Consider the following 55914-nt stretch of genomic DNA (forward strand, 5'->3'; position numbering starts at 1 on the left):
AGAAACAGAGGAGATGATCGGGGCAACACCTCAGCAGAAATACCTCGTCAGTCAAGTGAAGATCATCGCTGAGATGTCTGTGTAGGGCGAGCGGGCGACTGCACACAGTCTCAGCTGGGGCTGTCCCTGTGACCCTGTCGAGAGTGGGATGGGGCTAGGCGGAAATTTTGTCCAAATTAGTCACAGTCGCTGTTACCCCGTTACTGAATCTGGGTTATTTCAGAGATTGGTATTGAAGAAGAAAATTCCTCAGCTTCGTTTCCTTTCTACAGCTCGATCAGTAAATGAGGTGGAGGTCATGAAGCTGCTGATCTAAATAAGTACGTGCAGAAGCCTGCAGCTTCGCTGTTTCGTGAAATGGGCAACGAGGTCGCCGTCCACCCCCCAGCCTCGAAACCCTCTGCCAGCTAAAGAGAGACCGTTCCCAGAACTTCAGCCAACATTATGTAAAGATCTTCTCAAAGTTGGCAGAGAATGTTCTTACATTAATGGAACGTTATTTTCCATTTTATATTTTAACAAAGATTATGTCTGTATCAGCACAATAACGTTATTCTCTAAACGTTAACCTTTTGACACAGTTCAGGTTTTATAAATTTTCCTTTATAATAAAAATGTTATTTATAGATATTTTACATGCATTCTACAAACACACCTTGCAGCCTTGAACCCATGACCTCCATCCATCCATCCATTTTCCAAACCGTTTATCCTACTGGGTCGCGGGGGGTCCGGAGCCTATCCCGGAAGCAATGGGCATGAGGCAGGGAACAACCCAGGATGGGGGGCCAGCCCATCGCAGGAACCCATGACCTTTGAGGTATAAAACAAGAGTTTCACCTGCTGCTCTATCTTGCCGTTCATTTGCTGTAATATTTAGTTGTAGTAGTGAGATAAGGTTCTTGGGAACGTCGGGAAAACTGCACACCGAATATTTCCATACCTTTATCATAATGGTCACAGACATTCCTAGAACAAATGAACTTCCCAGACAGGCAGGGAATACATCCAGTTTCAATCACCAGAGAAAGCAATATTAATCCCTGTGGCGAAATTTTCTTTACCCCATCTTGCTCTCTGTGACACACACGCACATATGCAGGTGAGAGCAAGTTTGGGGGTCAGCCACCTTACAGTGCTGGGGGGGGGTTGCTCAAAGGGCATGTGGACATGTGATTGTTCTGTGAAGGCTCGGCTCAAACCAGCAGCCGTCTGATTACAAGCACGGAGGGTTCGTCTGCTGAGCTGCACAAAAGAGCGAGCGTCCTCACTGTAGGCTTTCTGATACCAGGGTACTATCGCTATGCTGGCTGGAGTTAGTTCCAGGTTCTTTGTCAACGTTACGCACGCAGAAGCGCGCTGGAGAAACTGGAAGACCACCTCCCATAGCCCGCCTCTGGATGTGCTCGACAATCCGGAATAATCTTTCTGAGAGCGCGTTGTGCAAGCCACATCCCTGGCACATCCCTTTGGGTCCGGAAAGTTGTCTGTTGCAGATGCTAATTATCTTAACGTGTTTTGGCAAGCTCCACATCAGCGGATTAAATTATAAAAGGGCACATTTTAGTTATTCCTGTACAAGTGATGACATTATAGAAGATTCTAGCAATGTGGCCTTGTGCCACTTTCCAGCGTAATACACATTTAATATAAAATGTTTAATATATTTAAATTGTATATCCTTGCATAGCATTAGTGAAATTTTACACCTGATTCTTAAGTGAATGTGCCATCCAGAAGCCCCCCCTCCCCTGGAGTGGATGTGGTATCATGATACTTTCCCAGTGTTGGGGGGGGACAGGCATTGCACAGTAGCATTCGTAGTTCCAGGGCCTGATCAGGGTGATTTGACCTAGTGCAGCTGGAGTCTGTCAGAACGCATTAGCCTGTACTTGAGTCCATATGAGTCTGCTCACAGGCTCAGGTACGGTTGCATTTGATTTCTGCTCAAGGTTCCAACCCCTAAACCACGAAAACCCAATGAGAATTAATAACAATACGAAACAGTAAGAAGAAAATATTTCCTGGCCCCCATAAGGTATTCATCACGTTGTGGGGACTTTGTGTCCCCATAAGGTAAGGTATACCCGCTCACACGCACAAACACAATCACACTATCCCTGAACACACTAACGTACCCACTTTTCACATCCTCCACCCTCCTCCATCACATCACTTCAAGACAAGTCCACACAAAACTCAGATGAAAAAGAAAAAGTCTTCTTCCTGTAACTGCTTTTTTTTAAAAACAACTTCCTTTAAAGGTGACTTAGTGGGGAGAGTGAGCACACCTCAGTGAGTCTGCATGATGGGTGAGAAAAGGAGGTGGGCCTCTTTAGAGGAAACATATGTCGTTCTTCCAAATTCGTATTTTTAAACCCGGCCTGGTGTTTACATAAAACGCTTGATTGTCGCTCGGGGCGGGGGCTCGACCGCAATACCTCAGAACAGTCGCTGCCGGGGAAATTCTGGGTAACCTGGATCGTCCTGGCCTACATTGACACCAGAAATGTACTACAGTTAAACGCGAAACTTGCCGCTTGTCTCATTAAGCGACGTAAAAAAAAGAATAAACGATGTACTTAGATAGGTATTGTAATTAAATTGTTTTATGTACGCTTTTATAACATGCTAAGTTTTTTTTTTATCTTTAGTTTACAGTGGGAATTTCTTGCTAATCATGTTCCCATGTTTAAGATGTATATGGTACATTCTTTCCACGTGGGTCTGTTCCTGCACTGAGGGGGGAAATTCGGTACCCGGACACACATGGCCTGTGTCTGCCAAAGAGAGTAGGACTTCAGGCCGGAATCGCTAATCCCTGCAGGAGAGCCCCCACCCCCAGTTTTGCCTCACAAAAACTCTTCTTGGAAGTCTCCTTTGGGGTCGGGGCATTCCTGATTGGCCCCACTCCCCAGGTCATCCCGATTATGTTTTTTTTCTCAGGGGTGTTCCCGCTACCCTGCTGGGGTGATCATTCGCTGCCCTGTTATGGTCAGGCATGTCATAACGATGCTGAGACCTTCACCGGCATCCTGTCAGCGCTGTGAGGCCCTGGGGGGTGGAGAAGGGGGGGCGTGTCTGACGCAGCGCACTGCCGCTGTGCACCATAAACTCCAAGGAGAGCGTACTCACTTCTGCCGTATGCTTCATTTGTACATTCCCCAGCCTTGCCATCATCTCCCAGTTAAAATCATCATACCCAGATTCAGCACACTCACACATTTCTTCATTAATTGTAGGTTTTTTTTGCTTTTTCGATCGACTATTCAAACTGTAAAAGACATTCAGCCCTGACTTTCGTGTTTTTCGTCAAAACCTCTGTTATCGTTCCACTTCATCATGAATTATTCAGTGTAAACTCATCGTCAATAAACGGTTCCCAGCAAAAGCAACTCAGATATTTATGTACAAATCTAGTTTTTTACATGAATGTCCATATTCATCTTGTCTACAGATCAGACTTTATGTTCCTGTTTCTGTGAGTTTGTCAGATAAAAAGAGAGGTTAAAATTGAATGTGTAATTTCCTGCATACTGTTGAAGTACTTACTGGTTTGAACATCACCTAATTATCGTCATAGTAAGAGGTGGTTCTCCTCACAGTTCTGCTGCATTTTTTAAAGATTATCTTTTTTCCCTTCTTTTCTCAAAAAACCTTTTCCAAAGAAACGAGAGGGAGAGAGAATATTCAATGTACACCTAAGAAAGGACTTTTTTTGTCTTTAGAAAGTGAATACAGAGTGACCTTTGACCTGCTGTGGATTTGGAGTCATTAGTGAATAAGCCTTCATCTTTAGAACTCAGAGCCCCCCCCCCCATCCTATTCTCCCATTTGACCCCCCTGGAATTACTGACCTGTCATCCACTGAACCCAGGACGCTTACTTTGTGGGTCACAAGAGACGAACATCCATAGATCCGTAACGTGCGTGTCAATGTCCGTGTGGTTCCTGTGTGTCAGATCAGCTAGACCCAGGCAGACCTGCCTTTTAAACAGAGCTCACCAGTCACACCTTAGCACCCCCCACCCCCCCCTTGTGACTCTTTACACTCTCCTTGCCTTTTTCAAACCTGCGTTAACAATGGAATCAATGGAATTCCTTTAATATCCTTGAAAGATTTGCTCTCATTTCATTTGATCTTATTGCATCTGTCAACGTTATGTGTTAGACACCTCAAAGCAACATACCAACATACCGCTGTATCGATCTTTAAAAGAACATCGGGGATAATTAGACACACAGTGTCCATCTCAATGAGCCAAACATCCAGGCAGAAAAGCTGCACCTGTTTGACTGTCGAAGTTTACTACAGTGCTCTGAAATGATACTGTCTGGTGTTTCCCTACGCTGGAAAGACTGGATGGGTCCTAAGCTCAACTGGAGCTTCTCTGACTGAGGAACGCTTGATGATACTTGATAAATGGCTCTCTGTTACCATATAGCAAAAAATGTAGCCTAATACAGGGAAGGACAGCATATGTTTCCAATTTGTCTAATGGTTTGATTCAGCCACTAAAAAACCAGCATAGATTAACAAGGAGAGCTGATGTGGTTTTCATTTTTTGGCTCTCTCACAGCTATCCACATGTGAGTCCCAGACCATTTCCTCCTATAAACACTTGTGTGTTTGTGGGTGGGGAGTTGGAAGGTGGGGGAGGAGGGCTGCAACATTTGGGAAGACGCTTTGAAGACCCAGTCCTTCCGCGATGACTTTCACACTGTTTGTTTGGGCCTCACCAAAATTCCCTTTCAACACCCCTCAGAGTCCACAGGAAAGTAAGAGTTAACAGAAGGAAAGCGTACAAAGCCAGGCCGTTATGTCACTCCGAGCGGGGGAATGGGAAAGTTCATAGCCCTGCTCTTCTGTTTAACTGTCTTTTACAGTTGACTTTACCTCAGATAATCTGACCAGGATGGAAATAAAATATTCAAATCCTTGTATAGGGAGATCCCACCCACCCTTCGATCTATAGGGCCAGAGATGAAGCCTTAGAGAATGAGCGTCTCAAATTGAACGTAGCTGGCTTGGCCAAGAAAAAGGAGCACGATTACCATGCAAATCTCACCTTCATTTTAACGGTCGTATCAGCATTAGGCTCTTGAGCAAGGCCCTTAACCCCAGCTTCTCCAGGGATGCCAGGTACCGGCTTCACCGGAGGGCCGATCCCCAAAGCATAAAGCATCCGTACATATGATACCAAATTAGAAATAAGTTAATGGTCAGAAACAACGGGAGAAACAATTATCAAGCTATCAGAGAGTCTGTTTCTCAAAAATACAACTTCATCAAATGACAGGAGAAGTTATTTCGACACATAAATCATTTAAAAGGGGATGTGGTTGTTCTGGGTGGATTTTCCACTTCCTTAGCCATTGCAGATGGTGACAAACGAGAAAGTGCTCGTTTAACAGTATTCACTGCCTCATACTTCATTTTGAATACTGAGCAGAATTATCCTTTAATTCCCAGACTCCAGCTGATCCATCACCTTTAGCAGCTCCGATCTAAGCTACATCCTTGCATGTTTTCAGTGGACACCCGTTCCTGTAGCTTAACAAGTAGAGCACTGCACTAACGACACAAACTTTATGGGAGAGAGAGCATGCTTAAAGCGTAATCCTTCACTTTATTGTAAGTTTCTTTGGACAAAAGCGTTAGGTAAATGAATGAAACTTTAAGATTTGAGTTCATGTGGTGAACGCTGAAAAAAAAGATGATGTGTTTTGGTAGGGTATCCAGTGTGCAACTGGAGAGGCCCTGATATACCTCTAAGTCTCTTGATCCAGTTGCAGTGGTCGGGATTCATATCCTAAGAATGTGTTCCAGTGAGAACAGGGAAACTCATTGTTCTTTTAGTTTATTTCAACATGTTCCTGTGTGTGTGTGTGGGGGGGGGGGGTATACTTTACCTTATGGGGACACAATGACCCCACAACGTGATAAATACCAGTTTTTTTCCCTAATGGGGAAAAAAACTCAATTTAATAAAAATCTGTGACTGCAATGAAAAAACTAAAAATGCAAAATCTCTTGTATTTTGCTTGGTTACTTACGGTTATGGTTAGGGCAGGGTGGGGGTTAAGGTTGTCATAGTTAGCGTTAGCATTTTTCTCATAGAAAAGAATGAGCGGTCCCCATAAAGAAATGTTTACCTGACGTGTGTGTGTGTGTGTGTGTGTGTGTGTGTGTGTGTGTGTGTGTGTGCGTGCTATGTATTTTTTTTTGTATTTTTATGTGGGTTGGCCCCCAAAAGACTGCATGGTACATGCAAGATTTAAGTCAGGTGTTGGGGCAACAGTCTGCGATTTGACCTTCAGATTTATAAATGGGTTTCCTATGTCAGACATAAGGCTGTGGAGGATGGGAGTGCCGGTCCCTCCACCTCTCAGTTAGGATCACCAACTACCAGCAAGGTTGGAGCCACTTCATGTTAGCACCTCCGTGTCGAGAAACTTGATGGTCAATTAAGTCACCTTCCACCCCAGGGACCATCAACACAGCAAACAATCACCTACCAATCACTGCCTACCTGGCCCTACATCCCATTTTCTATGTTGTTCATTGCTGTTTGTTAGTTCCAGCACGTCGTACCACCTGGAGATATGTCCGAGCAATTTATGATACCTGGATTTCATTCAGTACTGGAAACGAGTGACCGTTTTTTGTGGCAAAAGGTATTCGAACTCTCCTGTTTCGATAGAAAACACAAGGGCCAAAGAGATCGGGAATATTTCGTTTGAATCACCTGAGCTTAAACATCGCAGAGATCACACACACTGTGAGGCCCAGAAATTCAAAAGCCTCTCACTTCCCCATGTATGCTTGGGCTGAAGACGAGCAGAGGAGTACTTAGGACTGTGAGAAGCGTGAATGGAAACAAAGCCTGCAGTGCGACCAGACTGCAAGCTGGGTCACTGCAAAACTTCTTGGCACCAGGGTGCTGCCCCATAGTGAAACTGCAGCATGGACCCTCAGACATTCCACAGTGCGTTCAGCAGGTAATGGCTCGCATATGCATGGACAAAGAACTGGGGGGGGGGGGGGGGGGCTTGGTGAATGTTTCACAATAGGCTGAACCTTACAGATCATGAATTATGTGATCTGGGTCATCTGGGCAACAGTTATCTAACAGGAAAGAGTTTTATCAGGAGAGAGTTTTATAGAGGGTTAAAAGAATGATGGGCAAACATTACCCTTACAATGAACTGTAAAGCCACAAAGCCCATTCAGGAAAAATCCATGAATGAATTAAGTAAATACGGAAAACCTCTGGCAGTTTATATGCATGGATGCATCGTCAGACATCAAAGTGACGGCCCCTCGAACCCGCTTCACGTGCTCTGGGGCGCAGTACTAATTCCAATGTTCTACACACCCAGAAATTCAATGCTGGCCTCAGTCTGTCGCAGTGACGTTGCTACAAACAGCACTTTGCGGTCTCTGCCAGATGGATTTACCTGGATGCACGAGGGAACAAACGTTCTTTTTTCCTCCCAATGACCTCAGTGTGATACTCGGGGTCTTGTGCAACAATGGAAACCCTCTCGCTCACCTTTAGTGAAATGTCCGTTCAGTAGGATACATACTTGTAGAGTGGAGTGATAGTGAAAGTCGAGATATGGTGTGACTAACGGGTGGGTTAGACTCACACTTCCAGAGGTGGAGACACAAATCCCACGTTCAGCTCCACAGGTGGGCCGTCTGCCGCTCGTTTACACGTTCCATCTCCCCCTGGTCTCAGAAGCATTCGGCAGGTTAAATAGACTTCTACGAATTGTCCACTGTGTGAATCTCAGCGCCCTGCAATAGACTGGCATTCTGTCTAGGTCCAGTATCAATTGCTTCCAGGGACTTGTTGTAGGGATAGGTACTGAATAAGCATTTATGGAAAAATTATGGGTAAAACTCCGTTATATATATATAAACACTGATATGGCCGTTGACGGCAAGAAAACGGCACCGTCTTTCTGAATGTTTTGGTCAGAGCCACATCAGCAAAATGTACAAAGTCAGTTACCCTAGGATTACATATAATAAAAATTATATATATATCTCATTATCACAAGATATATCCTAAGCAATTGTTCATTACCTTCATTCTAAAAATGTGATATTATACATGTTCTCGGTGCATCATTTCAAAACAGCCATACAAGTGTGTCCGCTTAAACAAAAGAAACACAAGATTCAGTTTGCACATGATATAGCAACTACTTTTTAGGTTATATGCACAAATTACACAGAACCTGCCGAATACTATTTGGAGCCAAAGTACCTTGAGATACCCACCATTGGTTTGCAACTCACCCGGTTACCTGGAGTCACTCCCTGGGACCATTTTCTTTCCCCAGTTAGCTCTACAACCAAACTGCATGTGTACTTTACCTACCAAATCTGTTCTTGGATTGTTTAATAAGTCACCGTAGGGCCCTTTAAGCTAACAGCTACTGCAGCACAGGATTCTCGATGACCCTGCGATTTGACCCCAAAGCTCATTCGCCCATACGCCTACATGCACCAAGGTTTTCCTCTCTGTCTGCATAACTACACAATTTTCCCCACAGGCATGAATAAAGTGCAGACTGTCCAAAAGTCGGCAGAGAAAAAGCAGAATAGAGAAAATGCACACCCAAGACACACATACACAAGCGTTTCTGGTTCAATTTTATTGCAAGTACCAGAAAGGAAAGATACTGAAAATTTAAAAATAGAACCCTAATAATATAATAATTAAAAAAAAAATAATAAATCAGTAAATTAAAATATATGTACACAAGTATCATTACAAAAGCAAAAAAGAAAAAAAGTAACTGAGGTAGACAGTACATGTACTGAACACTGATCCCGTCAAGGTGCAAGAGTAACACCACCCAGAAAAGTGGGCAACGCCAAACAGTCGAAATATGGGACACAAATATTAATCCAACTGGACGGAACCAGCATGTGAGAAATCCACCCAGTAAATAAAAACTACTGTACACTCTCATAATATCAGTTACCCCCAGGAAATGGTCAATTAAAAATAAAATAAAGTTACACACAAACACACCCACTCATCTGGAAGGGAGAAAATGACCACCATACACACACAAAAAAAAAAAAAAAAAAAAAAAGTGTGACCGTTTACAAACGTAACGCATTCTCACCATGTTCGGATCACAATAAAAATGAGAACCCATTGAAATGGTGGACCGTGTTGGTTGGGAATTAAAACTAAATGTCTTTGGCAACTGTGAAACGAGATTCAAAACTGGACACTAGTGTGTCTCCCAACTTGAATGGGGGGGGCGGGGTGGGGAAAGAGACCTCAAGCACACCGCTTTTCAGTAACGATCAGTGGGAGGGCCAAAGCTTATCACCACTGGTCCTTGGTGTGTGTGAACAGCACACACACACAGTCTTTTTGAGCCCCCTATAAAGTCCACATGCCTGCCTGATGACTACCTCAACTGCTCCAGTCTGCGTCTGAGTTGCTCTTGTTTCTGTGCCAGTCTGTCCCGCCGAGCGCAAAGTCTCTGGCTCTCCGCCTCCAGGCTGCGGATGCTGTCCCTGGCCTTCTTCAAGATCACCACCTTGGACGCCTTGTCGTTGTGCGACAGCTCTGGGACGTGGTCGCGCAGCCGCAGGAAGCAGTTCTTCAGCTCGTTGCGCCGCTGCCTCTCCATCACGTTGTGCGTCCTCCTCCGCTCCTCCTCGTCCTCCGTCTCGGCCGCCTGCCGCGCCACAGAGCCCCGCGTGCGTCCGGCAGGGAAGGGCTGTCGGTGCGCCTCGCCCCGCGTCCGCTTCTGCTGGAGGGGGGCTGCCTCAGGTCGCCGTGGCGATGCCGGGCACGGGGCTGCATAATTGTGCTGCATCTGTATCTCCTGGTGGCAGCGTTTGATGGCACGCCGCCGTGCGCGCTCTTCTGCCTGCTGTGCCCGCAGGCCAGCGCCGGGCCTCTTCACCGTTACAACATCTATTTCATCTTCTGCAGAGGAACAAAAGACACACATGCATAACTAGAAGCTCACAGCAATATGCCTCATGCAAAAACACAGAATATTAGGTTACTTTCTACACCCCAGATGATCAGTCCAACCACCCACCTTTAATAAGTATTAAAAAGCTGCAATAACTTTTTCCATCTTTATTTTTTTTAATTCCTCCAACATCTATAAAACAAAACCTAAACATAAAAAAAGGACTTGCTCACCAGAATCACTAGTGGACGATTCACTCGCCGTGGACATAGCACTGGAATCAGAGGAGGATTCCCTCTGCTCCCCGCTGTCCTCGAATAAGTCCTGGTCCTCCAGAGATCTGCACTCTAGCGCCACGTCGTGGCAGTGAAGCGTGGAACCGGCAATCTCCTCGAAAATATTGGTATCAATGTCCGAAAGAAGAGGGCTGGTGGACAGCACGGCCGACAGCTTTTCCTCCGCGGATTTCTCGCCGCCAAAGCGCCATAAGCAGTCCTCGGACTCATGTGGCCGCTGCTCCTCGCTCCCGCCGGCGCCTTGTACATCGCGGTCCCAGCTGAACTCCTCCAAAAGCAGCTCCGACACGAACTCCAGCTGATCAACCTTGGACCACGGCTTGACGAGCCCAGTCTTTGTAGGTGGAGACTGGGGCGGCGTGGGGAGCATCTGCAGATCCTTCAGAAGTATCTGACAAAACTCCTCATCAAACAGCAGCGGCTCCGAATCACAGTCCCAGTCGTGCGTCGGGGTAAAACTTTGAAGCATTTTCGTAGTTGGGGGGGGAAAAACTACCTGGCAAAAACAATAGACATACAAATAGAAGCTTTATATCGCGACTGGAAAAATATTCCAACAGGCTCTCGCTGACCAACAATCCTCCCCGTGAGCAACTAAGTTGAGCCCGGTCTTCCAGTCGTCCCGCAGTCACGCCGGCAAGCTGCCCCCTTTTATGCATGTTTACATTAGTAACCACGCCCATCGCGGGCAGAGCCAGTGCGTTACAATGGTGAAGCCACGCCTACTTGGGGGGGGGACGCTGTACAGCCATACTTCTTTAATGCAGCTCGAATAGCCGGAACGATCTACTTCAAGGCGCTAAATTTGGTAAACGGCTGTGAAATGCAGCTAGTTCATCATACCACTGCGCCATGCAACTCGGCTAAATTAGTCATTAAAATAATTACCCACGGGTCAAATTCTTTTAAATAGGCGTAATCGGATTGCGTTTCAATAGTTACCATCTAGTACAAAAGACAATAAAAAATATTCTTCTGCAATCCCATGGAATTTTATACAAATTCAGCCAACAGAAATTAGCCAGTTAAAGCATGTAAAATGCAACGTAGACGCTTCACCAGGCCAAAAAAAAGCCAAGAGAATAATGCAGAAGTACAACATGCCGGATTTGGCAAATGATTTAGTGGGATGAGTGAAGTGAGCCGGTCACTGCAAGTAGCCCATCTATAGGATATGCCGAGCGGAAAAACGTGCCAAGCCAGCTTATTACTTACGACGATACTCAGGCTCATTTTCTTTTCTTTTTTTTTTATTTAAAAAGACCATTTATTTACCAAGTCGTGTACATGAATGAGCTTCAAATATTAGAAATGTCTTACCTTTTCTAAAGAGAAAAATATGAATAGACTGCCTTGAAATAAGCTGTCAAGATAAGAATGCGTAGCTATCTAAAATAGTCACAAGTTGTCCAAGTAAAAAGGTGTAGAGAAAATCATTTTTAACCAATGCCGACAAAATTCTATGCATCCATCCACATGTCGCTTCCCCAGTAGGTGTGGTCCGCAAAAACCTCCCCACAGTATTAGTACTAAAGCGGGCAATGTTCCCCCCCACCGCAATTTCGCGCCAAATATCTAATTCCAGCAATAGAGCAGAGCGTGCCAATTCCTACAACTGTAATTAATTATCAGAATAAGGCAATTCATGTGGTCGCAGTCGGAAGGCGAGAATGCGGACCGACGTCCCGGTAGAGCCGCAGATTTGTGGGTTTAGTTCCTTCGGCGGATGGATCCCGGCCACAGCGCACGATACTGTCCAAGAAAGCGGTAGCTGAGAGAAACGCGTGCAGAAACGCCGGGTGGCAGGGGGTGGGGTGCGGGGGGAGTGAATATTCACTCAGTGCAGCCCCAGGACGAAATGTACTTTCGGCAGGCGTACTTTGACTCTTGGTGGGACCGTCATGCGTTCCTGTTAACACAAAAACACTCGTCGCTATTAAGCCGTGGCGTTATTTTGTGCGACTAACGGACACCCAGACTGTCCTTGTTATATAGGTCTGTCCGTGGTGCTTGTCGCAGGACCGGTCCGTTTGTAACCCGAGTCCGGCATGTATTGATCGCACAAAGAGGAAAATGCTTGCTAGACTGAATGTGGGAGCGATGCATAAATCAAGCGGTTGGAACATGCAGTTCGGTTCAGAATCATACTCCTTGACGGACTGTTAAACATACTCCAACTTGTGCTTCGTTATTTTTAACTCAAAAGATGATATATAACCGTTGTAAATTACTAAAATAAACCACCACTATTCAGAACACTTGGAAAGCTATTTAAAGGTAGAAATGTTTTAAACTGGAATACGATTCTGTTGAAAAGACTTTAATTCAGCAGGTACCTAGGCTAGGGTTCATACATCCAGTATGCCACGTATGCTGTAATATCAGATACACTCCACAGTAAGTAATGGACACTTAGCATATGTACTTTAAACTGTTGATACGGGTTAGTATTGTTTCACTGAACAAATAAAATGAATCGTTTCAATTCGTTCGTTGATTAAACAATTGCATAAAGCCTCCTGGACAGACGTGGTCCCTTTTGGTTGTGTTAAGCAAGCATTTTATCCTACTCACTTTATAACGCAACACTTCAGCTGTTACGCAATTCTGTGGGCTAAGTAATAAATGGGATGTTAAACAGGCAAAAGCTTTCGCACCTGTAGGTATGTAGTTAGGTGTTCAGTTTAATCAGAAATTGCCTGCATGCACACTGTGGCACGATGGTTAAGGATTTCACCGCGAACACTGCTGTGGATTTTCTTCCGGCAACATTTTTGCAGATTATTTTCTATTGAAATATTCAACCTACTCTGTTTTGTTTTCAGATGTGCTATCCATTAAACGATGAAAGTGGCATATCCATGAAATATAGTTTGTGTTCAAATAACGTAGAATGTACAGTTTCAGAATGAGAGCTAGATATCCAATGTACATTTATTGTAAATTTGTAGGAAGTGCACACAAAATTAAATAAATAAATAATTATATAATCTTGTGGTTTTCTTTGCAAATGATTTGGAAAGATTGTCAAATGTTTTTGAGACACTTCTTGTCAATGTATCTGGAACAAATGCCAATACTGATGTGTATATTTGGGCACAATTCTAAACCTAAACAGTAACCCGCTGTATGCAATGAAGACATTCCCCCTGTTATCATTTCTAACTTGATTGACTTGATTAAGCACTAAATAGACCTGTCATGTGTGACAAATTTGATAGAACCTGTCTGTACAGATTTTCTTCAAAAACCTGCTATTATGGATTTTAATATTAAACTTATTGGAAGATGGATGCATGGATAGATGGATGGATGGTTATCTAAATCCAGTACTGACATCTTGTTTAATGTCGTAGATGGTACAATAGCCTGCAATATCAAGTCCCTCCTGTGGGTTTGGGGTTCAGCTCCCATTACCACTTTGTGTGGAGTTTCCATGTACTTCCCATGTTGGCTTCCTCTGGGTACCTTGCTTCCTTCCTGTTTTACAAAATTGTCATCTCTAAATTGCGCGTAGCGTGCTTCTGTGTGTTCTGTGGGGGAGTGATTTCATCCAGGGTGTTCCCATGCCTCGTGTCCTATGCTACAATGTATTGTGTGTGTTTTTGTGTGTATAGGCATAAAAAAATACCAGGAAAAACTGTGGGTACTCACTGTGTCACTCTGTAAATTGGAACCATCAGGTTTATACATTTAAGTTCTGCAGTGGCCCTTTGAACGCAGCTTGTGTGCTTCCCCTGTGCCCTGATGGGTTTCCTCAGTGTATTCCAGTTTCCATTCCAAAAGCTGTGAGATATATAACATGATATATCCATCTTCTGCACCACTTATCCAGTAGAGGGTTGCTTTGATAATATGATATATACAATGCATCACTTTGTTTTTTCTCCTTCCACTGCTCCTGGATCCTTTCGTGTATATAGGTGCTCATGCGTCTGAACTTTACAGTTCACAAAACGAGATTATTTTCTTGCTATGAATATTGATGTTGTGATGTACTTCTTTTGTGATAGTTATGTCTATGGTTTTAAAATGTATAACTTTTACTGTATCTGAAAACAACTGTCAGATTCACTTTTGTGTGTTAATTTTAAGCCTTTGATTATTATATTTCTATAATTCTAATTCTTTAAGTGATTAAGTGTCACACCACAATGAAAAGTGTCCTCTGTGTTTAACACACATTTGACATAGCAGTGGGCAGCTATTATGTTATGCCTTTGGAGTGGTGTGTGGAAGCAGTACCTTACTGGTTGGGAATTTAAACCAGCGGCCTTTTGATCTCATGTGTGCTTCCCTAACCATTAGGCCACCACTGCCCCCCCCCCCCTTTTATTTGCCAAAATATTATGCATTCCTTCTTGTAAAGGTACAAACAGCTATAGATGTTAGCCGGTCTTCTACATGCAGATGTGCTCTTGCGAAATGAATTTAATGCACACTGAGAACTTTCGTTGGCTGCAGTTTATGAGCGAAGCGTCTATCAGACATGGTGGAACGTTCCGCTGCTCTGTAATATTCCACGGATAAGAGACTTTCAGACCTAAGATTTTCCAATTTGGAGTTCTTGTTTTTTTTCTCGAGGGCCACTTTTATGTGGCCTGCGTAATGCATGGCTACCACGCTTTCTGGGAGACATGAGAGAGACCAGTTATGGAAAGGTATACATATCCAGACAGTCCGCAGCTCGAGCCCGGCAATGGCTCCCATATGTCACGACAGCATGAAACAACACAGCCAGGCGTACTGGGAGAGAAGGGCGAGACGCCGGCCGATGTGGGCATCCATTTTCCTAAGAGAGCTCCTCCTGCTCTCTGCGTCTTCGCACGCCACGGCATTTTGCGCAGTGTTGATAGGGTGTCTGGGCTTGCATTGAAGAGGACTTGTGCACCGCTAGTGTGTCATATATCTGTTTTATTCCCACAAAGGGGAAATTAAGCATAAAATCGATGTGGTAGAAGCAGATTGGGTGATTCCCAATTTCGGCAGTACAATGAATCTCTGTCAGATCACATTTAAGCAGTTGGGCCCCCCTCTGTCCATCAATCATCAGCAAGCACTTATTTGGTCCAGCATCATGTCCATCCCTGGAAACAGAGCAAATGCACACAGTTGCACATTATGGGCAATTTAGAGTCATGGATTCTTCTAATTTCATGTACGTGAATAGAGGCGGATACAGCCTGAGTAGCCCGAAGAAGCCATAAGCCGTGCAAACGATGCCAGAGGCAGAATTCAAACCCTTGACCCCCCAGAATAGTGACACTGCAGCGCACTGCAGTGCTGACCACTGAGCTGCATAGTGGGGGCTAGTCTTTCCTTCATTTCACACACCATCATTGCTTTACAAAAGAGAAACAGATTACTACAGTAGCTGAAGGACGGGCAGATGGATTTGAGCGTTTTCGGCAGTTAGCGTGTTCCGCAGGCCGGCTGTTTCCAGGAAAGCGGCACCGCGTTTCTGCCGAGTCAGCTTCTGGTGAGAACGTACAGTGGTTTGTAACGCTGAGATCTGCAGCATGATTTCGCAAGGGAGGAGTTCCACGCGGCCCCCTCCCTACATCTCCTCTGAGTCTCCAGATAACATGTCTGTTCCTAAACATAAAAAATGCCAGTGGCTCCAAGTGGGAGGGGCAGGGACCTAAAACCACGGCCGTTTCAGCGCAGCCATCTTTAACGTTTGCTGGGGGGGTGTGATGGGTGGGAGTGTTGGGGGAGCAGAAAGCATGCTGTATTGCCTGTGGCTTTGTGATAGGGGCTTCAAGCCAGTAATAGATACCCTTAGGGCTCCTCCACAGTTTTCCTCCTTGGAGATTAGCACTGTGGATTTGCATATCTGAGTGTCTGCAGTAAATAACTGATGCTCCTCCAGAGAACTTTGTCTCCAAGGTGTTACCTGGAATCTGAAACGTTTGCTGGAGAATGATGACAGGCCCCCTCGCTGCACTCTGCTCATTAAATTTGCTGTAAGGGTCGTTTTTGCTAAACTCACAGGTTTACTCAGTATAAGATATATTCTGTTTAAGCCTCAGAGGAACCACCCCCCCCCCCATAAAAATATTCAGAGCGCACCTATTTAAGATGTGTGACGAAAGGTTTTTTTTTTTTAGATTGAATGAAGAGCTAAAACTTATCTAGTTTCATATGCTCTGTCCTCCAAGACAAAGTGTTTGAGATCACCTTAAACCTGAAGGTGTCCTGATTTCTTTGTTTGGTTACAGTTCAGCATTTCTGAGTTATCACAGGTCAGTGGTCTATCTATTAAACCTTTTCCGATGTAGTGTTATTTATTTTTAATGTGTTACTGGCTTATTTTTTCAAACACCAAAATAAGTATGAGCGTGATCAGTGAATTACTGAGAAATACCACTAGGTTTGGACCACAGCTAATAACTGATAACGGTCCGATTGATTTTCACACTTTTTTTATTAATGTCTAAAACAGAAACCAGGTGTGGGTTCTGGCCAGATGATGACTAATTTATAAATGTCAAGATCATGAACAACCAGCATAGAAATATGGGAGCTAGTGGTCCTCAGCCATCAAAGGCTTTGTCTACACTCCTTAACACCAGCGAGGCTCCACCTTCATCGCTAAGGAGTTTTCAGAATTCAAAACGGTCACAATTACTTTGTTTTGGTGTTCTAGAACCCGTGCTTAATTTGCAGCTGAAGATAGCAAATACCTGACTGAACAAATTCCGACAGAACCTTTTTTAATCTCAGTGTGGAGGCTGTTAGTGGTTTACAGAGAAGGGGACAAGCTGCATTCAGCAAGGCTCATCAAGTGCAGGTTTCAGAGCAATCGAACTGGCCCAGGGGGTTCATTTGCAGGCAAAATTAGCAGAACTTTCAGGGAACTTTTCGCTGGATTAATTAACTCAAGCAATCCCTTATACGTGCACTTCTAACATTGTCTCTTTCAAATGTGATTTTTTTTTTATATTTAAGAGACCATTTAAATTTTAGGCATGGCATTTCGGAAAGCTAGAAGAAGACCCATGGAAGAGTCCGAGTTAAGGGTCTGTGATGAAACAATCATTTTCCCAGCCACAGGATCCGAGCCCACAACCTTCCGGACACCGATTTATAACCCACTGAGCCACACACTACCCATTTATTATGAATAATAGGAAATGAATCTACCTACTTTTCACTTGTATACTAGAGCAAAGTGTAGCATGTGCTGCCCGGGATAGACCCCAATTTCCCTGAGGCTCTCACCAGGTTAAGCAGTCAGAAGATGGATGGATAGATGGATGGATGGGTAGATGGATAGATGAATGAATGGATATTTTCATCTCCCCTTTGACCCTGCTCAGGATAAATGGTTGGAGGATAATAGATTAGAAGATGATGCATAGATGGATGGATGGATGGATGGATGGATGTTTTTAATCATTCCTCCACCCTGCCCAGGATAAATGGTTAGAAGATGATGGATGGATAGATGAATGGGGAGATGGATATCTTCAATCTAAGTTCAAGTATACCATATAGAGCTTAGAGCACTACCAATTATTACTTCTGTTATTACTCTGCCATATGACTTTCATGACAGGTGTCAAGCGAATCATTCCTTTAAATGGTCACACATACAGCATTTCTCACTTTAGTGCCACATACTTTAGCTTTTTCGGATTTATGATGAAGAGATGGTTAGTAATGGGGCCAGAAAGACACAGTAGTCATTTTAATGGGCTTTTTGTAGGCGTTACAAGAGCTCATAGTGCATAAAACCTTTACATATATGACTAGTAAGCTAATTAGTCATTACAAATGTTCTAAATCGTCACTATCAAAGTACCATTATGAGCAGTTTTGATCAGTGAATTAAGCGAAGAAAGGCAGCAGTTTTCGATTCTTTGGGTTCCACTTTTAGTCCTTAACAAAATGTACCCTGCCTCGCCTTTGAGGTCTCAGTTCCTGTTTTTTTTTTTTTTAAATACACTATAGCTTAATTCTCCTTCTTGCTACCTCGCTCAATCAACATCTCAGGGCTTTACCTTCTATGTAGTACTAAAGATATTTACTCAAGCTGGAAAAACTCCTGACATCCTCGAAATGAACTTAACACACGGCAAAGCACAGATAGAAAATTTGTGGTGGAGAAAATGACGGGAGCCAGATCTTCGTGACTGGATGCAAAGTGTCATTTTTCCAAAATGAACGGTGTCGTCCTCAAGAAATGCTACCGCATTTTTGGGATATGAATGGAGGCGATTTACAATTTCAGGTTACCGTGTTGAAGAATGTTTGGCTGACTGTGTCACAGAGATAAATATTTCTGTCGAAAATAAAAATGTTAAGCTTGAGTGCCTTTACCCCCATTGTTTCTTGGGGATCCCCCCCCCCCCCCCCCCCCCATCTTTACAATGGAGGGAAAGTCACAGACAAAAAAACTCCAGACATCAGGTAGCATGAAACTTGGAAACTTACACACAGCGTCATGCTGGTTGGTGTCAGTCTCTGGGGACCCTGTTGTAATATCTGTGATGTACTGGAGCAATTCATGCAGTTAGAAAAAAAGTCCAGTTGTAAAAATGGGTTATTTTTAGTTAAAGACATCAGTTAAACAAAGAGGCGTAGGAGTAAGAAACCTGTAGAGTGAAAACAAACACAGCTGGATTGGAGCAGACACCCCCATAATGTAGCATTTCACAATCATTATACAGGCCATGATTCCTTCAAAAATCATTTTAGGATGGTGAGACACTGTTTCAGGGCACAGTGTCAGATGAATGATCAGTTGACTCAAACTGCTCCAACGTTCGGTTGTCTAAACAGGGAAGGTGGTTGCAGTGTGGTCAAATTACTCATAAGTAGCCCCACTCATAACCCACAAGAATTTTCAAATTTCTTTTCAAAGGAAATGCCAGATGTAAAGTGTAGATCATAAAACAAGACGACTCCTGTCATATTCTGAATCAGGCAGATTGTTCATTCAGTTTATCACTTTTGTAGTTACTTTTCAAACCAAATGCAGTGACAAAGATGCCAGCAATAATGGTGGTGATCTTTTTTATTTTTATCAATCACCAGCGGGAAAGACTTTCTCTGTCAAAAAAGTCCGTCCGCCCATCCATCCATCCATCCATCCATTCATCCATCCATCCATCCATCCATCACTCAGGCAACCTAGGGCAGAAGGGAAGGACACCTTGAATGGGATGCCAGTCCATTGCAGGGTACATACACACAAGCACACAGTGACACACCAATGTGGAATTTAGAGACGTGTGTTAGCCTAACCGCCTCTCTTAATTCCGCAGGAGGAATTAGTGAATTAGTGAAATAAAAACCTTACTTATACCAAAAACTATAAATGAAGTTGGAATAAAGAGAACATAAAGGTCCCACGATTTCCATTTGTCTCGTACTGAATCTGTCAGACGTGGTTTTAGCTCAAGAGTGAGAGGAACTGCGAATCGAGGGAGTTTTCCTTAGAAGCCCCCGCCGGTGGGTCAGACATTGAAGATGCTGGCAAAGCAACGAATGCATTGCGTGAGAATGAGAAACAGCCTCCGCCAGCCCCCGGAGCCCCCGGAGCACACTCACAGACACACACTCACACTCACAGACACACACTCACAGACACACTCACAGACACACTCACACACACACACATACTCACACACACACACACGCGCACACTCACAGACACACACTCACAGACACACTCACAGACACACTCACACACACACACATACTCACAGACACACACACGCGCACACTCACAGACACACACTCACACACACACATACTCACAGACACAAACACACACAGACACACTCACTCACAGACACAAACACACACACACAAACACACACTCACAGACACACGCACACACAGACACAAACACACAAACACACACACACAAACACACACACACACTCACAGACACACACAAACCCAGACACACATCTCCTGTTTGCCCAGAACAACATCTGTTTCTGCAGATGGTGGGCTTGAAGCCCTATTTCCTCCAGTTGACTGTGCTTCAGTGTAAATTCCCTCCCTTCCCCCCCCCTCCCGTTCAAAAAGCTGGAAGCTGGAAAGGCGGTGGGAGGGGGGGCATAGCAAAGAGCCTCAGCTGAGGTCACAGTTCTGAGAAGGCACACAGTAAATTCTAGAACATTCTGTGCAGACATACATTTTCAGACCGCCTGCCTTACGTAGAATACACAGTGAGTGGAATAGCCATTAAAACACATAGCTGAATACATGAATGGTAATTTATTACATTAAAAACATAGGCATATTAAAAATATAAATCAGTGTAGCTGGCAAATATGGCAGTGAATATACATACAGCCAGCATGCCAACGCATTTTACGAAGCGTCGGTTTACTGGGACCAGTGCGATTAAGTGCAGCATTTAAGGGGCTCCCACTTCACATTTAAATGGAACAAGTCGAAATCTGAAATCCAAGGCCACACTTCCCGCGGCTCCTGGCCAGGCCCGCACTGTAAATAAACGTGTGGAAACTGTGTCACCTGCCACGACGAAGGACAGAGACGGGGACGGCACAGCGGACACATGGGAGCCGCGCGTGAGCGGCGGGAAGGAAGCGGGGTAAAGAGCGAGGGAATTCTCAGCGTGGACGGCTTCCCAGAATCCCCGGGGAATATTTCTAGGAACTCAGCAACAGTGTGTAACTGCTGCTGCTGACGGCGCCGTTCCCAACAGGATCACTATTTATAGAGCTGCGTGGCGAGTGAAAGTCGGGCTGGGGGAGAGAAATCGCTGGCGGTGTCGGTGGGTTGGAGAGTGCACCATGTCAGTGGGGGTGGGGGCGGCTCACGGGGCCACCCGGCTCCCCATGTAAGGCAGCGCGTGCACTGCCAGCTGCCGCCCACACTTGACCCGCAACCCTACACCCCTCAGGCGCACCTCTGTTCATTCACGGTTTCTGTGCCGTTCCCAGAAGTGCGCGCCGTGCCCTTAAAGGGCCACACCAGCTGCTGCCTGCCATCAGCTGACCTCCTACGTCCCCCCCGCCCCCCCTCCCCTGGGACATGTCTCGTGTGGAAAACGACGAGGTGAGTCTGTTTCACGGTGCCTCTTGTGGGAACGTAAATGCCAGCAAACAAGGATATATATATATATATATGTATTTTTTTTTAGAAAATATAGCATTACTGCAGCAACTTCAGAAAGACTGATAGTGACGTCCGCATGCAGGTTATGATGGGCGCATGCAATAAAACATGCGATGGCCTAAGAACAGCCTATTGATTTATTACAGCAGGGGACGCTGTTCTGGTATCTATGATGTACTGCAGCAATCCATGCATAAAACAAAGTCTGACTGTATATATGAATAATTTTTGGTTTAACACATAAGCTTAGCAAATATACATGAATAACAAACCTGCAAAGTAAAATGTAACCCAGTCAGCCTTAAACTGGGATCTCCTTCAAATTTACCTGATGTGAAATTTCACAATCTCTAAAGCAGCCATTAAGATCTTGATAATATCCATCCATCCATCCATCCATCCATCAAATTCCACCCACCCACCCATTCATCTTCCAAATGCTTATCCTCCTCAGGTTCCTGAGGGATTTGGGGGGGTGGTTGGCAGGAGGAGGACCCTACAATAATATATTGCCCCTGAGAAAATGAGTGTAGAAGTGATTCCTCTGAAAAGCATTTTCGGATGGTGAGACATTGTTTTAGGACATAATGTTGTGGTTTTGACCCAAACTGATCCAGTGATTCCCATGAAGCAGATTTGTCAAGTAAGCAGGGAAGGTGCCTGTAATGAGCTCATACTCCCCCCCCCCCCCCTGGGTGCTGCCAACTTTAAGAGGTTGAAATGATTGACAACATAATTTTCAATTTCCAACCCCTCGGAATACACATACTGCAACCTCAGCTGTAAAAATCTATCTATATCTGCTTGTTCACTGCAGGGTCGTGGGGGGGCATCGGAAACAGAGGACATATAGGATCTCATAACAAGCATTCAAAGACAGCAATTCACCAAATTCACATGTTTATGAATTGTGCAAGAAAACTGTGAATAGGGGACAATATGTGTCCTGCACACACTGAGCAGGAATCAAAGCAGCGCCCTGGGGATGCTGGGCTGCAGTGCCACTCCATCAGCCACTAGGCACTCTCAGGCTTAGGCTCATTTAGGAACATACATGGCTGCCCTAAATACATGCACTACTTGGGTCTGAAATAAATGTTTATCATTATTATTATTATTATTATTGGTGCTATTTACAATAAGGAAACCCATATAACATTTCCTTGACCGGCTGGGTGGTCGAGCCGCTTCACTCGGTGAAAAGCGAAGCGAACGACAGAAAAAGATAAAAGGCCTGTGGAAGCAAGACAGTGTAAAGAAGAAATCAGTGTAAGTTACGTTTGTAAAAACTGTCAAATGTAACAGCAGAGCATCGCCTAAATAACATCGGTTTTCAAAATTGTCTTTTGCTTCTTAATGCTGACAATCTTGTGTAAGTAATCCATATGGTCAAATGTATCTGCCCCCCCTAACAGCTCCACTGTCTTCAAGATGATATATGTTGCAAATTTCTTTGATGCTGTTTGAGAAAAAAAAAATCTACAAAGTGCGGCGCATTAGATGTGCTGAGATACTCTCCTTGCCCCATGTCCTTAAGTTACCTTACGCATTAAAAATCAACCACCCACACGTCATCCATCCATCTTCCAAGCGGGTCAGGCAGGGCTGCTTGGAGCGTGTCCCAGACAGAATCGAGCACAAGTCGGGAGGGCGGGGGGGGGGGGGGGGGTAACCTGCATGGGATACCACACACTCACACACAAAGTCACACTCAAAGGCTAAAAAAATATGGAATTATTCACATTAAGCTCATTTATAGTACATAATTGTAAGTTTCACAATATATTTCTTTGCCATACTTATGGTAGGTCATTAATTAAAAATAAAAAAGAAGGTCATTCCAGTTTAGACCCCATGTTTCTTTTCTGCTGTATGTTATAAAGATATAATGTATATTTATTCTACTACATTTGCGTCGAGGAGTGTTTCAAACGACAACATTCCCTATCACAGGCTTCCCCTAAACCTGGGTCAATTCCGTTGCTGCTTCTGTGGTATTCAATAGCTGATGGGCAGTAATCTGCCTTCAAAGAGCCAGTCATGATTCTCAATGTGGAGGTCAAGGGGGGCTCCTTCCAGAATGGGTGGCGCTGAAGCTGCCGCATCATGCGCATACCAAAGGCGACGGGCAGGCAGCTCACAGTCCGCTTCACCGCGTGGGGGTGGCGAGATGGGGACACATTCCACGCCCGGCCCGCTTGTCTTAGCAACCCCCCGCAGACAACAACCCAAACATTAAGAGAGTGAAGTGTTCTGGATGTAAAAGCACCCCCCCCCATACTGTCTCCCTGGAACGTGCTGAGTGGGCGTGTCCATTCCCGCCAATCGCCCATCTCCATCCCGCAGACCGCCTCTCCACAGAAAGTATGCCTTTACACAGAGCAGACTCTGGGAAATTCCGCGTAAGCCGCTGCTAGATCTGGATCTGCCCGTGGCACATTTACAGCCCTGTTGCTGTTCCTGTTGCTGTGGTAGCTTCCCACCTCCAGAGCTGGCCGTTAAATTCCTGCCCAAGACTGTGAAGTTTGCCTTTTCTTCCTCTGTGTGTGTGTGCGTTTCCTTCCTCATTGGCTATGTGAACTGATTTCACAAAACCTTCCATAGTGTGAACCCCATAACGCGTAGGCATTGGCTTCTCCTGCCTTTTACCTCATGCTTCCTGTGATAACACTGTTACCCTGTACTGGAGAAGTAGTTTTGGAAGATGGAGAGATGGAGCTTGTTGCTCTCTTTCCATGACTTGACATTCCCTGTGTTTGGCACAAAATGCCAGTTGGGTTGGTCTCACTTTGCTTTTGAAATCGAACAAGGACAGTATCATCCATCCATCCATCCATCCATTTTCCAAACCGCTTATCCTGCTGGGTCGCGGGGGGTCCGGAGCCTATCCCGGAAGCAATGGGCATGAGGCAGGGAACAACCCAGGACAGGGGGCCAGCCCATCGCAGGACACACTCACACACCATTCACTCACACACGCACACCTACGGGCAATTTAGCAACTCCAATCAGCCTCAGCATGTTTTTGGACTGTGGGGGGAAACCGGAGGAAATCCCACGAGGACATGGGGAGAACATGCAAACTCCACACACATGTGACCCAGGCGGAGACTCGAACCCGGGTCCCAGAGGTGTGAGGCAACAGTGCTAACCACTGCACCACCAAAATATTATTTTTTTAGCTGATCTCATCTCCAAAAAATGTGAAAGTACTCAATGAAGCAAGTGGTATAGTAATGCAACTGCTTCCCCAATCTCTGTGGAACCAGATATACACTCTCTCATGTGCAAAGGAAATGAGGAAACCTGCAGTCATGTAATTCAGTACAAAACGTTAATGTTGGCAGTTAGTTCCAGTGAATCCTCTTATGATTAAGAGCAGCCGGATTCTCTGGCCAAGAGACGCGAAAGCAAATCAAACAAGCAAATCAAACAAGCATGGTCAAATGAATCCAGTCAGAGCCTAGCTAGCATAGTCTACCGAAACATACATCAATACAAAAAAGGATCCGTATTGAACAATAACAATCTTTATTTGACAAACACACACACATTCTTCTTCCTTCGGTTGCTACATCACAAATATTCCTTCAGAAACTGAAACCCAGAAACGTATTGCCAGGATTTTACCTGACACTAAAAAAAAATGTTCTCTCTTGCTCTCTTGGCCATTGCGATGCCAGCTGTGTGTTATGGGTGCGGACCAGGCCGTGCCCCTGACTCTCCAGCTCTGTAGTGCCAAAAGCTCCTACCAAATCAGTGCTGGAATCTGAGTCAGTAGGTTTCCCATTTCCTCTCTGGAGACCGCCTATAATACATCAGTTAAGGGATGGAGCCCGATTTAAACAGGACTGAAAACATCCGAGAATTATCAAAGCTATTATTTCCCGTCACAAACATTTTTCTTTCCATGTGCCTTACATCATGGATAAAACAGGATGTGGGATCTCCAGGCAGAGATTCCACCCTCATAAATGACAGAGACCCAAGACCGGCTGCAGCTGATGACTCGGGTAGCCTCCCCCCAGGAGTTCAAAATGCCGGAGACCTCGACTTCAGGGGGGCGAACGCACACAGACACAAAACCCCGTGAAAGTGCGAGCTTAAAACAAAACGTTTATAATTGGAATTACAGGAATTCAAGTCATCCGCAGGAAACGATTCTTGATGACTGAGTACTCAGTCACGGGCCCACATTACAGCCAACCGGCATATTGTTTAACCATTAACGGATTATGAGCGCCCTCTTGTGGAGGGGAGAGGGTTTATAAAGTGCAGGGACCGCAGTCATTCAAATCAAAGTACAGAATAGCGAAAAATACAGTCTGGTATAGTGGCACCACAAAATAGTTCTGCCTTTTAAAAATAAAGTGGACATGTAATCGTAATTTGGAGGTTCAAGCAGGGCTGAAGTGGCCATCTGGCATACCGGGCATATTATACTGTGTTAGCCGATATGTAGGCCTATTTTGCCGTAATAATTTACCGCGAGGACCCCCCACCCCCCGTCAGGAAAATTTATCGCTCGGCAAAAGTCAGCGTGGAGGACACCCACCCCCCTCGGCAAAATTTATTAAGATTTTTAATCCAGTCCAGCCCTGGGTGGTTCAAGTCTCAGGAAAGATCATTACAGTAATATCGCTAAGTAGCGTAATTAATCTTACGTGCTGCATTTAAATGGTCAGAGGAATAAACGGTTACACTCCGCAAGCTGCAACCATGAAAGCACGGGGAGAGCAATTAAATAATAAACATATCCCTGTCTACATAGCATGATTCTGCCAAATACATTTATTATTATAAGGTGCATAGAAGGAATTTCTCCAGTATGTCCTGTCTTTCGCATTCCCAGTGGCATGTTCAGGCTAAAGCCATGTTACTAATAAATCATGCGTTCTTATATTTAATAATCACAGCACTTTGGAAACTTTTTCAAAGCTATTCGGACTGCGTTGTAATTTCAGGGTAAAAAGTTCTTTTTCAATGCACACGCGAACGTCATTAGTTAAAACCACGTCCATTTTTAGCATACTGTAAAGAGCAAATGGTGACGGCGTTCAACATTTATTCACTTTTGTTTGTATAAACATAATTAAATATAAATACATCCGTTCAACGTCATCCACAGTAAGAAACAGCAAACGCACGCAAGCATACAAAACCTCAGACCCTGAATTTGGTCATTAAGGTGCAGGCATAATGAAAACGCAAACCGGCCGTACACGTAGTAACGCTCGGGCATTACGACCCCCCCGCCGATTGACTTCTACTCCGCCCGCTCAGTTGTAATTAACCGGTTGACATTTTAATTGTATTAAAGTCCCTTAGCACCACTGAGCACTCGGAAGCGGGCGTCAGCGGCGCATTACTGATCACCTGCCCTAACTCAGCCACCCCGGAGAGGGACAAAGACATAACATAGAAAAGGGGAATGAAAAAATCACCACTGCATGGACATGTGCACACGAACGGAATACGAATCGAGAAGCTTTCAGGACCCCGACTTCGGGACAAAGGAGCCGAGGGAGCAGTGTTTGACTGTGGCACCACTATCCAGCATCTTGGCACAGACACATGGTATTAATGACTGAGGTGACCCAGTAAAATACAGCGTCATCAATTAAATCGAGAGAACGAAATGGCACCATTAAAAAAATTAAAAATGGGGGAAAAGACGTTCCATAAAGTCTTCGACATATTTAGTGGCCAGATGTTTCAGTTTGCGTGTTTTATAGACTGGCTTATGAATAAACATTTTAAACAGCCCCACCCCACCCTGAAGACAATTTCAGTGCGGTTTACTGGCCCAGTATCCACACTTATGCCATTCTGTCAGTAGGGGCAGCACAGGGACCTGCTGGGCTACTTTAGTCTTGGGGTCCTCCATGATTATGAAAGCGGGTGTGAGGTTCTTAATTTATTTTTTTTTCTCTGCAACTTCATCTCTTCGAAGCAGAGCTTATGGAGACCAAGTAACCATTCAATAACTGAGAACGGCGATGATTTCTTGGTCTTCCAATTAAGATGCCTTTCCCAACTCTATCTTCTTCTGGATGGCTCGTGCAGAGTGGTATATCAAAGAGTCAATGAGTCCAGCAACTAGAAGAGGACACAGAAAGGGAGTGTTGGATGTAAATAAAAGCATTTACAAGAACTGGTGAAACAAATCTTGTAATACATGAAATCAAAGCAACAAAAATGAATATTCCAAAACTCAGACGGTCACTGCGCCTCGTTATCGTCAAGGCTCCAGATTCATTTCGCATATGTTATCTATCACACCTCATCTTTTCCAGCCCTGCATACTGACATCTATCGCTTTAACTCTGTGGTGGTGCCATGTAACAGTATCGCAGTCATTTTCATGAAAACTGAAACTAAGGTGGATTGTTGGAAAAGACGTGAACTCGATTTATTTGGCAGTTAAACACATGCACTTGTCACAAGTTCTAAAAAAGAAGCAATATAAGATGAATCGGCTATCCTTCATGTATTTTTAATCTTCAGCGTGCTCCCTTTGTCCTCTATGTAACGCATAAATGTATTTAAATATATCATATTGTAAAACACAGGCACCTTCACTTCTTAATGCTGGTAATGCATCAGCAGAACACGAAGCACGCATATGCAGAAACTCAAGCATATTTAATATTCATTATCGTATCTCTGGATCTCTCAACAATGCTGAGTTTCACTATATCGGGGCAATGATAAGTCCTGCCATAATGGAGCTAAGGAAAGCATGATATCAAAGACTAAGAATCTAATTACCCAAACAAAATCAACAAAGGCAGGAGTGCTGAAGTACATACCTGTGAAAACTCCTCCAACGATCGCACAGACTCCAGTGAGAAAGTGGGTAAATGAACTGGGAAGGAAAGGGAAAAGAAACACATTAACAATATCCTGAACCATGTGAGTCTGGGCACAGAATGTTCGTCTCCAGTATCCTACAGTAACTGCTGTGTTAAGAGTCAGAGTGTTTTATTGTCAATTCCTTTACATGTACTAGCCATATAAAGATATCGAGACTACGTTTCCCACTGTCCCTTGCGTACATTAGACAAACAATACAGGACGGGACGAACTATAAAGTGCACAGAACAACAACATAACAACAACGTAACCTGTGTTATACCAAATTCTAAACGCTATTTCTAAACACTAAAAATACAGTGGACAGACAAGACAGGACAGACAAACAAGTGTCCAAGTACAGCACAACAGTATAAGTACAGCTCAACAGAAAACATGTATGTGCAGTAAGCAGTGAGTAAACGGTAAACAGCATGTAAAGTGCATGGATTGTAGCAGTGAACAATATGTAGGTAGTAAACAGTATGTGATCAGTGAACAACATGTAAAGTGCATGTGGATTGAACTTAATAAGACTTAAAGTCAGGAATTGGCAGCAATGAGTTGTCAGTGCAAAGTCAATAGCAGCATTGATAAATAAAAATAATTTAATAATTTAAGTTAAATGCCTGAATAAATGAGTAATTTGTGTCTGTCACATACCGCTGCTTCTCTGTGAATTTCACCATCATTGGGGAGAGTTCGTACAGCACAAACACCCCTGGGAGGCCCTGGTCCCCAATCAGCCCATTTGCCACCTTCTCATGCCGGGTCACTGAGAACTGGTTAGTCTTTACCACCTGCCAAATACAGACAACACCTTAGTATGGCATTACGAACGTATATATTGTTATATTTGATTATTTATTTAATCTAAATTAAAAACAAAAGGTGTATACAATGAAAAACGTGGACAGTAAAATAATAGTTTCCGCTATAAAATGAAAAGAAATGTAATAATGACAAATCATTTCAATTATAACTTTTGAAAGAGGGACTATATACTACTGAGCACTATGATTATGCCACTGGATTGCTGTTCACGTTACATTTGCGTTCGTAAAACTTCATGGACTAACCTCTCCGTCACCTTTAACGTAGACAGTGGGCACTATCTTCACAAAATACTGGTACATCATGGATGCTGAAAACAAGACAATGTACATTTCGGGGGTGAACCTTAACACTGTAATATTAATAATACAGTAATTCACAAAAGTCAATGTTGCGGTTTTAACCACTAGAGACGCTACGCTATTCTAGGACTGCCTTTCACCGCCCCTTGACCTCGATCACATGATGCTGTTTTTTTATGACATCACTTCCTCTTGCGTGATGGAGTCTTAGCTTGTCTTTCCCCCCTACGGTGGTGGACGTGAGTCGTCAGATAATTTGGGAAATATATAGCTACCGAAAACGAAGCGCCACGACTCTAAACCACTGAACAGTAAAGGTAAGACTATATACACGTATATAAGTGTATAATGCAAAGCACAACGCTCTTTGTTCAAATTTTACACATGGCTATGTCCGTATTTTCAAGGCCAGGCCGAGGTGAAACGGACACACATACGCTGTAACATGTTTAATTACAGAGAACTACCTCGCATTTTTATGACTGGTATCGCCAAATATGTGGATTTATTTACTTCGAATGTAGCTCGCAAGACGAAAAAAAGACAACTTTTAAAAAATGTACATGCAACATGTAGTCCGTAAAAGTGGTATGTTTAGCAATGCCGTTAAAGGAGACAGGACTTCTGCTGGTACTTTAATGCGCTGATTTTGTGTGTGCTGACACTCGCACAGATGCCAGTAGCCGTAGGACCGTACGGACAGACCCAGCCGAACTGCTTTGACAGAATCAAGATGGGATTCATGATGGGCTTCGCCGTAGGCATGGCCGCGGGCGCTATGTTTGGTACTTTCTCCTGTCTGCGGTAAGTCATCGTACCGTCTCTCCCCCTCCCAAACTATGCCCATCCAAACTCATGACTAAATTGCAGGATTGTTTCCTATGAGTTATGAAACTAACACTTGCCTTTTGCTTAGTCCCGATCCAAAGTTCACTGATGTGCCCGAACACCACACACTGATAAATTAAATCAATCAGCCAGCCACCAAGTAAAACTTATGCTTTTAGTTATTATACTTCGCGATGATTTTGTCCGAACCCTGTAAATGCTGGCAAAGGATTGCAGATAAAACAATCATCTAACTCTTCGCCTTTTATGTGCTGTTGGTGACATCTGAACACGTGGCTTGTTTCCCTCCAGTGTCGGGATGAGAGGGCGAGAACTCATGGGAGGAGTGGGAAAGACCATGATGCAGAGCGGAGGCACGTTTGGCACCTTCATGGCCATCGGAATGGGCATTCGCTGCTGAACTTTTTTTTTTTTTTCCTCACTCTCAACATAAGACTCTCCTAATTTGTGAAATTCTCAATTTGATTCACCATCTGCCACACTGTAAGCCTTATGGGAGAAATCACTTCAAATAAAGGCTGAGATTTAAATGACCGCGGAAAATTACTCAAAAGCAGGACTTTCAGCCCCAAGTGACTAATTTCAGGTAAAGAACTGTAATGTCATTGTGGTGTAAAAACCTTCATTTGAATATGACCAGACCACCTTCTTTGTATGGCTATCAATTTTCCCCACATTTAATCAGATTCCATTTAATTACATGGAAGAAAAGAGGCTTTGAAACCCAGAATGGGCTGGATTACTGAACATTTTCAATTACTGCCAGGTTTAAACCAATGAGAATTTAGGCTGGTTGAATGTCCATGATGACACCCACGGTAAGTTTCGAAGCCTCATTTCTCCTACTGCTAACGTTTCACTCTTGGTAACCGTGCAAACCTTGTGGAGCTGCAACATGCGTCCCGTCCAGGGGGTTGACGATGCCAGGGTAGTCTTTCCCAAAAGAGAGGTGTTTGATAAAGTGTGTCATGTTGATCTGGGAGAAAGATAAGGGATGTCAGGAGAAGACAAGCTGTTTTACCCATCCAAACTGCAAAATGTCCATTAGGAGCTACGAGTAGGCTCAATGCCTACATACTTACATTATCCAGTCCGAAACTTTGCAGGTCATGAACTGGAAGAAAGAGTTGAAATGTTTGTTTTACCCTTAGATATACAGATATTTCAGTGGTCTGGATGCTCTTTCTGAATGGAATTCACTTGCTGCATTATGCTGATGTAGATCTGCGTGCGACCAGCATATTGAGCGCAGAAGTTGCTACATTAAATATGCAAGATTAAAACAGGACCTGGTGAGTTGTGTGCTTGACTACCGTCAAACGCTAATTAGCATGAAAACTGAATCATTTGCAATTTATCGCAGTTAAGTAACAGGGTAAATGCAGACTCAAGTCGTCATCCTTTCACGTTCACCGAGTTTACTGTGTGTTTGCAGGGGAATTTGCAGGTTGGATTTAAAAAAAAAGATTAACTTACTTTCCACAGCGTGCACTGCAGAAAGAAAGGGGGAGGGGAAGAGAAGTCACTATACAATGAACGTCAGAAGTACATAGAGAAGCCTGCACCGTGGAGAAGAGTGGGTGACCCAGGACTTTACATGACCGGCCTGTGGGACTCGGAAAAGCCAGTACTGCCCGTGCGTTGAAAGCACAGTGTGGTTGGGTTTCAATTTTAAGATGCAGGCTATAATAGGTTTTTTTTTAATCCTGCTGTTCTTGATTAGACTGGCACTGCACAAGCAGATAGCCAATCAAAGCAAGACAGCTTTGACACTGGTTAGATCGGTCTACCCGGATAGTCAACTGCAGATAACTGGTATGAATATGCCTCTGTAAACAGATCAGAATCAAATTTAAATAACTGCGTGTGTATGTGTGTATTATACAGGCTGTCCTTTTGTGTAGCGTATACCTTGTTACTTAAACTTAGAGAGAGAGAGAGAGAGAGAGACAGCAGAAGAGGTTCGAAGCAAAGTGGCTGCATGCTGGCATTTCTGTGATGAGAAATTCACGTCGGGTTTTATTATTGGAAACAAATGTATGGCGGAGAGGAGCTGATGCTGCACCACAGAGCGACGCGAGCTGTCTAGGGATATGGGAGACTTACTGCCTTTGGTGTGCTGCTATTCAGCAGCAATACAATGTCCTCTTGGTTGGAAGCAAACAGACCGTAGCCTGTACCCACACTTGGTTTGACTCCATATGAGCGTATTGTGTGTAACAATGAAAGTGCTCCCTCATCGTTTGGTGTCAGTTAGCAGTGGGATAGTAGCCCTATCCAGCTCCACAACACTTCGGTTAGTTCAAACTTGTGTAGCGGTTTTTAATTACCCATGACTCCTAAGGTCCCTACAAGACGAAACAATGACCTGCTTCCACAGGCGATTGTTTTAAAAATCTCCATGTATTATGAGCAGTTCATAATAATATAACTAGGATGCAAGTTTAGGATCTACACCTAACCAAAGATGCAGGCCAGAAGAGCCCTTTCATCTCCCCCTGTGCCCAGTGTTTGCTTAGTGGCTCTCGATGACCAGTCTTACCGTGAACGTGAGACTGCTGGAAACTCTTCCCAGGGGCAAAGTGAAAATTTCCTGCCACCTAGTGGGGCAAAAAAAAAAAACCAATGAGATGGAAGGAACGAGGAAGAGTGAGCATGCCTGTCGTAGCACGTTGACGAGGAACACCTTGTTGACTTCCAGGAAACCGAACACCTGGCAGCCCTCATTCTTCTGCTCCTGCATCTTCTGACTGAAGCCTTCTCGCTTGCACTGCTCGATGGTGTCTGGGTTCTTGAACGCCCACCCTCTCCGCCGGTATGCCTCTCGCACGTCATCACAGGTGTTGCAGCATCTACCACAAACGTAGACATTAATGTCTGTTTAGCAGATGCTCCTGTCCAAAGCAACATACAAGTGAGGATCAGAAAGTTGGGACAGCCAGCATCCCTGGTTAAAGGCCACGTTCAGCAGTTTATATTAATCGGCTGTGGGATTCAGGTTTTCATCTTCCAGAGAGACACATCAATCGCTAACTTGCTGAGCTACACACAGATGGAGCTGCGGGACAAGCGACACCCAGATCAGCAATACCGGTCACATTGTCTCAGTATTCAACGTTGTGTTAAACGCTCATTAAATATTCATGTCATCCTAGTGGTCATAAAAGGGTTAGACTAATGACAGGCCAGTTAAATGGAGTCCATATATGTATATTACATTGGCGTCACATAATTACAGGTCACTCGGCCCCCTCTCAGTGATCTGACTGCCTGGAAACTCACTTATGGTCTTCAGTTTCAGCGCCATAACAGCTCTCACACCGATCAGGGTCTAGCTTGCTTGGGTCAAACAGCTCTCCTTCCTCTTTCCCCAGATCTGCAATCAAATATGTAGAAACAGAATTTAATTAGTACATGTAGAGGTGCAATGAAATGCTGAATACATGTGGGGGATGAATGCCAGATGAGCCCCAAAAACTACAAACGATATGTGTAGCATTCTAGTCCACTGTGAAATTCTATGTCCACACAGTGCTAGATGCCCATCTTCCTTAGGTAAAATCCACAAACAAAACAAAAGCATTTAAGACATTGTTGTATACTAAATAAGGAATCAGATTTTTTTTAAAAGTGTATTCCCAAAGGAGATGGTGAAAGTCCAACTGTCTGGTGCAGACATCAGAGCATCCCCTCACCGTGTCTTTCTGCCTCGGAATTGACAGATTTTCCATCTTTGTCCAGCCTCTGTTTGAAGAGGTTGTGCTCAACATCCAGCTGCTGTTCACCAGCAACATCCATAGCATCAATGCTTAGATCTGCGGGACACAAGGTTAATGTGAGCATAACCTTACAGCTGAATTACAGTTAAGAATTGCACCAGACGTGAAATCCTGGCAGTGGTACATTAACTTCAGAAAAATAATGCGAGTAATTTCTGAAAAATATCTTAAACTGTAGTATTCCAGTAATAGAATTACGAAGATTGGGCAAATCATTATGCCAGCATTTCAGACTAAAAATTACTCAAAAGCAGGACTTCCTATTGTTTCTTTTCATTGTTAATAAATATGTCGGAAAATGAAATTTCCTACTTACATGCACATGGCATATGAGGGAATATAACATCAATGTTGATTTTCAACTTATCTCCACGCGATGTGTCAACAAACAATTCTGGATGAATCTATAAAAAATAATCGCTCATTACAAGGAATGAAAACGCTCTTTCAATTTTATTTTGCCGGTTATATTAAAATGAGTTTCAGTCATGGACAAATTATGGATATATACTGACAATGACTTTGATTTAAAAAAAAACCACGAGAAGGTTGTAAAAGTAACGAAACGCACTAAACATGAAAATCTTAATAAATAGTTAAGGCACGTTTACTGGCTTTGAACATAATGACCTACCTCCTTAGTGAGATAATACTGCAACTCTGAGAAGAACAGGATCAACATAATTAACCCACTAATTATGGTTACTGAAAGAAGAAAAACAGAAAATGAATTACATTTAGTGTACCCTGAGCCACTGTACAAATCCACTGATAAAACAGGCTCAGTAACATCAGAAGCCGGCAAATGCCGAAATAACGATAATCAACAGTATGCCGCGCACATTCACCCTGCCTATCCCCTATTAGCCTGGATAGTTAACTAGCCACTCTCCGTGATACATTTCCGTTAACAGACGTTCTTACCCGTAGCTCCTCCGCATGTTTTTATTCTGAAATCCTCTAGAGTTTTAGGGTATGCATCAAACTGCTTCAGTTTATTCAAACCCTCCATTTTCGCCCTCTCGCACAGGTTGGGGGCAACACGGAAACCTTAGTGTTACAATTACGCTATTTCCGGGACACAAAGGGCGTGCGGACGACCAGTGAGATACCAGCACGTGGTAGAGCCTCCGAATTCCAGTTCGGATAAGATCGGATAGATGCCACAAAGCCGAACGGGTCTGAATCAAGTGGGATACCTTCATGAAATGATGACAGCAAATCTATTTTTGATTGTGTTATAACGAATGTCTTATTATACTTAGACATACAATTTGCAGTCGGTATATTTTTTCTATAAACCTTTAGAGTATTATTTATTGTGCTATTTTAAAATTATAAATATTAACTAATTATTACATTTTAGCAAATATTTACTTCCTTTACCCCAATAAACAGACCTTTATATTTAAATAAATTAATTCTGACCCCCCTTAACATCAAACTCTTTCCTATGTGGTTTTATATAGTTATAATTTTTCCTCCCATTATGATTACGTTTCCGTATTTTCGTGTATTATTTTCCTTGATGTTTTCGTTTAATATTAATAAAACTTAAAATCGCATAGCCCAATTACGTATATCCTGTGCATTTTGGTTGTGCTTCCACATATAGCTTATGTTATTAAGTTTTTCCCAGATATTGTGCCCAAACATAATAATCTAAGTTCGGCGATTTGCTATTCAGTTGATCATGTTGGTTATATATATTCTTTTGCATTGTAGACAAACGCCAAACTCGTTCATCCAATGTCCATCTCTTCCCTCCTGCGGTTTCCACATTATATTAATGTTTCACAGGTATTAATGGACTCAGGGTAGAGTACCGCGAACGTCGACTAAAGCCTATCAAAATCAGTGCGGAGAGGGAGGAGAGAAGAGTTCCGTAAAGTTGGTAGTATGACCATGACGACACCCTAGATGAGTAGAGCGATTTTGGTGGAAATACACTGTATAGTGAGAAAGTTATTGGATTTTATCGCCAATAACATCCATTTAACAATAGACTAAGCCACATTTCCCCAACCTAAGTGGTGCAGTCCTACCACAATGAGACTGCAAATGTATATAGTAAGTTTGATGACACTACAATTGATAGGAGCAAAATTATTGGATTTTATTTAATAACAACGATTTTTTTTTTCCCGAAACTAAATGGTGTATGAGTAATGAGACTGTAGAAGTGTGTAGTGATTTTAGTGGTAGTACAGTTGATAGGAGCAAAGTTATTGAATGTTATTCCTAATAAAAAAATAGACTAAGGTACATTTCACCAACCTAAGGGGTGTAGCATGACCATGATAACATTCTAAAAGTCTTTGGTGGTTTTGATGGCTCTTCACTCTTTGGAAGTGAAGTTATTGACGTTACCCGTTTTCGTTTTGCACTTTGCAGACGGTCCCTAAGCTGTCCTCTTACAGCGGAGCAATGTTATCTATATTTCTTTAAGTACATATTGTTTCGACGAAAATCCGGTTGTAGCTCATTGTCTACCGTACCACCGTTGAATAGACAAGTATATTGCGTTGCAAGAACGTTTTGTTTAAGATTTATTGAGCCGCGAAGTTCGAATCTGTCAATGTCTTTCCAACTTTACCGAACTGGGGAGAAGATTTATTTAACACGTTGTTCGTTTCCCCGCCATTATTTCCAATTTGTAGTGACCCATCTGGTACTTGATAACTATAATTAAAATATGAAAACACTGCGTAAATTCTTCTTTCATTCTACAGGCCTGTCAAGTCTGTTGTGCCATATTTCTGGATGCATGAGAAAACAAAGGGCATTAGCTGGTCCGATTTTACTCTATAGGTTTAAAGCATCCATCCATGCCGGTTTGTCCCGTAACAATCATCACAGTAACAAAATATTGTTACCAGTGCACACAGTCAGACCCTATGGCAGGGGTGTCCACACCCTTTCAACTTGCGAACTACTTATAAATGATCAAATCAGAATGATCTACATACTATAAAAATGTAAAACATATTTATTGATAGATATACCGAATATTCTTTATTATTAATTTCCCTTTGGGATAAATAAAGCATTTTTAGTTCATTCACCTTTCTCTTTCTCAGCTCGCTTTTTCGGAGGGAAGTTAATGTCGTAGTTTTTATGAACAGTCCGAAAATGCCGCTCCACGTTTCCCTTCTTCGGAATAGCAATGACAGACTGACAGATGAGGCAAACGCACTTCGAATATGACATGGTGAAAAAAAATACTCCTCCTCTTATTCCATATGGAAGTGGTAGGTTTTTGGCTTCTTACTTGGTCCAGCTCCCCCATTCATTTTTATACCCTTAAGCTTAGTAGAAATAAATTGGAGGCCGACTAGGCGACTCGGTTTGGCAGCAGCCGGCGCGGTTGAACGTCTCATCTATCTACTTTTTATGCCATGCGATCTACCCACATTACCTTTGCGATCGACGTATTGGGCACCCCTGCCCTAAGGGTTACACTAACCCTAGATAGCGGACTGCATGCGGATGCCTTGCGGTATAAGACCCAGGCGCTGTAAGCCGCGTGGTCCCCTTTACCATCCATAGAGACCGTCAACAAATAGTAGTAGTAGTAATAATCAACATCATGACATCTTTTACACCTTATGTTGTTTTATATGTAGAATGTTGAGACAAATGTTAACAGTAACGTACTATGAAATATCAGCTACCTAAGATAGACCAAACTGTATTCTGACAGCCTGTATTCCCACCTGTTAAATTTATTTCCCTGGTCAAGTATCTGGTTGGGATTGAAAACTCTACAAGCGCATGAGATATCAGGTCAGTAAGCTTGCCTAATATTTATCAAACCTCTACAAGTTTGATTACACTAAGTTACGAATATTGCATTTTTAAGAAGCAGCACAAGGTCAGTGAAATTGAGTAGTTTTTTTTTTATTAGGTATACCTCTGTATAACAGGTATTCATGTGTTTTGGACAATTCACAAAGATCAAAACATAACTCTTTCCCCAAATGAACCGAGACTACCTGTGACCAATGTTTCCTTTTTCTCTTTTTATAATTTATTTTTAATAAAACGTTGAGCACGAGGTTTTGTCTGTAAGCTCCTTCGGAAGAGGAAAACTGCAAAATGATGCATTATTCAAGTGATGTGGACAAGAGCGAATCACCGTGCGAGTCGCTCATCCCCAGCACTGATTGTGAATCGGAAACTGGATCCAGTCGGGGGAATGAGGCGCTGAGGTGGCTGTGGGGACGTTTCACTTTGGCGGTCTGTAGGCAATCTTGCGGCTCTTCAAGACGGTCCACCTGTGTCTTTTCAGGTAATAAACTAGTGGCAGCAGGATTGCGGAGCCCATGAGCATCTGGGGGGGGGGGGGGAGGTAGGTAGAGGCAGAATGTTGACATTTACACTGGGAAATAGTACATTACGGACATACAGCTCTCATAGACTACAGTGCACATAAGTGCAGCTAGGCTGAGCTTCCATTGAACACGCAGGTACTAGTGGAAGTTGGGTTTCGGCATGAGCTACACAACATCTACCAAATAAAGCATAATGAGGTAGCTATTCAAATCAACGCAGTGCAACAACACAGCATACAGGCAAGCACTAAACATTTCTAATCATTTAACTTATCCTAAGCACATTATATAAAGTTAAAAAACAATTATCCAACCCACCAGCATTACTGAGCTGACTGAGGTAACTTAAAACACTGACATTTAGTTGCTTAGGTGTAACAGTGTTTATCTATTGATACAGCTCCAGGTAAAGGATCTGGTTCAAGGGTACAACATTAGTGTCCCTTGTGGGACCAGGCAACCTTGGGGTGTGGAGTCCATAGCTAGCACCCCGCCTGCCTGCAGGGGAGACCAGCTGTGCAGTCCCCGGCGATGTGCCAACAGTCTCACCTTGAGACCCATCCGCTTGCGTTGATCGTGCTCTGGCTCTGCTGCCCACCGCAGGAAGGTACAGACATCCTTCGCCACTTGGCTCATGGTGGCGGGGGTCCCTGTAAGAGGGGCAGCAAGAACCACCTCAGCTCACCTGCTCAGCCATGTACAAGTCAACATAAACTGCTTCACCACAAAAAAACCCACCTGCTCAATATATAAATTTATGATAAATATAAATTTATATAACAATATAAATTTCAGGAAATATACGGTTTGTAATGTTCCGTTATGTAAAAACAGCATTGAAGACAAAACTGTTTCATGTTAACGTTTTGCCCCTGAAGTAAAGAAATAACTAACTGATAATTACTACAGCCTGCTCAAGACTGTTTACTAATGCTGTACGCCAGAGTTTCCCAACCCGGTCTTCTGAGACCCATAGACAGGTAGGTAGGAAGGAGGGAGCAAAAATGTTGACTGTCTGTGGTAGGGAGCTGAGAGGGAGCAAAAACATGGACCAACTGTGGATCCCCAAGGACCAGATTGGGAAACACTACTGTCACACAAGTATTAGACCACTTTAAGTAGATCCTGTGGGCTGTCATGGTTTAATTGTAGGGGATCTCAACCCTGGTGCACAGACTGGTACTGGTCTTTTCCCAGTATTCCACCAAGTCTTGCAGAGGGGTTGGTTAATTTCCAAAAATAAATCATAAATTGTTTTACAACCCCTCATGTTTGTACATTCTGTTTGCATTTAAAAATAATGGAAGTGATTAAAGGTATGAAACTGTCAAGTGTGCCGCTGGTCCCTCACCACAGCCATTTCACAGGCACATGAAATTTCTGTACGACGTAAACCAGTCTGGGGGGCATGAAAAGTTTGGGGACCCCCTAGTGTAACATACTGACACTATGCTTTTCTTCTTGGACGCAACAGTGTTTTACAATGATAAAGTGCGACAGCTCAATTCCAAACCTTAAATACCTCCAATCAACTGCTTATCCAATACTAGGTAGCGAGGAGGTGGGAATGCAGTGCTGGGGGTGTGATAACTGACCGTCCTCATATTCCAGCACCTCATTGTAGATTGGGGGGGCCATCGCGATGGCCTGGCCAGGGAAGTAAGGGTTGTAGTAGAGCCCCTCCCTCACAGAAACTCCCGCAGGGGGGTCGCAGTAACCCGTCAGCAAGGAGAACACATAGTCCTCCCCACCATGTCTTCAAGGAGAATGTGAGGAGAAAAAAAATGCATTAATAATAAAAAAATAAATGTAAATAAACAAGCAGCAGCAGTTGTAGGCTGTACCTAGCATTGACGATATAACTGAGGTCTGGGGGCAAAGCTCCACTATTGGCCGCGCGAGCAGCCTCCGGGTTGGCGTACGGCTTGGGGAAGTAGTCAGAGAGCTTTCCTGGTCGGGTGAACATCTCTCCGCTCTCATCTGGGCCGTCCACCACCTCGATCTGAACGAAGCACAGGGAGGGCCTTAAACACTGGTTCCTGAGCAGCTAAAAATGATCGTATCGTACTAGAAACTCTGGGGATTTGTCTTCCAAACCAAAAAAACTACAATGAATGGATGTTATAGTTACTAATCATTAGTGTATAGCATTAATTGCATCTGTATCAGAGCATGAGAGATAAATTTCAGGCTGCCTTTGATCGAAACTGCGGTTCCTCAATTTTTAATTCACTACCTAAGCATCTATTTTACAAAGCCAAGAATTTTTTAAAAGATTAAACAGTTAATGTGTCATGTGTTTTCTACAGCTGCTTCTTATGTAGGCTCGGGCGATGTGCAGGTTTGTCTTGCCTAGTGTGAACGCGTTAATGAATCTCAACCTTTACACGTCAGACAGTGGACACATCTTCAGGGCACAGCTGAAATTCAGCCAACTGCGTGCGGGATTCTGAGCCGGTTCTCCGCACAGATGCTTGGAGTTGCACTTGTCTCAATCCAACTTTGTTGGATGTGGGTTGATTAAACTCCACGGGGGGCCAAAGGGATATTTAGTCGTCCCGACTGTACCTCCGTCTTCATTACTGCTCACAAACGAGGCGAGACCCTATTACCTCCTCAGCCAGAGCCTTGACTTCAGCCTCTGTGTGCGACACGCCCACAAGGTTACGGAAGGCCAGATACTCCATGCTGTGACAGGCAGCGCACACCTGCTTGTACACCTGGTACCCGCGGCGAATGCTGAGAACGAGAACCGCAACAATTGTTAGTGGGTATTTATCCCTGTCAAGACCGGTCACTGCAGCATTCTGATCAAAACTGAATAAATATGTACAGATGCTCCTTGCTTTCCAATGAACCGACTCGCAATGTTTGACTTTACGATGCTGTGACAGTACGCACATTCAGTAGTCAGCTTTAAATTTTCATCCATTCCGGGCTACTCACATGCCGTACGATACTTTATACTGATACTGGCAGCGTCCGTCCAGCTGCACTTCCAATTTTAGTAGCGACCGTGAGTGTAAAATGTTTAACGCCATATCATACGATGTTTAACCAAGTAGACTTGTATTCATTTATTTACCTTTCGATTACTGGTATTTAGCTAGTTACAGTATTACTTATTTACTTATACAGTGACAGCAGATATGCATTTAATTATGAAATTCATATTCAACTTGTGATATTTTCCACTTACGATGGGTTCATCAGAAAGCAACATTGTAAATCGAGGAGCACCTGTATTTTGGCAGCTTTGATTTACACCATTAAGTTTTGTATAACCTGTTTTATAATAAAAAATAAACTGCTATAATTAAAACCAGTAAAATCATCAATATGTATCAAAATTTTCTCAGAGACCACAAAAATGTCTTATTTTGGAAATTTGTAGCTGACTGAGCTACTGTGTTGGGGTGAGACTGAAAGCATCCCGTTTCCTTGCTGGAGATCCCACAAAGCTAACTTCAGACTTAGCGAGAGGAGGGACACCTGGCATGATCCAGAGAGGACAGCATCCCGTTGTGACTCCATGGATACGAGGGTGGGTGCAGCTCCAGGTCAGATGCCTTCACAGACTGATGTAAGGCCAAGGCAAGGCCAGCACCCCCTGCTGTTAGCACACCCAGCGTGGACAGTGCCACCTTTTTACCCCGGGAAAGGCTTGCAAACGACATACTGGCCTGGAGGGATAAAGAAATTTTAGAAGGATCTGAGATATAGGCCACAGCTTCAGAGCAACAGTTAATCGTATCACAGTCATAACAATGGTATCTTGTCTATGGGAAATATCTACACTTAGTACACATGCAGTCCTAAAGGAGGCCAATGATCGCACTGGGATACATCAGGGTGACCCTTCAGAACGTCTCAGTTCAAGCAGCTCTGCCGGCTAAACATGCAGCCTGCATGGCCCAGTCCCTGCCAGAGATACACAACCATCCATTCCACTGGTCTCACTCTATTAAACTAATAAGATGTGATCGCTAAATCTGTTCCATCTCAGCCCATTAACTGAATTATTTATCCTTCAGACACAGAATAACCTGAAACAGTTGTTTTGGAGGTTAAATATAAAAGGTATACGAAAGAGTTGATATTAGTCAATGACCGTTTTGGAAGTGACTGCTGAGCATTAAATACTTCAAAGAGGCACCTGCTCACACCATCGTACAAGAATAAATAAGAAAAAAAGACACTATTCATTGAATGTAATTCGTATGGCCTGTGAAGCTAATTTTGCTGTAGAAATAAGCTGATATTACAGTCATCAGCTACTTTGTATCTATGGAAAGTGGTTGTCTAATGAGCTGTCCGGGAAATCACGACTGCTTATGATTACAGATGTAAGCACAGGAATACTTTACAGTACCACGCCGATTTGCTGGACGACCCAGCCTTTGTACAAGCCTGTAATCCATAAGCTAGACAACAACTTCACGATCATCGGCTCTCAAATATTCAGTGAAAGAAACATTAAAAGCCAGCGTTTCTGCCTAAATGGACGAGCCATTATGTCACCTTTGCATCTGCAGCTGAACATGATCGCGATCCATTTAAAATCATCGGTAACACTGTTTTTTGTGTGAAATAACACTTAACAAAAACATCATGCAAATAACGTGATTGAAAAGAAGCTGTTGCTGACTCTCACCGCCTTTCCTGAGAAAAGACTCATTTATAAAAGTAACAGGACACGATTCCCTGAATGACCTTGCATTGCTCTTACACTATCCATCCAAAATCCTTAAGCAGTATTCCGCTTCCGTACACTCCGCCACCATACGGAAAACCGCGCATTCAATGCACACGACGCTGTACGCAAAACGGCCTTTACCCTGGGAGTGTGAACAGATTTCGGAGCGTTCAGAAGGGTTCTGCCGCTCCCGGTCACCACCACCCGAAGCGCCGCCATCTTCTCGTTCGTCAAGGTAACAGAACTTCCGGTGGTAATTTGCCCACCTCCATAGGTCAAACGTTAAAACTTTTTAAAAATTAAATTATAAAACCAAAAGAACATATTTCAAGACTAAACTATCTTTGATGTCACTGTTCTGGGAAAATTCAATTAATGTAGAAATAAAACAGCTCTAAAAATGTTCTAAAAATCACTTCGTTTTTTCTCCATTGCCACCTACTGCCAGGAGGACTTACTGCAGCACATTGGTGACACTATTATAGAGAAAGGTTAGATTGCTGCAGTAAAAATAGACGTGTCAATGGCAGAAAAGCCTCACACGCAAACACACAAACGGATATAGAAAACGAATATAGAATTATTTGGTACTATATCCTATGAGGTTATATGTCGCATCCAAACAAGCTATCTTCTGTTTCGGAGACAAAAGAATATAGTCTAAAGTAATTGGTATGTATAAGAACACCACAGCCAACAAATATAAACGAAAGACATGCGTTTCCCTTTCTTTCCCAGAGGTGGCAGGCTAACCTTATTGGTGCCTCCTTTTCAAGACACATCTTAGTTTTCTTCAGCTCTGCAAGCCTGTCCCACATAAGAGGCTGGAAATACAGATGGATAGATATATTGATATCTCAGAAATGAGCGTATAACAATCACATTTCAGAAATGAACTGAGCACTTTATTATGAACACCTGTGCAGCTCTTTATTCAATAATCTCATCAGTCATGATCTAATCATGTGCCAGCAGCACAATGCATAAAATCACGCAATCATCTTGTCATTCTCATAAGGAGCTTGTTATTGTTTACATCAAACACTAGAATGGGGGAAAAATGTGATCTCAGTGACTTGGTGCCAGACATACTGGTTTTAGTATATCTTTAGCTGCCTATCTCCTGGGATTTTCACACACAATAGTCTCTAGAGTTTACTCAGAATGGTGCGAAAAACACAAATCAGCCAGTGAGCAGCAGTTCTGGGACAAAAACAGACTGGTTCGAGCTGACAGAAAGGCAATACGGTAACTCAGATAACCACTCCGTACAACTGTGGTGGGCAGAGAAGCATGTCAGAATGCACAACATGTTGAATCTTGAGACGGATGAGATAGAACAGCAGAAGAGCATGTCGGGTTCCACTCCTGTCAGCCAAGAGCAGTAAGCTGAGGCTGCAGTGGGAACAGGCTCGGCAGAACCGGATAATGGAAGACAAAAAAAAAACGTAGCTTGCTCTGATGAATCTTGATTCTGTTGAGGCACACAAATGGTAGGGTTTGAATTTGGCATCAATAGCCGGAATTCAACTCAACTTGCCTTGCGTCAACTGACCAGGCTGGTGGGTGTGGTACTGGTGTGGGGAGTGTTTTCTTAGCACACCTTTGGGCCCGTTAATACCCATCGATCATCACTCGAATGCCACAGACTGTCTGAATGTCCCTTCAGCATCCCCTCATGACCACAATTCACCCATCTTTTAATGACTACGTCCCACATGAAAATCCACCATGTCACAGACGTTACCTCAAATTGGTCCCATGAATATGACAATGACTTCAATGCCCTTCCTAGGCACTGGATCTGAATCCAACAGAACGACTTTGGGATGTGGTTGAACCGGAGATTCGCAGCATGGATGTGCGACTTAGAAATCTCCAGAAATTTCGTAATGCAATCATATCAGTGTGAACCAGAATCTCAAAGGTATGTTTCCAACATCATATGGACTCCATGCCACAAAAAACAGTGGCTTTTTTGAGACTACAAGGAGTCCCCCCCCCCCCCCCACTATTAGTAGAGTGTTCCTAATAAAATGTTCAGCGAGTGTACATTTTAAAACATGGAAACTCAATAATGAAATATAACTGATGTTTTTTGTTTTGTTGCAGATATGAAAGAACAGTATATTCCTTGGGATGTGTATATATAATCCTTTCAATGTTAGAAATGTGGTTAATAAAGGCAAGCATTCACAGTCCTTGTTAAGAGCTTGCATTAAATCTGTTGAAAATGGACCTGGTACAGCTTGCCTTAAATAGTTTGTTACGTAAATTACAGGGGGAATTAATTGTGTGTACTGTGCTAAATCAATTTGACATCTAGTGTTTCGTTAGTGCTATAACATCTTTCCACGGGTGCAAAGATTTTTCACAATACATTGTCTCCCAAAGGACTGAAGCACAGCTGTGCTTCTTGTAGAAAGTTGAAATGTTGACAGATAAGGCAGCTTGTTGGATTACAGGGGGGGAAAAAATGATGTGAGTCGTAGGTAGAGTGAGTAGGAGTAGAAGGTTTTTGTTGTTGTTGTTGCTGTTTTGGGAGTCATTCTAAATTTGAATGCCAACACGAGTTCTTAATTCCCTGGTGATTGTGCATCCATATATCTCCATTAAAGTTCCTGCTGAAAAAGCCTCATGAAACACATCTTTGAAACTCAGTCCCAAATCACAATGTAAAGCACTGCTGTGCGATATGAGTTTCATGCGGAATGCAGTTTCTGGAGCAAAGGAGCATGTATGACAAAATAACATCAGTAATATGATTGTAATGAGCCAAGTGTTCAGCACTGTCTGCAGTAGGGAAATCTGCCTGTAACTGCCAAGCCTGGTCAACTAAGTTAATAGAAAAGATCTTCTTGTTATTCTGGAAATTATGAGATGCATGACATTCACCGCCAGGTGCATTAGAGGGGTGTGGCTACCATGGCAGATTCTGGGGGGTCGGGCACTTGACAGGAGCCCTGGTATATGTAGAATAATATGTGCAATTGGGTGGGCGGGGATAAAGTCACATTTTGACAGGGGGCCCAAAATTTCAAGGTATACCCCTGTTAATCGCTAATGATTTTAATGTGTCCCTAATGAGTCTCCAATGTTTTGTGATGGCTGCTGCATCCTGCTATTAACACGATACTACCTTTGAACGTCACGTCTAGGCAGGGGTGCTTTAGTGCACGGGCTTAAGACCCCCCCCCCCCCCCCCCCCACCATTGTCACCAAATTTTATTCGCCCCCCTGCTTCTCTCTGCCAGCACCATGCACCGCCGTAACATCTTCAGACCTATAATTTCGTGTTCTTTGCTGTGAAGATTGAGTCCATCCACCTTGTTGCTGGTTGTCAGTTTTCCTCTTTTACCATAAAATTTTGGTCTTTTCAGATTAATTCGGATGTCTCAGAACAGATGACATCTTAGGTTTCGTGAATAGTAATGTCCTTCAGTCCAATTTCAGTGAACCTCTGGTGGTGGGCAGAAAACGAAGCAGAAATGAAGGAACTATTTAAAAATAATCATCTAGTACAGAGCCAATTCTTAATTCGTCTTGGCAGCCCCATACATTTTTCGTTGTTGCTGGTGGTTTCATTTTACCACTCATTGTATACAGTAGTATGATTAATTTTAAGAACTGATACATACACATGTATAAAGGGTGAGATTTGGGACTCACAGACTGCACTGATGCCCCACGTTTTAACTTTCTCTTCAGATATTAAGAAATACCTCAGTGCTTGTTGGTAACTGAACTAAAACCATCCACAAATACTCCATGGTTATAATTTGATGTCTTTTGGCCTACTTATATTTTTTTTCCCGGACATTTAATTTAATTGTTTGTTTTTTAAGATGTGATACATTTACTCATGTTTTTTTCATTAAACACTTCAGACAACCAATCGTTTTTACGTTGCATAATACTTTATAGTTTTGGGCTGTTTATAAAAAGCTCTGTCAATTTGTAGTCCCTGGAATCAGGTCACCCCCTACATTTTAACATCTGTGACGTTGGACTTTCACTCAACATTTAGTTGCATTTTCTCTGTAAGAACATTTCTGCTACCATTCTACAAAGAAACATTCATTTATAGTTCATAACTAATAAACACTCATGTATCTTCACAAATAAGGCTGCATAGATGCATTCAGACCTTTAGGTGTCAGACTTCATCTGCAGTAGCAGCCCTGGAGCCCCTGTAATCTGGGTGAACCTTCATCTACACATTACCTCAATGTTGCTTGTTACAAGTAAATGTTAAGAACACACAATCGGTTTGACAAACCCAAAAAGTCAATTTCCCAAATATAATTTTTCCCCACGTGTATTTTGTTCACACATATGTTTATGGTACAAATAAATGCATTTAAAATACTCTCTTAAATTAAATGTATTTCAGAAATTTAAAAGCTTTATGTCAGTCAAAAAAAAAAATCACATGGCGTTACCATAGAAACCCTGTCCATCTAGAGCAGGGGTGGCCAGTCCTATCCAGAAAAGGCCGCTGTATATGCAGGTTTCGCTGCAACTCCCTAATTAGGTCACTAATTAGAGGACTGATTGGCTGACGAGTCCTCTCACCTGGGTTTGAACAGCTGACCTAAAGGTTATCCCAAAAACCTGCATACACACCGGCCCTTTGCGGATAAGATTGGCAACCCCTGACCAAGGGAAAGGTGGTGTACGGTGCGATGGCAAATATGAAATTCTGCTTTGCTTTGATTTTGTTTCCCTTGGAGAGTGTAAAAAAAATAGATATGAAGCTGTACTCTTTTCACTTTCTCGAACCTTAAAGCACACCTTGTAACAAAACACCACACTTTCAGTGTTTACAAAACAAAGACTTGAGACTATGCGAATCAGAATGCAATAATAATCTGTCAGGCGTACAAGAGAGATTCTTGTATGAAATGCAGCGATTCAGTTCAGCTGTATACGAGCCGTTAGACACACATTTGCAGTCGGTAGTCCACCTGCCTGCATGTTTTACAGGTGTGTGATTTGTGATAGACTGGCATTTTGTCCAGGGTGCCCCCTGCCTCGTGCCTTGTACTTCCTTTTAAAGGTTCAAGGTCCCCCCCAGTGACAGGATAAACGAGCGGAAGATAGATGGATTGACAAAACACACAGGAATCGTTTCTTGTTGACGTTTTCTCAAAGAAAAATCATCAATAATACAAAACACCAAAGCTAAACTACATTTCTGTACAGGGCTACATTTAAAATCCGTACTTTGTAAGGGCTTGATAAGCCAGTAATATTCTCAGGCTATTCATGGTTATCCGTTATTATTTTGTAATTCTTGTTTTGCGTTCACCCACTTGATCATTGAGTGTTTTCTAAACCACTCATGTAGGCTTCAGGTGAAATAGGATTTAATGCTCTCAGTATTGACAGAACCAATTCTTGATACTGAATCTCAGATTTAGTACAGAACCCTAACTAATAGTTCTTCCTGAATTGTGATGAATGCACCATTCATAGAGGGGTGTGCCTGCTTATCATTTGTCACTTATATCTACCTGGCATGGGAGGTGATCGATAGGGTGTGGTTTAAACCCTATAATCCAGTAGCTGATTGACTGTAGCTGTCTTCGGTGGTGCAGATGGTGTAGAATAGAAGCGCTCCCCCAAGTATTAAAAATATCAACTCTCGCCTAAAGCTTATCCCAGAACAACACGATGATCGGTAGAAGTATTACAGACGAGGCTGGAACATTTCCATGGGATGTGTCGTTTCTGGAGTCTGCAAAATATTCAGAGAGCTGGACCCCGGCATTCTCATTATAATACAAGAAGCGGATACTGGTATGACCTGTTTTGTTTCATTATATGTGATAGGAATTTAAATTGCACTGAACTGCATGGGTGTAATCAATCAGTGTAAATGCTTAACTGCCATGGTATTGATTATATTGTCAATTAGCAAGTCATCGAAAGCGAAATCTCAATCCTAAACTCGATCTTGAGCATAACTAATATAAATGCAGTTATATAAATTGCAGAAGTGCAGGGAATTTTAATACATCGCTTCTTTCATTCCCCATCCCTGAAGTTGATACATTTTTGTGGTAAAGAAGCCTAATATCTGATAAGTGGCTCCCTAATGTAATCAAATTATAAATTTGCGTGGGCAAGAGTAGCACACCGAACCTACAGTATTACTATGGCCTACTGAGCATTTGTAGACATATAAATGTGATTTTGATACGTCCTCCATAGGTGGATGCTCTATTTATGCCAGAGGTGTTTAATACCCAGCAAGCAAAACAGCCAGACTTATGAAAAAATCCAAGGTCCCATTTTTCTGCATCTACAGTGTAGCTTGAAGGGGTGAGTAATTCATACAGCTGCACTTTCGAGTAGGGGTGTTATCTTCTCGTAACTAATGCTTTTTGCCCTTAGTGTCCCGTTCAGTAACTCCCAACCAATCCACAGATCGCGGTTCAGTTTCTAAAGCCATATATTGTAAAAACGACCGCGGCGCTGGACTGATTAATCAGCTGTGCTGTCCTGAAATGTGGCTTGTCAGATCGCCTACTCAATGCGGCTTTACGGCTTTGGTCTGGTGAGGCTTGCTGAGTTATTAGAACCAGCGTCCAGGGGCCATTGATTATTGCTTTGGCCATCTCTGTGCTCATTATATATGGCTGTGTATACTGCTAGTCTGTCCACAAAAGATGCATGATTCTCATTAGGAGCTGTGCATCTCTGGGCTCGAATTAAATAAGCGGCATAAAATTTTGTGCAGAAAGGGGTACAGATCAATTGATCACTGGCTGGGTTAAAGGAACACTTTACATTTTAAGTGAATAATAAAAAACAAAGTTGTTGCTAACATTTTTTAAATTACCAAGTAACCATGCCCTGCCATATACTTGTCAGTTGATTTTGACTGATGTCAGTAATAATTTCAGTGTTTGTCTCTGTAGGTCTGAGAATTACACAGTTGAAGTCAATCAGCTCTTTTGTCCAAAAAAAACAGGAGGACTTGCTCGTGATTTGAAGCTTTCTCTCTAGTGACGACACCCCCAGGCCTAACCCTGCGGGAAAAAAAATTGCATTATGAGCAGAGTAAAATTATTTTTACGGGCCAGATCATCAGAAAACCAGGAGCTCGGTATCAATGTCTCTCCCGTTCACAATGAATCCCAAGAAGAATACAGCAGACCAGGGCTCACCAGCATGGTGCCCACGGGCACCAGGATGCCCCCAAGGACCGCATAAGTTGCCTGCGGACCTGTTCTAAAAATAGCACATCTCACCAGTCAGCAGCGTCTAAAATGTAATTTTATCCTGTTGCTATTCCTCTTTAATCACATTCGCATTTATATAGATTTGAAAATGACAATATCTAAAAAAAGCATTTAAAACATGTTTATTATACATGAAGGTTAGATAAGTTTAGGATGGCGTTTCAAACTGGTAACCCTTCGTATGGCTCAGTACCCGTGAAGTAGCTCTCAGTTTCAAAAAGGTTGGTGACCCCTGCATTAGATATTATATTGATTGAATTATCAAAGAGGAGGGACATGGGATTAGCTGGGAAATCACAGCATGAGACGATGAAGCTGCACTTCTAATAAACACAAGCTTGGCTTTTCCTAACTTTATTTTCACATTTTTAATTTTGCCCTTTGTCCCTGAAGCATGCTGCCATTTTAATTTCAACTTTTAATTTGCAAAGAAGAACATATGGGGCTAATTGAAGGCCGACCATAATTAGCATCCTACAAAATTAGATGAATTGATAATATTGAAAGTACATATCCATATTGCTACGTGTTTATTTATTTTCTGTAGCAAATGAGCTTTCTGTTTGATATATTATGTTCATAACCGAAATGTATTTGGTTCATAAAATAGAAACTGCCAGTTGACAAGCATGATAAAAAATGACAGAAAATGACTGGCAGCAGTGAAATCAGGCCTAAGTTCCCACTAAACCAAGTTGGCCACCCCCAACTCAACCGAGCCTTTGATAATAGCAAGTATTTGGTACTGTAATGCTTTACATTAACTGCACCGTCATAATGCCTTTATAATGCAGTCATAGAACATTCAGTGCACCTTCATAATACATTTATAGGACATTCCTAAACAGCATTAAGTATACCATAACAGCCTTAATATATTAACATTAACAGCCAACATAATTGTATAATCATATAATAGTAGTACATATTTTAGGATCTTTCCATATTTATGATTCAATTTTTTAAATTTTTATTTACCAAATCTCACAATTACTGTGCATTTCAGAGAAGACGCCTGAGGCCAAACATGAGAATTTCACTCACGGGTGATGAGCAAATTGTGACATGACAGTAAATCAGAATGTGAGTCTTGGAGTGCCGAAAGCCATAAATCCAACAGGTTAAGCGACAGCATCACCGGCAGGCCGTCACATCAACGGGAACCTGAGGATAACTTCCCTGAAGTTTAGGTAAGCATCTGACAAGAAAAAAACAAAAAAACAAAAAGCTGATTAGTCTGAATATGGCTCCTGATTCTCTGTGCGTCATTAGTCAGAAGTATGGAGTACAATGTGTAATGCACTGTTTGAGCCAGTAGGAGGCAGAGCATTAGCAAACAATGTGGAAAACCTGCCCAGTTTCATATCCATGGCTATTAAACACCTGCTGGGGACTCAACTAATGAAGTCCAGCTCACCTAGTTTCATGTCACGTTATGGGATGAACAGGGTCATGAGCTCCTCATGCTGTGATTGTAGAATATCTGGTGGCTCTTTGAGTTTTTGTCAGGGTTAATGGACTGTTTTATGTCAGTCTTAAACGCAGCCTTGTCTCAGTTTCGTGTTTACCGTTTAAAGTGCTTTTTGTACATTTGAGTCTTGCTGTTTAAACATTTACCCAGTGTTTTTTTTCCACCATAAAACATGAAAACATGGCAATTTGAAGTGCAAAATGTATTACGAAGAAATATCTCCTGAATGGATTTCAGAATTTCAAGGAGGGTGAAATATGGCCCAGGGGTGCCTTCAAAGAGAAGCAGGACTACAAAGTCAGGCTGTGATTGGTGAAAGCAGATGGACTTCGATACTTAATGACATGAGGGATTGTTTTCGTACATCATTGGCTGCTTGTGACGCCGTTTGAAAGATGAAAATTCCGCCTTAATAGTCTGACTGAGGAAGAATCATAGTTAAGTGCTGGGCTTTCAACGTGCTGGAATAATGAGCGTCACAAAATGAAACCTTTTTATTTTCCCTTTTCACTACTTCACATGATCTCCCTGCAACCCAAATGCAGCACACAGTAAGTGAAGCCCATAATAATAATTTTGCTTCACACAATACAGCCAATGTCTTTATGGCTAAGTTTCATGGTTACTCTTATTACATATATGTAAATAAATCTCTAACTGTAAGCAAGACATGTTCAGACCTTTCAAGTGCTGGAAATATACCTCTAAGGAAGTCTGCTTGGGTGGTATTTTTAATTATAAATTGATTAAACTTTTTTTAGACATATTTAGCTTTTGGAAATAAAGTCTTGTATTTTGATTACAATATATTGATTTCATCAATGTAGTTAATGCCCATAGAGTCAGAAAAGCTCCTTAAAAAAACGATGTTATTTCTTTAAAACATTTTAAAGAGGTTTTACATGTAGCTGATACTTTTAATTCAAATCACTTTATAGTTCGTACTCATTTATAGAGATGGATATTTTTCTGGAGTGTTTCTGGATAAGTACCTTGATCAAGGGCACTACAGCAGGGGGCTATTGGGATTTGAACTGGCAACCATCCGATTTGTCTGCATGACCTTAACCTCATGCTACCTGCTGCCTTATGTAACTTTCTGTTTTTTTCCTGCTGTCCTTGGAGAATGGAGAGTGCTATATATATTACAGTTGGTAGAAATGTAGGAGTTTGTCTGGTCTCCTTGTGTTCATACGACTTGTCTCCAGTTTCCTCCTGTAGCCCCAAGACATGTGGTTCCGTGAGCTGGTGCCTCTTCAATCATCCATGGTGTTTGTGCAGAGTCTGTGCCCTGTGACCCGCTTTTATTGTGTCATTCTGCTCCCTTGCTTTGTCCCCTGATGCTTCCTCAGATTGACTCCAAGCATAACGTGACCCTAGACTTAATAAGGGGTTTTGGAATATTGGATGCATGAATAGTGGAAATTATAAATATCTATTGGCTTTTATATTCTGAGCAGTGATCATCATCCAGTTACGTTTGTTTCAGCAGATTAATTTATTTAAAATGACTTGGTGCAGGGTGGCATGGTGGTGCAGTGGTTAGCACTGTTGCCTCACACCTCTGGGACCTGGGTTCGAGTCTCCGCCTGGGTCACATATTTGTGGAGTTTGCATGTTCTCCCTATGTCGTCGTGGGGTTTCCTCTGGGTACTCCGGTTTCCCCCCACAGTCCAAAAACATGCTGAGGCTGATTGGAGTTGCTAAATTGCCCGTAGGTGTGCATGTGTGAGTGAATGGTGTGTGAGTGTGCCCTGTGATGGGCTGGCCCCCCATCCTGGATTGTTTCCTGCCTCATGCCCTTTGCCTCTGGGATAGGCTCCGGACCCCCCGCGACCCAGTAGGATAAGCAGTTTGGAAAATGGATGGATGGACTTGGTATCTTTTTACATGCATTTTTACTTTGGGGCTTCATGGGAAAAGTAACTGGACTTGGATTGTGAACGAAGGTTTGGCTCATTTACTGCTACGCCATCTTCTGCCAAAAACTGCAGTTTGCTGTTTTGTACCCATTTATACCATAGTATTCTATTCACGTGTACATTTTGGTTCTTAATGTAGAATTGGAATTTTCTGGAGAAATGCTTTCTCAATGGTCACCAGGAATTGACCTCGATTTGGCAACGCCTAATAATAACATGTAAGTAGGCATGTACAAAGGGAATAAGTGCGCGGAAATTAAATTGGAGATTTCATATGCTCCACCTTCAACCTGAAATTCCCTAATTCAGAATGACAACTCTTGAGCGAAGCACTTGACGATGTCATATGACAAAGGACATTTTCTTGTCCTGATTGACCTCACTATAAATTACCTGCTTCCGAGGTCAATCAGAGCTTTTTTTTTTTTTTTAGCCGAGACATGACATTTTTCAGCCAAAAGAAAACTTTCACACTTTTTGACACTGAAGTGAAGAACGAAGTATTAATAATTAATTTCTCCACTAGAATTCCACTCATCTGAATCATTTTATCCTGTTTCTGTATTCAGCTAATACATATTTGTCTCCTAGAAGTACAGTATTGATAGCAGTTATACCTAATACGATATGAAGGGTCACTAAAATTGAAATCAAATTTGTCTATACTGAAGGAAAAAAACAGTCGCGGGATTTATTTGCAATCGATATCCCTTCCATCCTTCATCACAAACCACCCAGTATTCTGTAGCCACACAAGAATGCAACGGAATACTGATGTTTGCAAGACAAATATTTGGAATGACAGCACAGTGCAGAGACGGGTACATTGAATCTTTTGGGAAGCGGGAGGCTGGGCACAGCCTGCATGGGAGACCAGTCCAAGGGCGTGAACAGGGAGACTAAAACCTTAGCAAATCATCTCAACATCTCTTTTTAGAGGCAATTGAAATATGCATAGAAAACACCCACACACATGCAAATGGCGAACATAAAGATATACCTATTGACATGTAATCTAAATGATGGATAACTGGTACATTATTAATTGGCTTATGAAAATTTCAAGAGGATAACACTCTCCATGTGAGATCATCATTCACATTCGCCACATGACGGAGCGAATGAGACCGCAGCGAACCACGTGATTAACAAGCTATCATAATGTCAGAAACACCCAACTAAGGTTATAAGTTGTCGTTCTGAGCCTCTCTGTCATCCTTGATGTTTTCTCCCGGGACTCCACTAAGGTACATTTTTGACGACTGCTTTCTCTAAGCTACATTTGGGTATTTGGATTACGAAAAATCATCAAATAGGAGGTGCTGCGATTGGCAACGCGGCCTGCGAGTGTGACGTATTCCCCCTTCTCTGTGGGTGATCTTCTTCTCTCGCTTGCATGGATTTCTCTATGCTCTCCAGCTTCTCCTATAGTCCAGACAAAAGATCAATGAAATACAGCATCTATGCTTTATGAACGAGGGCTGAGAGATTTTCAGCTTTATTTAGTTACTGAAATTGCATACATTTCCTGTGCTCCATTTATTTGTCCTTATTACTTTATCAGTTAATTAGACTTGCTTATTAACCAAAAGCCTTACCTCGGCACTGTTAGTTCAAGGCCTGCTAGATGATTACCATGAAAGCAGAGTTTCTGCGTAGCCTTTTTGTAGTTTTCTGGTTGATGGAAACTAAAAAATAGCTACTGCAAAGTTTTCTTGTTCCAGGTGCAATGCAAGAAAATTATAGTTAGTTTGGAAAGTTTCCTGAACAGCATTTAAAAAAAAATATTAGTACAATTGCCACCAACAAAATAAGAAAGACAGTACAAATAAAATGAAGTGGATTTAGATGTTATTAAATCTTTAAGTGCTTTGGGGAAGCATATAAAGACAATATATGAAAATAAATTGAAATAAGTTGTAGTTCAGTCTAACCCTGTGAAATTCTAAACTGTGGAGACCTTAAGGCCCCCCCTGAAATCCTATGCAAATAAGGTACATCTTCTTTCTAAGTAACATTAATAAAGAACTCAAATGCCATTCAGATAATGTATAATTAATTCCGCAATTTTACGATTGCCCATAATTAGCACAGACACAGATGCCAAACACAATTTGCATAAGCTTTGCATAACCTTATATTTGGGTTGGAAATTAACAAAGGAATGTAATATGCATTCATTCAGGATTTAAGCAATTTATTTCATATTCACTTCAAAAGCAATTTCTGGAAATATTCTTTTATTGATTAGGGACCAGCA

At 42.7% G+C, this 55914-nt stretch overlaps 4 protein-coding genes across 5 annotated transcripts; 1 reads left to right on the forward strand and 3 right to left on the reverse strand.

The window, feature by feature from the left end:
• Positions 1-8645: 8645 nt before the first annotated feature.
• On the reverse strand, positions 8646-12007 carry mych (myelocytomatosis oncogene homolog). The gene is made up of 3 exons (XM_049023639.1): positions 11580-12007; positions 10197-10755; positions 8646-9971 (listed from the first exon to the last, which is right to left on the reverse strand). The coding sequence occupies exons 2-3, from the start codon at positions 10726-10728 to the stop codon at positions 9445-9447; spliced, it is 1059 nt and encodes a 352-aa protein (XP_048879596.1). The 5' UTR covers positions 10729-10755; positions 11580-12007; the 3' UTR covers positions 8646-9444.
• Positions 12008-24876: 12869 nt separating this feature from the next.
• ergic3 (ERGIC and golgi 3) lies at positions 24877-35063 on the reverse strand. 2 transcript variants are annotated; one of them, XM_049022828.1, is made up of 14 exons: positions 34906-35063; positions 34616-34686; positions 34298-34385; positions 33898-34017; positions 33485-33578; positions 32889-33054; positions 32745-32802; positions 31679-31693; positions 31285-31316; positions 31082-31178; positions 29297-29361; positions 28881-29017; positions 28175-28230; positions 24877-27461 (listed from the first exon to the last, which is right to left on the reverse strand). In XM_049022828.1, exons 1-14 carry the CDS (start codon positions 34991-34993, stop codon positions 27382-27384), a joined length of 1167 nt encoding a protein of 388 aa, XP_048878785.1. In that variant the 5' UTR covers positions 34994-35063; the 3' UTR covers positions 24877-27381. The 2 variants fall into 2 exon arrangements, with proteins under 2 accessions (XP_048878785.1, XP_048878786.1); XM_049022829.1 differs by lacking the exon at positions 31679-31693.
• romo1 (reactive oxygen species modulator 1) lies at positions 29513-31490 on the forward strand. Its single transcript, XM_049022830.1, has 3 exons — positions 29513-29670; positions 30027-30157; positions 30494-31490. Exons 2-3 carry the CDS (start codon positions 30027-30029, stop codon positions 30600-30602), a joined length of 240 nt encoding a protein of 79 aa, XP_048878787.1. The 5' UTR covers positions 29513-29670; the 3' UTR covers positions 30603-31490.
• Positions 35064-37859: 2796 nt separating the features above from the next.
• Positions 37860-43293, reverse strand: LOC125747905 (cytochrome c1, heme protein, mitochondrial). Its single transcript, XM_049023505.1, has 7 exons — positions 43153-43293; positions 41808-41998; positions 40928-41054; positions 40160-40317; positions 39911-40071; positions 38865-38965; positions 37860-38314 (listed from the first exon to the last, which is right to left on the reverse strand). The coding sequence occupies exons 1-7, from the start codon at positions 43228-43230 to the stop codon at positions 38210-38212; spliced, it is 921 nt and encodes a 306-aa protein (XP_048879462.1). The 5' UTR covers positions 43231-43293; the 3' UTR covers positions 37860-38209.
• Between the last annotated feature and the right edge of the window lie 12621 nt (positions 43294-55914).

Source organism: Brienomyrus brachyistius, chromosome 8, assembly GCF_023856365.1.
Source record: "Brienomyrus brachyistius isolate T26 chromosome 8, BBRACH_0.4, whole genome shotgun sequence".
Lineage (NCBI taxonomy): Eukaryota > Metazoa > Chordata > Actinopteri > Osteoglossiformes > Mormyridae > Brienomyrus > Brienomyrus brachyistius.

Excerpts from the sequence above, each read along its gene's own strand:
- LOC125747905 (XM_049023505.1), bottom strand. The coding sequence starts at position 43,230 with ATGGCGGCGCTTCGGGTGGTGGTGACCGGGAGCGGCAGAACCCTTCTG. Across the intron at positions 40,318-40,927 it reads TCAAGGCTCTGGCTGAGGAG|ATCGAGGTGGTGGACGGCCC; the intron begins GTAATAGGGTCT and ends TGCTTCGTTCAG. Across the intron at positions 38,966-39,910 it reads GGTGCTGGAATATGAGGACG|GGACCCCCGCCACCATGAGC; the intron begins GTCAGTTATCAC and ends CCCCTCTTACAG.
- romo1 (XM_049022830.1), top strand. The coding sequence starts at position 30,027 with ATGCCAGTAGCCGTAGGACCGTACGGACAGACCCAGCCGAACTGCTTT. Across the intron at positions 30,158-30,493 it reads GGTACTTTCTCCTGTCTGCG|TGTCGGGATGAGAGGGCGAG; the intron begins GTAAGTCATCGT and ends GTTTCCCTCCAG.
- ergic3 (XM_049022828.1), bottom strand. The coding sequence starts at position 34,993 with ATGGAGGGTTTGAATAAACTGAAGCAGTTTGATGCATACCCTAAAACT. Across the intron at positions 32,803-32,888 it reads GTTTCCTGGAAGTCAACAAG|GTGGCAGGAAATTTTCACTT; the intron begins GTGTTCCTCGTC and ends TTGCCCCACTAG. Across the intron at positions 29,362-31,081 it reads GCATGTTGCAGCTCCACAAG|CATCCATGATGTACCAGTAT; the intron begins GTTTGCACGGTT and ends TCTTGTTTTCAG.
- mych (XM_049023639.1), bottom strand. The coding sequence starts at position 10,728 with ATGCTTCAAAGTTTTACCCCGACGCACGACTGGGACTGTGATTCGGAG. Across the intron at positions 9,972-10,196 it reads ATCGTCCACTAGTGATTCTG|AAGATGAAATAGATGTTGTA; the intron begins GTGAGCAAGTCC and ends GTTCCTCTGCAG.